Raw genomic sequence first — 72089 nt, 5'->3', positions numbered from 1 at the left:
TTTTTGCTTTTATTTCTGTTGCTTTGGGAGACTGACCGGACAAAACATTTCTAAGGTTGATGTCAGGGAAGTTTTTGCCTATGTTTTCTTTCAGGAGTTTGATGGTGTCTTGTCTAATATTTAAGGCTTTCAGCCATTTTGAGTTTATTTTTGTGCATGGTGTGAGGGTGTGTTCTAGTTTCATTGCTTTGCATGCAGCTGTCCAGGTTTCCCAGCAATACTTGCTGAAAAGACTTTCTTTTCCCCATTTTATGTTCTTGCCTCCTTTGTCAAAGATTAATTGACCATAGGTGTCAGGGTTTATTTCTGAGTTCTCTATTCTGTTCCATTGGTCTGTATGTCTGTTTTGGTACCAGTTCCACACTGTGAACTGGTGTGGATGACCGTGGCTTTGTAACATTGCCTGAAGTCTGGGAGAGTTATGCCTCCTTGCTTGGTTTTTGTTCCTCAGGATTGCTTTGGCAATTCTGAGTCTTTTGTGGTTCCATATAAATTTTTGGATTGTTTGTTCTGGTTCTGTGAAAAATGTCATAGGTAATTTGATCGGGATTGCATTGAATCTGTATATTGCTTTAGATATATGGCTGTTTTTACAATATTAATTATTCCAACCCAGGAGCATGGAATAGCTTTCCATTTCTTTACGTCTTCTTTAGTTTCCTTGATTAATGTTTTATAGTTCTCACCATATAAATCTTTTACCTCCTTGGTCAAGTGTGTTCCCATGTATTTGATTTTGGTGGGTGCAATTTTAAAAGGTATTGTATTTTTGTATTCCTTTTCTAAGATTTCATTGTTAGTATACAGAAATGAGACTGATTTCTGAGTGTCAATCTTTTATCCTGCTACTTTGCTGAATTTGTTGATCAGTTCAAGTAGTTTTTGGGCTGAGTCCTTAGGGTTTTCTATATGTAGTATCATGTCATCTGCATACAGTGACAGTTTTACCTCTTCTCTTCCTATTTGGATGCCTTTTATTTCTTTTGTTTGTCTGATTGCTGTGACTAGGACTTCCAGTACTATGTTGGATAACAATGGTGAGAGTGGGCATCCCTGTCTTGTTCCAGATTTTAGTGGGAAGGCTTTCAGCTTTTCTCCATTGAGTAATATATTTGCTGTGGGTTGTAAATGGCTGTTATTATTTTAAATTATGTCCCCTCTATACCCACTTTGGTAAGAGTTTTGATTGTGAAGGGATGTTGGACTTTGTCAAAAGCTTCTTCTGCATCTATTGAGATGATCATGTGCTTTTTGACTTTTCTTTTGTTAATGTGGTGTATGATGTTGATTGATTTGCATATGTTGAACCATCCTTATGAACCTGGTATGAATCCCACCTGGTCATGGTGTACGATCTTTTTGATATGTTGTTGGATTCAATTGGCTAAAATTTTGTTGAGAATTTTTGCGTCTCTATTCATCAAAGATATTGGCCAACAGTTTTCTTTTTTGGTGGTATCTTTGTCTGGTTTTGGAAATAGGGTGATGGTGGCGTCATAGAATGTCTTTGGGTGTGTTCCTTCTTCTTCAACCTTTTGAAAAAGTTTAAGGAGGATGGGTATAATTTCCTCTTTGTATGTTTGGTAGAATTCACCTGTGATGCCATTTGGTCCTGGACTTTTATTTGTAGGATGTGTTTTTATGACATATTCAATTTCATTTCTATTGGTTGGTCCGTTCAATTGATCTATTTCTTCTTGATTCAGTTTTGGCAGGCTGTAAGTCTAGAAAGTTATCCATTTCTTCTAGGTTGTCAAATTTGTTGTCATACAATTGTTGATAGTATTCTTTTGTGGATTTTGTATTTCTGTAGTATCAGTTGTGACTTCTCCTTTTTCATTTCTGATTTTATTTGGATTTTTTTCTCTCCTCTTCTTGGTGAGTCTTGCCAAAGGATGTCAAATTTGTTTACCTTTTCAAAGAACCAGCTCTTGGTTTGATTGATTTTGTCTATTGTTTTTTCTTAATCTCATTGTATTGATTTCCTCTTTGATCTTTATGGTTTCCTTCCTTCTCCTGACTTTAGTTTTTGTTTGTTCTTCTTTTTCTAATTCATTTAGTTGTTGGGTTAAGTTGTCGATTTGAGATTTTTCACTCAGACTTTTGAAGTGCCACCATGTGTCCAAATACATAGTAGGGGTGAGAAAAAGTTTGACTACCAACATAGTGTAAAATATGAATAAAATATAAAAATATTTCCCTTTGCATCCTAGAAATCCATATATGAAGCATATTTCTGCCTTTCTTCCAAAAGTGGAAATAACATTCATTGACAAACATTCACAAAGTTACAAGTAACACCACAACAGATAAGTAATCAAGATTCATTTGAGAAGGAAATTATATGAATAAATGCAAGAAGAATAGTCATTGTTCAAATGTAGTTAGTGCAACTGAGGAAATACATTTTAAATTTTATTTAAAGTAATGGAAACAAATTTAAATAACAGCATGTGGCTATTGCCTATCACATTGGACATGCATATCTAGGCTATGAGAACAATCTTTCTCTGTAAAGATAAGACAAAGGACAGTAATTCAGAGCTGATCCTATAACCACTTCAGCATATACTTCACAGGGAATGCTGACACCTAGAAAAAGCTGTGGATCTTGACTCCATTGTCTGTTATTTCAGGATGGGTGACAGATTGTCTTGGCAGACTCCCGAGAACCACTAGGTCATTCAGAAGTGATGATAGCCTAGATTAGGAGGATGTATTAGCTACCCAAATGAACAATAATCCTTATCTTTACTGAAAATCAAGTGTTTCACAGGAAAGATATGGTTAGAGAAAAGAAACTTACTATTAATGTTACAGATAGATATTACTTTAAAATGTTTCTAGGAGTTCCCGTTGTGGCTCATGCAAACAAACCCAAATAGTTTCCATGAGGATGCAGGTTCAATCCCTGGCCTTTCTCAGTGGGTTTTAAGTATCCAGTATTGCTGTGGCTGTGGAGCAGGCCAGTAGCTGCAGCTCCAGTTTGATGCCTAGCCTGGGAACTTCCATATGCCATGAGAGTGGTTTTAAAAAGAAAAAAAAAGTTTCCAAATGTTTATTTTTATACTTATAATTACAATTATTTATCTCACTGCACAGACACTAATATTTTGAGCCTACTGTATTTAAAATAAATTTAAAATATTTTATGATTAAAATAACCCTAAAGGGTACAATTGTATGGCAAATTATTTTTTGTTATCTTAATAGTTCTTCTTACTTCAAAATAACTTAAACAGAAATTACCTGTCTAAAATATATATGTTAAGAAAAGATAACACATCCAGAAACAGTAAAAACAAAAAAACTTTAGGAGAGATAAGATTCTCTTATAAATCATAATTGCTGAAAAGTACTTGAGATTTTTATCAAAAATAAAACTAACAAGATAAAAGTGAATATTGACTGGATTTTTCTATATGCCTGACACTGTAAGTGGTGGATATATGTGGATTATATACTTTAATAAATATACGAAATGGTGCTGTCATTATTTTCATTTTGCCTATGAGGATTCTAGGACCTAGAGATATGAAATAATGCTCCTAAATGCACACAGCAAATTATTGGGGTGACCAAAATGTGAATCTAGGTTTGCACAAATCCATTTCTAACCAATTAAATGAAAACTTCAGAAGATCTAAAATAATTTCATTTAGTACCATACGTTGTTGGAATGAAAATTTTCTATGGACAAAGAATGACTTTCCCAAGAAAACAAATTGACAACAGAAAACCAGAATTCAAATACATATATTTTTGCATTTGTCAAAGTTAAGATATGTGACACTATTTTTGTGTGTGTATAATTTGAACATAACATACCAAATCTGTGACAATGAAATCAATTCTCCTACTCAATTGTAGTACTAGGGAATCCAAAGGGTATAAGAAAGTGTTTGTGCTGCTGTTGTCATTTAAGTTTCTGATTTGCCTCAGAGAGCTGGAGGGCAGTGTGTGTCCACTGCCAAGTTGGCCAGGTGTATGACTACATCTCCGAAATCAATGTAGAACTACTTTCAGAGGAATTGAAAAAATGTTTCCCCTATTCCTTTTGACAAGAAGTCATTACCAATAGCCGTTGGGGGAGATTTGTGGAAGCTTCATGAAAAGTACAAGACCCTTATTTAGTTTTGATGCTCCAAGCCTAGGTCTGAAGGAATAGATAATAGTAAGACCTTTTGCTCGAGAAGAGTAAGTCTCATTGTGACTCTTAGCCATTTTAAACATACAGAACTGAGCTCAGAATGTGGGTTTCTCTATAAATTCTTATTTTTTAAACCTGTTTGGGATTTTTATTCTGTTGGTAACATTAGCCCTAGTATACCACCCTGTAATTTTCTCTTTTTTACTTTAATAGTATTCTAGTGAGGGTTCATTGCTGGTTATTTCATGATTAGGAAAAAATAACATTAAAATGAGTTTTAGCATTATATATCTGAAACAAAGTTAAGAAGAATGAGGAATTGCCTTTTTTGTCCTATCTGAAATTTACACATTATTTTACAACCTTTCTTTCTGAAAAATGGAGGCAAATGACACAGTGATTGGTATCTTGAAAATTGCTCTAGATTTTCATTCAGTTTATGTGGGTTCTGGTTTTAGTCTTAAGTTTAAGCCTGTTACCTGCCAGCTGAATCATTTTTGGTAAATTACTTAATTTTTATGATTGTCTATTTACTTCCCTGTAAATAGGGATACTAACTATCTTTGTGGTAAATATCAAATGAAATACTAAACTTGAAAGCAAACTTTAAAAACAGAAAAAATAAAACAGAAGTTTGAAAGAGTATTATGATTTATAGATATGAAATTTGTGTTTACATTTCATAAAGAAATGCTTACATTTAGCATTCTTTTTTAAAAAATTTTTTAGTGCTCACTATTGAGCATGTGAACATGCTGGTGTGTCTAACTTATTTAATTATGAAAACATTTACTGCAGATATATTTAGAGGGATAAGTTATTTAATCTCATGTTGATTTATTTCAACAGTTAAGGGACCTTAAAATTTAATTTATCAGGCATCCAACCTAAACTCTGTTTCACCTAGATTACTATTAAAAATATATAATTTTGGTGATATAAAATATCACTAGTGATTTTAAGCCATGACCATTATCTAAAGGATTAAAGAGAGCAGGTTACTAACATCTGTAGGTTTATATCAATATTTATTTCATTTATCTTTGTTGATTTAATGCACATTCAAAATACAGGGACTAATTAGATCAATGTCACATATGAAGATGTTTAAGGAATATTTTTAGCATTACAAGTGGAAATTTAGAGATTCTCACAAGGCTGTAAAGTATCTTGAAAACCTTCCATCTGTTTCTGGGTACTAATGCCTATCATAAATCTGAAAGAGGCTTGACTCAGGTGTATGGGACCTTATAGAAGATGTAGGTGGTTCAGGTATAATACCAAGTTCTCCTTCCACCCCTTTCTTTCAGGAACTTGGAATAGGGAAACTTGGGTTGGATAAGAGGCAGAGTGGTTTTCAAGTAGGAAATGGTCTTGACTGGATATATTAATCAAAGAGGGAAAAGTACCAAAATAAATTCTAGAGGGGGAGGAGCTCTAATTAGTTAGTGAGTCCTTCTGTCCATTTCGATATCCTTGTATTAGAGTTAGTAACACTACTAATAATCGATACAAAATAATGCAATTAACATTCTGAAGTATACAACCAACTCTCCTTATACTGATTCCCTTCTTTATTTTTTTAAATTTATTTTTTATTTTTTTGCTTTTTAGGACTGCACATGCAGCATATGGAACTTCCCAGGCTAGGGGTCAAATTGAAGTTGACACCATAGCTGCAGCAATGCCAATCAGAGCCATGCCTTCGATATCCACCACAGCTCATGGCAACACCAGATCCTTAACCCACTGATAGGGTCCAGGGATGGAACCTGTATCCTCATGGATACTATTTGGGTTCATTACCACTGAGCCACAATGGGAACTCCTGATTCCCTTCCTTATAAGATGCTGCCCCAGAAAAGATTCTGTCTAAGGATATATACAGTGGTCTACAAGTTGAGGTCAGCTGGTGTTCTAGCTTATACCTTCTATTGCTTTGTGAATACGTACCATTTTCAGCGGGCATCCTCAACTTTAGGGCATTGGAGAGATCTAGTTTCAGCAACTTAAGACAAACATCCGGACATAGTGAAATTACCAAATCAGTGTCATTATGCGTGGTCTCTTGATAGGAAGTCATTTGACCTTCCTCAGACAATCCTAACTTGTTCAGATGCTCTTGAAAAACATCCACATAAGTCATATATCATTTTCATACAAATCTAGTGTGTGTGTGTGTGTGTGTGTGTGTGTGTAAAGTGGCATCTTAGATTGCTAAATTTCTCTTCTCACTCCCATTTGTGCCACATTTTTTAAGGGCAACTTTCAACATTTATTTTTTCCCTCACTCTCAATTACCTAATTTTGGCTCTCTCCCTCTCCAGGATATGGATAAGTTCTTGTGATCTCTTCAATGCCTTCTATTTAACTAGAAAATTTGTACTGTATGAGCATTACTTCAATGCTATCCTATCAATTATGTACAAGGACTTTTGTATTGATGATCTGATTTAACCTGAATATGCATTACAACACAGGGTGAGGGATGGGGGGGATACAATAGGGGAAAACATTGCTAAAATATTCAAAAAGTGTGTGCATTTTTTTAGGAGGACAGAGCACACACTACAGACCATTACTTGAGTTTTAAAGTTGCTGAATTTTTTTTCTATGACTTTTAGTTAGTTTCTCAAGTCATATCTTCTTTAGTTATTCACATTTCAATCAGTTAGTCACTGAATTATGCGTTACTGATACTTAGGTGGCAGAATCTAAGAGAAGCTTGTGTTCTTGAAATTCCAATGGAAACCTGAAGGTTAGTTTGGCTGGTATATCCAAGTTGCAGATATGATCTGTTTCTATGTCATTAATTCAGCTATCACTTTTATATCTATGAATTTATATATATATATATTTAAAGTATTTGACAGATATAATTTTATATTATGCACATAACTTGATGTAGGACTTTTCAATTTTCAGATATAGCTGTCTTACAGATTTCATACTTCTTGAGGTCAGGAACCTCATTTTGTTCATCACTGTATCCTTCACACTCACCTTAGTGCCTAAAGGATTAATCAACACATAATTACTGAGCTGAACGGATGGTTATTTCTACTATAACTCCTTTTTTTGTTCTCAAAAATCAACTTGATTAATGTAGCTCCATTCTTTAATTTAAAATTTTATATTCTTCCCCAAATCTCCCTTATTCAATGAAGAATGGACATCTTTGCTATTAAATTTCCACTTGGCTGGCCAAGATGGACATGTAAACAAGTTCAGGATGGGGCATTAGTAAACACATCAGGATAGGAGTTGAATAGAGTACAGTAGGTAAACAAGAAAGGGGCTGCATACCTCTTTTGGTAGGGAGGAAAAGATCCAAACAGGAAGTGATACTGGAACTTGAGTTTGAAAGCTAATGCATTTGCTTGTTGAGCAAGGTGGAAGTCATTGTGAGAAGGGTTAGCGCAATGTTTATAGCATAGGTTGTCAATACTGATGTGGCAAATGATAAATAATGATCCTCTATGTACAGGGAATAGCATGAGGAAAAGCAGATTGGTGGTTCCAAGAGCTGTAATTACTGTGTTCTGACTGGAGCACAGGGCATGAGGTTAGTCTCACAACATGTCAGTCTCACAAGAGACTGAGTACTAAGGAGGAGGCAGAGACTAGACCATGAAAGACCTCTCCTTCCATGGAAAACAAAATTAATTTTGCTGTTTTGTCTGAAAATTCTCCATGTCATCTTTAACCTTTCCTTTTATGTCTGCTACCTTCTAGTGATTTAAATAAACCCTTTATTTCACAGGCTTTGTACTTTTTCCTTTTGACCTTATTTTTCTTGTCACTATTAATATATTCTGATTGTTCATTCATTCATTTATTCATTCTCTCATACAATGACTATTTTTTAGTGCCATTTATGTGCCAAACACTATCCTGGCTATAGGGAAATGGTAGTGAACAAGCCGGTCAAAACACCTCCAACAAGCTTGTAGATAATTCATGCACAATGTATCTATTAAATTTACCTTTAAATATCAAGAAGTGATAAGACCCATGAAAGTAAAATGTGGAAAGGAATATCAAGTTATGGAGTATACCTTGCTAGAGGGTTGGCCAGACAGTTGTGGCTGAGCAGATGACATTTTAATTGAGACTTGGATGAATTCATGAGCCAGTCATGAGAGGACTGAGAAAAAGAGGTTCAGGGAAGAGTGAATGACTAGAACAAAGGTGTGCTCGTGGGGATGAGTGTGACTGATTTAAGTATGAACCTAAGCATCGCCCCAAGGAGATGTATTTAAGGTCAAGCACATTCCTTATTTGGCAGTAATTATGGTGGCACTGCCTCCTTATTCAAATCCTGATAGATACAATGATAAGTGACTGGAGCATGGTGAGTGAAGAAAGCAGTGTGTGTTCTTGTTTGTCATCCTCACCCTGGGTTAAATTCCTGAACTTTTATTAGATATCCTTTTAATGCTTATTTAGAATATACACTGAGCACTTTAAGAAATGCGGGGTGAAAAGTTTGGATAAAATACAAATATATATTTAGCCCCACCATTAATATAATTCAATCAATAAATATATCTCATGGAATAATACTGTGATATTGTCCTAACTGAAAAGGCATTTCTTCAGCTTGAATGTATTTGAAATGCAGTTAACCATTGTTAGCAGTGTATAGGAGAGAGTGGATTACATTTCTTGAGGCATTTCTAGAGTGAAATATTTTTATCTACCTTGAAGTAAAGCCTCATTCATTACTAGGAGAAATAAACTTAACAGGAATAGCCTAGCCCTTAAAGGATATCTTTCCCTTATCTTTAGATCTGTTCTTTGATTAAGAAAGGCATAATATTTCACCCATGTATGGTTTTTCCACTTTGGAATGTAATCATATTTCTATGAGCACAGCCATATTTTTAAACTGGCAGCTATAAATATTTTCAAAATTCATTTTTGAGAATAACATTTGTCATGGTTAGGACTAGTTCCTTCTTAAGATTCAGCAACTGGTTTTGCAAATGATACAGTATTTCTTAAGAGCTTTACCCTATCAAACATTGTTAAAATGTAAATAAAATAAAAATAATGGAATTTGGATCCATGGGGTGCCTCTAATAGCTTTTCCTCCTTGACATGGAGCTAATATGAACTGCATCTAACCAGCTGATTTTTATAAGATTGCAGAAAGTAACAGTTATTTTCCAGTGCTGCTTGCCACTGTATTATCTCATTTTAATTCCAGAGTCAGTGGACAATACCAATACCTATGGATTACATATTAAAAAGGATTTATGAATTATGGATGAACTGAGACAGTTATTGGCATTTAGAGGAATCATATTTCATGTTATATATTAATAGGAATGAAAGACTAGAGGAATATAGTTACCAAAAAAAAAAAAAATTCGAAACAGACTTGCTTCCTTAAGCCATGGGATATAAGAATAAATGTCAAAAGAAATTACAGTTAATTCATTTAGTGACAATTTCCACAACAGTGACAATTAGAGAAGAGAACTTACCATCAAAAGCTTTTTATTGTTATTCAGTTAGAGCAAATCTAATGTGGACATTAAATAAAAAGTTAGTTTAAAAATAGTCCTATATTGTGATTGGGTCTTTTGTCTCATTGTGTGGTTTTCTGTGATTACTAAACGGAAACTACATGACCATATCACATTTAATAAAATAAAAATAAAAATTTTAATTTTGTGGGTTCAAGTCACTTTTAAGAAAATAGCAAAATATTTTTATTCAACACTTGTGAGATGACATCATTAATTATTACCTTTACTATGTATGTCTGTTTAGTAGGCACACAGTAAAGGTGGCTGGGCCTCTACCTTTTGGGATTAAAGTCTTATTTCCCAAATTCACATAATCCAAAAAAAGTGATTTATTCATTCTCTTAACTGTAAGGAATAGGATCAAGCTCACCAGCCCATAATAAACTAATAAAACTAAATTTTAATATCCAGTCATGGATTACTGTATAATGAGAAATAGAAGAGAAATATCAAGAAGGCTAGACTGTGTACAGACTGTAAAGTATGTTGCATTCCCAGTAGGAATGTCATTTATTATTTATTCATCAAATGTGTATTGATGTCTGATTTATACCAGACATTTTGCTAGACACTTGAATGAAAAGTCAAATAGGGTGTAGTCTCTACCATCAAGGAGTTTACTGACTAGTTAGAATGACTGCCAAGTAAAAACAGTAATTATAGCAGTGTGAAGAAAAGATTCAAAATCTAAATAGTGATCTGAAAGGGCTTCTCTGAGGGGGTGAAGTGAAAAGCAAGTAGAAGTTTGATAGAAGAAGAAAATAATTAGTTCATTTGCAACTCTCTGCTTTCTGGATCTGTGGATGACTGGTACTAAGTTAAGGTGGGAGTTTCAAGCACAAAGGCAGGGATGGCTGTGGAGTAGGGTGCTTCAGCTGCTCTCTGTAATCATAAATTGTCTCTCCGTTAGATCCTACTCATCATCATGCAGCTCAGTTTATACCACATATTTTTATTAACTCATCCTACAAATTATTTGAGCATCTACTGTGTGCCAGGTAGTATACTAATTACTGAGAATTAATTAGTGAACAAAACAAAATTGCTGGCCATAATAGAGTTTAGAATCGAATTTTTAAAAATACCCCCCTTGACTCAGGTACTATGTTCGATTATCTTCCATTTCTGTATCACCTTACTGATATTTATACAATCATTTCTTTTGCCTTGTCTCTCACTTTTATTCTCATCTACTATAAATCTTTCCACTCTGCTCCCAACACTGCTATTGATGTCATAGTAGTCTCCATGTGTCAAAGCCAGTGGCCACGTTTCAGTCTCTTGCTATACAAACATTCAGCAGAATTGACATTCTTGCCTGTTCCTTTCTCTTTAATACTCTTTTTTTCATTCCTTTTCTTTTTTCCAGCTTCAAAGACAGATTTGCATTCTTTCATCACTGGTTCCTCCTTTACCATCTCCTCTGCTTGTCTTGCCTTGACAGACCTCAAATGTTGTAGTACCTCGGGTTCAGTCCTGGATTTACTTTTATCTTTTCTCCCACTGATCCGCCTCTTTTTTTTGTTTGTTTGTTTGTTTTACTTCTTCTTCTTCTCTCTTCTGTCTCTGCGGAGCATGTGATCCTCACATTTTTAAAGTGATCGATTTAGGAATATAGAAAACAATTTATGAGGGAGAATGTCAGAATTAGATTTTCATTTAAAATTATTTAGCAATCTCCAAAATTGTTTTATTAGTGTATATTCATGATTATATGGAGTAAGGATAGTTGAATGGATCTTAATCATGAAAATAGGAGTAAAATGTTCAAGTGCTTGCAGATATTCTTTCCTGTAGCTCTGGGAACCCATTTCACTGGAACATGTGCAAAGTAAACTAACAACTTATTTTGCTTGGGTTCCATTCTTCTATACAGTGTATATCATACAGTCCTTTATGTTAAAAGAAGACTACAAGTGGTAACTTTATAGCTTATCTTGGTCTACCTATATTATATTCATGCTATCTCTGAGGCATCTTGGTCTCTGCAAGGTGGACATAGAAAAGTCATAGTCCCATTACAACTTTTCAAGCTTTTTTATTGAGTGATGACTTTTAATAATAATCTGATGTTAAAGTATTATTTTCTAGTCATGGTAATGGATCCTTGAAGAATGCTCATCATCCTACGCACAACTGATTATGTAAACTCAGTGTTCTTTTTTTTTTTTTTGAATTCTATAGATTTATTCCTGAGATTCCTCAAAAATTAAGCTAATTTTTTTAAATGTGGGGATTAAAATTTGTTTTTATTTTTTTTTATTTTCCCACTGTACAGCATGGGGGTTGGGTTATCCTTAGATGTATACATTGCAGTTACAGTTTTTTCCCCCACCCTTTCTTCTGTTGCAACATGAGTATCTAGACATAGTTCTCAATGCTATTCAGCAGGATCTCCTTGTAAATCTATTCTAGGTTGTGTCTGATAAGCCCAAGCTCCCGATCCCTCCCACTCCCTCCCCCTCCCATCAGGCTAAACTCAGTGTTCTTAGAGCATAATATTTATTTTATATCACCCATGCCGATGTCAATGTACCAATTCAGGGTATGTGGGAAATTTTCTGGAGATACAGACAGAAATGTCCTGTAAATAGTTATTTCATCCTATATTACAATAGTAGTAAATAATTTCTGAACATGAATTGCATTGTTCTAAGTGTTTTACTGTATGAATTTGCTTAACCCTCATAAGAACTCTATAGCAAAGTTAAGCAACTTGATTATGGCACAGAGCTAACAAGGCCCACAGTTCGTTTCCAGAGCCTGTGTTCTTAATTACCAGGCTACACTATAAAGGTAGGTTTCTCCATTAGAATAGTTCCAAGTCTGTGCCATCAGGGTTGGACATCATGCCTGATGAGGATAAATCTGTTTCTGAGGCTGGGAGGAAAACTTTCCATAGGGGTTCATCTTTACTCCTCCACCTGACCTGAAATCCTTCATAGCCCATCATAACCCACTCACTTCAGTGCTGGACCATTTCCAGCTGTTACGTTCTGGACATTCAAAATGGATGGTTTTGTTGTATTTAGCTATACCGTAGCAGGATATAAAATATAAGCATCTTTGGGTGAATCTGTTCAACATTTTATAGCTAAAATTGGACAGTTTATCTCCTCCTAAGTAAGTGACATCAAAGAAGATTTTACTCATGAAATTCTTGGATAATTGTGTACCTCTAGTATTTAAAATGTCTTTATGTAAAGGGACATAAAAAGAGACATTCAAAGTGGAAACAATTGAGTCAATTACTTGGCATTCTCCAATCAGGGCAGTATATTAGTAGAACAATAAATTAGCTAATTGCAGTTTTGTCTATAAGACATTACCATGTCTATGATCTAGGAGTTAAGTGTTTGGTTTTTTTTCCCCTTGTTTTTGAAAATGACAAATTTTCTTCTCAAATAAGACTCTAAAAGTGTCCTTCTCTCAGATCTCCCATCCTTTCTGCTTCTATTCCATCGTGCTTTGTTTCCTCTGTCTTATATTCTCCATTTGGGGTTTTTATTATAATTTCTACAAAGTATATGTTAGAATCTGTCCTTGATCTTATTTTTTCCTGAAGGACACAGGTTTGTTTATTTGTTTGTTTGTTTTTGTTTGTTTGTTTTGCTAGCCACCATGAAATGATAACATTAGTGTGGCAGGAAACAAAAATAAATAACTTTATATTATAGCCCAAATTTAAATTTTTGGAGCTGTAGTTCAAAACTGAGCAATAATATTTGCTGTTGCTGCTTGTTTGAGGGAGTTGTGAGGGAGCTAAGTGAAAGGATCAAATGTGGGTAAAGAAGTTTAAATAAGAGAAAGAGAAATGCTTTGATTTTCTATTTAAAGAGAGAACGTTTATAAGGTAGGAATTGAGGTAGGGTAACTGCGACAAAAACCTCAACTCAGTGAGAGAGGACTTTGGAGCTTAGGTTCATCTGAATCCTGTAAGGGGAGGTAAAAATTGAGCAAGGCAAGTATTTCCTACCAGAGAGAAGATAAAACTGAAGAATGAGCAAAAGTAAGGTCTGATATTGCAAATATTGTTTTCGGGTGGAATGGAATGCTAGCCTATGATGTAGGAAGGGATGGTGGGTGAGTGGAACAGGTCAAAGTTGGCAAAGAAATGGTGGTTAAGAGAAGAAACTTTTTTTCTACTTCATCCAGTATTAGTTGTTCTGAAATATTAAACTTTTTCTTTGTAGTGAAGTGATACATTGTTTATGAACAAAGAATGGATTATGCATAAAATAACTAAGAACATAAATCTACAGAATATGTGTATTTAGTAGTGAGAGAGAATAGGAAAAACAAGGCAAAAGTGCCATAAATATAGAAGAGCGCGCAAGTGGCCAAAGGCAACTGTCAAGGGAAACTAGGAGAGGGGAGAGAATACAGCTCTTGGTATTGATATACCACTGTACCACTTATGCACATTTAAGTTTGTACTAAGTGATTTCATTTTTATTTTTTATTTATTTATTTATTTTTTAGGGCCACACCCACGGCATGTGGAAGTTCCCAGGCTAGGGGTGGAATGGGAGCTGTAGCTACCAGGCTATACCACAGCCACAGCAATACCAGATCCGAGATGAGTCTGTGACCTACACCACAGCTCACAGCAATGCCAGATCCTTAACCCACTGTGGAGGCCAGGGATTGAACCCATGCCCTCATTGATACTAGTTGGTTTCATTACTGCTGAGCCACAACAGGAACTCCTGATTTCACTTATTTGGTTTAATTTTATCCCGACAATATCTCTGTGAAACCTGTTGTTTTATCCTGTTTTTATAGATATGTTAATAACTTATTTATGATCATTTTATTTTTAAAAACAATCAAACTGAATGCTTACTTTAGACTGGCTGATTTCAAAGCTCATATTCTTTCGATTCTGCTACTCCTTGTAGCATTTTTATTAAAATCAGAACACCATGCTGATTCTAAGAATAATTCTACTCTTTGAGGTTATTACTTGCCAAACTTTTTATATCACACAGCATCATAGGTTAAAGAGAATTGATCATTCACCTCCATTGTACTTATCTATTTTTTATAAAGAATGTGTGTGTGCAACTCTATAAAAATATAATGTCCCCTGTGAAACATACAAAAAACTTTAAAAGTATGAATTAAACTAAATGTAATTGAAAGTGCTTACATTTCAGCTAGCATCCCAAAGTAGTTCAGCCCCAGAGTAAACAGACCCCACTATGGAGGGTGCTATTCCATGTCACTATTACCACCTCCTGTAAAGCATGAATTGGGTCATATAAATATGGTGAAATCTCAGTATTTAAGCCTCTTCATCAAAATACGATAACGATGAATTCATTATGATGAGCAGCATATCTTCTGGTTTGATAGAAGTCACAATTAACTAAAGGATCTGGCTTCCTTACCTAATGCCTTATTAAGAGGAGATGCCACCTGCAGCATGTTATTTTCGAAAAAGTCCTAGAAGACCTGCATATATTGCTGAAGTGGGATTCAATGAAAGAAGCCATACAGAGGTTCCTTGTTATTCCTGAATCTCTGAAAATTTTAACTGCTCACCTTATGATAGCACTTTCCTCCTCTTTATCCCACAACGATTATTTGTTTCGGGTAATGTATTCCTACATATATTAGTTAATTGGCTTCTTCCCTTCTCTTGGCTTTTATTTAAGCATCAGGAGTGGAGGAAGGTGAAATCAAGTCCAAGAGGCCAGTGGACCAGAGACGTAATTACAGGTCACGGTGTTGAGCCTTATAAGAGGATGTCCTCTCTGTGAAGGCTTCTGTTTTGTCAATACTTTTACATCAATACTTGGCAGTCAGTTCTGCTGCTTTAGGGTTTCAGCATATAAAACAGACAAAGTCACTAATATCAAATTGGAGCTACTTTGCATTTGCAGTTGACAAATCCTATTTTAGAAATATGCATGAGCCTGAGGATTAGATCAAGCTTTTAACATTTACATTTTTTTCCAGCGGGGAAGTCTCTGATCCTCTCCTAATTTACCTGTTGTTGATTTCCTGAATCTTTTTAAATCCCTTGCAACTGAGGCTGGTCTCTCCATCAGAGAAGCAATTAACCAAATCCCTGACTAGAGTGTGTGCGGCATCTGTTATAAAAGTATAAAAGGTTAACTTAAATCCCAGCACACAAAGGAGATGTCAGACCAGAACAAATCAGCATGGAGAATTACCTGGAGGGGATACAAGGTTAAGGTGGAGCATATGTACAGTTAAGAGGATGTTTATGACTAGTGGAATTTGTTTTTCAGACTGCTTAGACTGGAAGGTTAGAAATGACATGTCTATTATGAATCAACATAATTCATATTCTGCAGCATTTTACCTGACAAAAGAAAATGTACCTTATTTTTCCCTATGCAACTCCAAATGCAAATAAAGAGTTGTAGAGGTGTCAACTTTCATCTCACATAAGTGCTTAGATATTTTATTTTTTTAAAGAGAAAGAGCAGTTTTTAAAAGATCATGCATTGCCTGAGTTAGGTAGATTGGTAAGCAGATAACAAAGAGCTAATTTGTTTTTACATGTAGATAAGCCTCCTTCAGTCAATTATTATAGGGTGAAATAATAAAATTTATTATAACATTTTGTATATAATTACAAAGCTATACTTGTTAATTAAATGAGCTGGAGTATTACAATTTTAGGTGGAATTATGCAGTGGGTTAAAGACGGCCATATAGTCATTGATACTTCTACCTTTCAGAGGAAGATTCTGAGTCTCCTCCACTTGAATCTTGGTGGGATCTTTGAGTCCCTTACCAGTAAAATATGGCAGGAGTGATGCTGTGCCAATTTCTGAACCAAAGCCTTAAGAGACTGGTAATTTCCATTTCCTATCTTTCAGAATTCTCACTGTATGATCCCTAAGTAATAGTGCAAGTCCAGCTATCTTGAACAAACTATGTTGTGAAGAGGCCTGAGACTACATAGAGAGAAAGGCTTAGTTTAATTCAGTCTTTCAGTCTTCATAATATTCCCAGAGATGTGAAGGAAGCTGTCTTGGACCCATCATACTACCCTAGCTGTCAACTGGACACTACAGGTGACCCTTGTTGGCATCACATAGAGCCAAATAATTGCCCAACCTGCATCATTGCTACCCCACAAAATTATAAAGTACATTAAAAGGTAGTTGTTCTTAAACCTAATCTTTGGGATAAATTTCAGTACAGTGGATAACTGAGTTAGTGGGTATGACTAATTTCATTACTTTTAGAAGTAATCTTTAAGAATTAGGATATTTTCAATTCAAAATTTGTGAATTTAAAAAGTAAATATGATACCTGAGGAAGTGGAAATTATAAAACTGTATATCCAAGTCATACTTTTCACTGAGGACATCCTTAACCTGATGTAATTACATAGATAAAGCCATGAGAGAAGTGCACCATAATATTTTTGTTTCTTCACCATCCTGATAGGTGAGACAGATGTGTTTTCTTTAATGTCCCATATTCTAAACCATTGCCCCAAATCTTTGGATTTGCAAAAATAATGATGTTATGTCAAATGTGAATTGACTCTGTTATAAACTTGTTATAGCTATCAACTGAGATTCTCTATACTTGCAGACTTAAAACCCATCACATAGGCACAGATACCTGAATCCCTGAAAGAGTGTGGTTTCTAAAGATAAAGAGTGGCAGCTTCTGCTTCACCTCCTCCGCTTCCTCCTCCATAACCTCCTTCTGTTTTCCCTTCTATACATCTTAATCTCTGACCTTCTAATTCCTCTGAATAAGTTTTATGAAGGGTCATTTTACCATCCTCCTGAAGAATATTTCACACAGATATGAGATAAATTCTTATTATTATTTAAAATTGAAATTAATCCTGAGAAGTATTTTATGGCTTTCAGACCCTAATGAAGATTTGATGTGGTAAAGATTTTGCAAGAGCTAGGCTGCCTTCCCAGTGCATTTCCATTCCTCTACGACTTCCATTCCAGAAACCCAGTTTTCACTTTGTTTTACCAATAAATTATTTTCTCTATCCTTTGATTTTTTTGTAAGTACACTCGTTTATATCTGAGGATTTATTAATGAATTTAGTTAATCCTGAAACAATATTCCTATGTTTATCCCCAGCAGGCACAGAGAAACTGACCAAGGTGAGCTTCCATTTTTATCATTGTCCTACCCTATATGTCTCTGTGAATAAAGGGAGAAAGGGGAAAAGGGAGAAAGACATTTTTCAGATAGTACTTAGCTCCAAGACTCGATGAAACAAATCAGACCCAGGTGAACCCAATATCTCTTCTAGTATCAAGCTTTAGTAATGATTTCAAGGATATGTCAATCAAGAGGCTCAGATAAAAAGGGCTCTGGGACATAAACGGTGTCTTCCAGGTCCTTTATTTTCATCAGACATGTATCTTTGTCCCAAATAATAGAGGAAATCTCAAGTGAAACTTCGTTATCGCCTCACATGGCAGGAAGATTATTTCAGTTATGAACGTTTTCATTTTATCCCTCAGAGAGTTGTGTAGCTTATGCATGTTCTCCAAGGGAGTTAAGCCTCATAGCTCTATAGATCTTGGGTCTATATACTAAAAATAACGCTTAAATTGCAACCTTCTACTAATGGCTTTCTACGTAAAAAAAAAAAAAAAAAACTATTCCTTCTAGGAAATATGATTTCCTATTTACATAGAGGTCCAGTTAACAAGAAGATAAAATGAAGTAACCCACCTTTCCTTTTCTGAGAAAAAGAAAATAACTCTGTAAAGTGTGTGACCTAAGAGACTAGATGCTTTAATGCTTCTCTGTCTCTTTATATGCACACACTCTCTCTCTCTCTCTCTCTCTCTCTCTCTCTCTCTCTCTCTCACATGCCCCTTCTCTGCTGTCATCCTCCTTATTTTCTCCCTCTTCTCTCTCTCTCCTCCCCACCTGCCCTCCTCTCACTTTAATGTACATGTGTACCTTACACTTTCTCCTGTGGCTCTTTAGTGTCTCCATTATCTCACTCTTTACTTAGAATAACTCTGTTAAATATATAAGGCAGATACAGTTGTTTATACTTTAAAAATAAAGATACATTTGTAGTTTGGTGGGTTTCGTTACATTTTTTTCCAAACTTACAGCAACTTAATAAGTAATCACTGAATACCTTCAATGTACCATGCATTACTCTGAATAATGAGGTCTTTAACAGGACTGACTTAAACAGTGTCACTACCCCTATATCAATTATTCAAATATTACAATGTTTATATATTGTTTTCTCTGTTTATATTTGGCTCAGGTGGCTCCCATGATCCGGCTTCAACTCTGAAAGTGGATTCTCTCCATTTAGAAACCAGTTAATACCTCTTTTGCAAATCATGCCTCCCAGCCACCTTTAATAGGGAATAATCCCAATTTATAGAGTTAATTGGTACCCTCATGATGGGCAGCATTGTGAACTTCCCTTCCAGGCTGCCACAACTCTTACACACACTCGGCTGGCCAAACCAAAACTCTGTTAGTAGTGCTGGCATCTAAGGGGACTATTGTTTCTTGATCATCTAGTTCCTGATTCTGTGACTGTCTCTCATGTGCGAAGGGCTTTCCATTTCCTTTTCCCAAACTTTTATGTAGCTGCTTAGGGGAACTATACCCTTTGCAAGTTTTAGATCCTGAATTGCAGAGAGAAACCTGGAAAGACAATAGACAGGCAACAGTGGAAATAGCTCAGGATCTAATTGAGTATTCTCGGTTGCACAAGCACGGCTAACACTTTTGGGAAGAATGGTGGGACTTTGATAAATGAGTAGGGATATGGCATCCTTAGGATGCAGGTTCCACTTTCCATCATTTGCTTGAAATATACCTTTATTTGGGGGGAGGAAGTTATTAAAATGTACCAAATGTCTACTGGTCATTTCATTAACTTTTTTTAATAAAGAGAGCTAATGCACATTAAAAAGTATTTAGTCTGAGATAGGGCTTGTTTAAAATATACTTTAACTAATCTCAGTGCTAGATTTATTATAATCATCTCTAATTTACAGATGAGGAAATAGGCATTGAGTTATTACCTCAAGTTTAAGTTGCAGAGCAAGGATTCGCCTGTGGGACATTGTGAAACAAAACCTACACTCTCAATGATAAAATTATGTCACCTCTCCACAGTATACCACTTCTCATCTAACCTAACAAAACTGGTTCATCTTAATTAAATTTGACATATCAGTGCACTAATGTTGAGACTTGTGTGACTTAGTATGCTGCATTATTTTCAGGTTTTCATTCCTCCCTATTATAGAATTAAACAACTTTGTTTTTTGATATGTGAGTTTTCAATAGTTCTAGTTGAGTGGAGCCTATTTCCCCACCCCATTAATGTTACTTGGCCACATGACTTGCTTTTGCCTAGGAAATGTGAATGTAAGTGACAGTGTTATGGTTCTGGTAGAGGCCTGAAAAGGCATGAGACATTTCTACTTGCTACTCTCCTGTGCTTCTGTCATTGAATTGAGAGTTCCTGGGTAATTGCTATATCTGGATTGATGGTGGCTACATGTAGCAGATCTGAACCCAACCTTCTCCTTGGAGCCCAGCCTCCATAATGTGTAACATTAAGGTGTAAGTAAAACAGAAAAACCCCAAAAAATCTACTCTGGAATAACCAGAACCATAGTGGACCTGCAAACCCAGAAGCAGAAAAGTAAATACTTATTTTTATAAGATATTGACATTTAGAGACCTTAGTTTTATAGTATTAGTGCAGTAATACCTGATAAATACTTTCAATAGAGTATATATAAAATATTTAAAATACAGGATATTACTCTAAGAGCTGTATTTATCCTTAATACTGTTGTTATTTATTACATACATATACACAACCAAAACAAAAGAGTTAGAATTATGAATAATATAATTGTCATAAAAAAGAAATTGAGTTCCTGTTGTGGTGCAGTGGTTAATGAATCTGACTAGGAATCATGAGGTTGAGGGTTTCATCCCTGCCCTTGCTCAGTGGGTTAACGATCCGGCGTTGCCGTGAGCTGTGATGTGGTTGCAGATGCGGCTCGGATCCCACGTTGCTGTGGCTCTGGTGTAGGCTGGCAGCTCAGCTCCGATTAGACCCCTAGCTGGGAACCCCATATGCCACGGGAGCGTCCCAAGAAATGGCAAAAAGACAAAAAAAAAAAAAAAGAAATTAAGAATATAAATCACCTATTATCTATCAATTTAATAAGGATGTGTTGGGGAATTTCATGTTTTCTCCTTATGTCAAATCATGTCTGACAGTCATTTCAAACAAATGTAGTGCTAACAATTTCTAAAAATAACATGTCTTTTTAAAATCATTAAAATAATTTAGTGAAAAGTCAGCAATATAATATATATCACTTTGATAGCATTTGGTAATATAATTTAGTTTTACTTAGGAAATGAAATAATAGTTTTAAAGTTTTGATTTATATAGAGAATTATCTTACCATACTAGTTGTTAAATACTTTAAATATTGCTCTTGAGTATAAACATAAATGGCAAATGGCCTTTTCCTTAGGAATTGTTCACCTGGTCATTAGAAAGATAGATATTTAAGATAAAATTAAACAAGCTAAGAATGAGTATAGCAAGCAAAGGTATTATATGAAACTAACTCATAACACATACTCAGGTTCTGAGCTGAATTCTTAGCCTACACAGTGAGTTTTATCTCAACAGGTTTGTCCTGTTGAAGTGAGGATGCCATTTTTTGTACTGAGGAGAAATTTGAGGACAGATGACTCTAACTTTCCTATTGGCTTACCTCAGTCCCATATTCATGTTTTCCTGTCTGATTGGCAGGAGTAGATGGAATTTTTGTGGGGTTAGAAGCTTATAAATTTGGGGGACTCTTCTTCAGAAAAGGGAAAATTTTTGAATGTGAAATTAGTATTGAAAATAAATATATATTTAAAACAAAATAAACTACAAAAATTAGTGCAGATTTTGAGCTTCTGATCCCTTTGGCAACTTACCATAATTCTCAGCTTGCCAATTGCACTTTGAAGTTCTTGCCCTCCTAGAAATACCTGACAGTGCCTGCAATTCTCCCCACTCTCAGGGACTGTGCTGCAAGGGAAGAGCACTAGTTTCATGGTAAATCTCCCTCTGTTGATTTTTGTTTTGTTTTGTTTTATTTTGTTTTGTTTTGTTTTGTCTTTTTAGGGCAACAGCATATGGAAGTTCCAGGCTAGGGGTCTAATTGGAGCTATAGTTGCAGGCCTATACCACACCCATAGCAACGTGGGATCCAAGCCAAGTCTGTGACCTACACCACAGCTCAGGGCAACACTCGATCCTTTCACGCCCTACAGCAACACTTGATCCTTTCACGTCCTGAGGAGGCCAGGGATCTAATCCTCCTCCTCATGGATGCTAGTCAGGTTCATTTACGCTGAGCCATGACAGGAACTTCCCCTCTTTGATTTTTGACACTCTTCCTTAATGTCCATCTAACCTCTGTATATTTTTTTCCTGTCAAAATTTGGCATCTGTCCTACCCTTGTTCTGCAAACTTCTGTTGAGCAACTGAATGTTTTCAGTACCATATTCAATGCTATATTCAAAGGTACTTCTGACATACCTCCTGCTCTCAAGAAGGTTATAGTATAAGGAAAACTGCCATGGGAGTTCTTGTGATGCAGCAGGTTAAGGGACTGGCATGTCTTTTCAGCATCCTGGGTCACTGCTGTAAACACTTTTGATCCTTGGCCTGGGAATGTCCACATGCAAAAGTGCAGCCAAAAAAAACTGCCATGGGAGTTAAAAAGTTATAATATAATTAGTGCTGCAGTAGAAATATGCTCTGGATATTAGACTAAGAACACAAAGGAAACAATGTATAATTACATCTAAGGAAATAGAAAACTGTGTGGAGGTGATTGAGCTTCTTCTGAATTGTGAAAGATGAGGAAGTATTGGTAGGTAGAGAAGAGTAGGATGGGTATTTGAGGCAGAGACATGGCTCAGATATAAAGGAATGACCACAGAAGCTCAACGCTGTAGTTAATAAAAATAGTTACCTAATATGACCATGATGAAGTATGTGAGAGGAGTCATATCTCCTAATGGTACCCTGGGATCTTAGATCTCATAATGGGAGGTGGGTTATTAGATCTCATAATGCAGGCTGGGATCTTAGACCTCATAATGGTACCACCCTAAGGTGCATTCACCTATTTCATAGGAAGAATGAAAATGCTAATGTATTCTAAACAGAAGTGTAGCATGATTGCGATTTTGGCAGCATTAGGGAGCAGTAGTCTGTGAGATCGATTTGAGAAAGGAAATGGAAAGCCCAATTAAAAGACTGCTTTGTAGTTGAAGTTTTAATTGCAGTCAGTTTTGATATTCCTACTTGACTTATGAGAAAAGAATCTTTAAAGGGAAGAAGAGTAATATGCTAGGAGATACGGCTCTTTGAATGCAATATCAAATGGTTTAAAAACTGTTTCTTGATTCTAAGTAAAAATCATCTTTATCTTTTTTTACAATCTGAAGCAAATAAATTTTATTTTTTAAATTTTTTATGATAGTTTATTTATAATGTTCTGTCAATTAATGCTACACAGTAAAGTGACCCAGTTATACATATATTTTTTTTCTTATATTATCTTCCATCATGTTCCATCACAAGTGATTAGATATAGTTTCATGTGCTATACAGCAGGATCTCATTGCTTATCCATTCCAAATTTCATCTAACTCCAAACTCCCAGTCCATCCCACTTTCTCCCCCCACCCCTTGGCAACCACAAGTCACTTCTCTGTGTTGTGAGTTTGTTCCTTTTCTGTAGATAGCTTCATTTTGTGCCCTATATTATATTCCAGATATAGGTGATATCATATGTTATTTGTCTTACTCTTCTGACTAACTTCACTTAGTATGAGAGCCTCTAGTTCCATCCATGTTGCTGCAATTGGCATTATTTTGTTCTTTTTTATGCCTGAGTAGTATTCCACTGTGTATATGTACCACATCTTCCTAATCCATTCATCTGTTGATGGACATTTGGTTGTTTCCATGTCTTGGCTATTGTGAATAGTGCTGCAATGAACATAAGGGTGCATGTTATCTTTTTCAATGAAATTTTTGTCCAGATCTTTTGATTCATGCTCAAAAGTAGTAAACTACTCACAAATAAAACCCAGACATGAAAAGTCATTCATTGTAATGCTTTTCCTGAAGGAAATTTTTTTTTTCTTTCTAGGACTGCACCTGCTGCAAAAGGAGGTTCCCAGGCTAGGGGTTGAATCGGAGCTACAAGTGCTGGTGCCACAGCCACAGTAATGCTAGATCCAAGCTTCATCTGTGACCTACACCACAGCTCATGGCAATGCTGGATCCTTAACCTACTGAAAGAGACCAGGGATCAAACCCACAACCTCGTGGTTCCTAGTTGGATTCGTTTCTGATGTGCCATGAAGGGAACTCCTGGAAGGAATTTTTTTTTTTTTAATAATGAAACTGATCATAAAGACATGGGTCTATGAGGTTTAAATGACTGTGAAAACATGGTAAAATTAAGATGCCCCATTGCTCTGCATGTACCCAATATACATTGGAGTTGATTTTCATTCTTTGCACCAAGGAACCAGGTAGGTAAAAAGATGGCATGTCAATAGGAGGGAGGAAGATGAGGAAAGAGCAAGGGGAGGAACGATCTTGGGTGGATGGAAGCTCAATAGGAGTATGTAGGACAATTATAAGATAGGGATTCAGTGTTAGAATGTTAGAATAATGCTGGAGAAGGAAAAATTTCCATCATTTAAAGAGTGGGAGAAGTTCAGTCATTTAAAAGGTGCAACAAATATCATAAGCCTTTTCATGTTCAATGATGAAATATGAAGGGCAGATCATGAATGGTTTCCCATCACATACTTTTTAAACATGTATTCAGTTTGTTATCTCTAAGCCCCTTTTAAATGATACCAGAAACCTTAGGAAACAAGTCTTAAGTAATGTTTAAATCCTCTGAGAGATCTTAGACTGATGTCTAAAACTGCTCAAGGTAACACCGCTCCCATCTTCTTTGATTTCTGGTTTATCACAAATCAAAGATTATATACTGGTAGAGTTCCCTGGTGGCTCAGCAGGTTAAAGATTCAGCATTGCCACTACTGTGGCTTGGGTTACTGCTATGCTGTGATCCCTGGCCTAGGAACCTCCATATGCCTTGGGTTCAGCCAAACAAATAAACAAACAAACAAAAAGATTACATACTGGCTCTGTACGACCCATTTCTGAGGTAGAATTTGGCACACATCCTTCTGCTTGAACTTAGTGCTTTCCTTTGGAAAGGCTTCTAACTTTTAATCTTTGATTCCAGCTATATTCTGCTCCAACTCTGCTGGACTTACAGTCTAGGCCTCCAGTTCAGATAAGGTCAACAAATATAAAGCCCAAATAGAAGGAAATTAAGGTGAGAAGGGAGGAGAAAAGCAGAGATATTTTCAGGAGGAAAGAATAAACAAGAAGTTTCTTACACTCAATATAACCTGCATTTGAATGGAGGATTTGTATAACTAATACTAGACAATGTAAAAATGGCAAAAAAGTAAAGATATTGAGTATTTTCTCAACTCTGACACAGTTTATTGATGTTTTGGTAAGAAGAGCCACCTTTGGATAACAGAAGCATAGAACAAACCTTCTCTAGTCTGAGAACAAGGGAGAGGATTGGATGGGGAGGGACATCTCTGAGTACTATGCTAGCTGTATGGTTGCAAGTACAACACACTCTAGTTTAAAGGAAGACACGAGCTCTGTGTCCATTGTTTATCATATAAGATAACAGAGCTTGCTGTGCTGTCATAAAAAAGCAAAAGTTGATTTCACGGTCTGCAGCTTGTTCTGTTACTTTGAGTAAACCAATTCTTCTTAAGCTCAGATTTTTTTTTTTAGCTGAAAAAAAGGAAAAATTAATAATTATTGGAATAAAATGTGATGAGATAATGTATGTTAGCATGTAGGAAGGTTGAATAAATGAACAATAGCCCTAACTTATCCTGAAAATAGTACATTTACAACTAACTGGTGTATTCATCCTTCACATCAGGATAAAGCTTTGTCAGCATTAAAAGAGATAAATTTCATGACATCAGTTTAGGCCATTAACTAAACTTGTATTATACCTGATCGGACTCTTTAGGCATGGGAATAACACTAAGATGTATAACTGACTCTCTAGGGTTTGTGCATAGGGAAGCTGCATTTGAAATGTCATATATATTGTGTTGATTATTCTGTCCTACTTTACATCAACTAAAGTGATTGATACCTATATTTTTGCATGATGTTTTAGATGTCATTTTAAAAAATTTTTCTACTTGTGGTAGACAGTACTTAATATTTACCTTCTTTTTGCCAATTTTTTTTTTTTTTTGTCTTTGTTGTTGTTGTTGCTATTTCTTGGGCCGCTCCCGCGGCATATGGAGGTTCCCAGGCTAGGGGTGGAATCGGAGCTGTAGCCACCGGCCTACACCAGAGCCACAGCAATGCGGGATCCGAGCCGCGTCTGCAACCTACACCACAGCTCACGGCAACGCCGGATCGTTAACCCACTGAGCAAGGGCAGGGACCGAACCCGCAACCTCATGGTTCCTAGTCAGATTCGTTAACCACTGCACCACAACAGGAACTCCTGCCAAAATATTTTTAATTAAATTTTGGAAATTTCTTTAATTTACTTACACAATTAAGTGTGTAGCCATAATAAGGCTGTATTTCCTAGATAAAGCATTTGGATAATTAGTTGCCTTGAAAAATGTCAACATAGAACATGTTAACAATATTTGTGTAAGACAGAATCGTGGACAATATTTTCACTTTGTGTGTGTGTGTGTGTGGATTATATTTACCTAAACACTTTTTCAAAGAAAATAATATATTAAATATACAAAATAGATTTTGGTCAATGAAATATAAATAAATATGTTGTTATTGTTTGACAGTCTTGTGTATGGAGAAGGAAAGAGGTAGAGATTGAAATATTATTTTCTGGTATGCCTGATATTTGCCTATAAAATGTTTACTAAGTTTGATTCAGCTCTATAATTAGAAGGAAAAGAATTTGAAATATTTATCCGAAAGGATGAAATGGTAAATGTATGTGGTTTACTATGCATAACATTAGCTAACACTAGCTAAACATCGATCATATTAGGTATTTTACATTAATTATTTTATTTTCATAGAGTGTCATAGGACAGGTATTCTTCAGCATTCCATTACACAACTGAAGCCCAGAGAGCTTGAACTGGGTAGAGTCTCTAGTCATGTGTATCCAGGACCTAGAGAGGTCAAGACAGAGGAGAAGTCTACTGATTTGACTTCACATATACATAAATTAAATCTAATTTCACTTGTCAATTTTTACTACACCTGACTCTCAAATCTGTTTCTGAATTATTTCACAACATAAGCCATTTTATCTTTAAAAATATAGTTTAAATTACATCAACCTCCTGCTTAAAAGCCTTCAACAATATTCCATTGAAATTAGAATAAAACTCAAGCTGCTTAACATGGCCAACAAGACTGTGCAACATCTGTCTCCTTACTACCCTCTAACCTTGATATGTACCATTCTCTTCTTGCCATTACAGTCTTATTTTAAATATGCACAGCTCATTCCTATTTCAGTACCTTTACAATTGATATTGCCTCTCAGTGTTCTTACCGTACACTTTTACAGCTGCTCACTGTTTTTGCCATTCAGTTCTTTGCTGAAATACCATCTCCACAAAGAACCAAAATAACATTTTTTCCTTCTACCTTAATGCTCTCTATCCTCCATATTGTTAAATTTTTCTTTATAGTACATGTTTATTGTTTGCTTTTTCCAGCTTTACAAGACCAGGGATTTTTATCTATTTTATTATTAACTCATCAGTAGTAAAATTACTGCCACCTACCAAAACCAAACAAAAACAGAACAACCCCTCCACATATAATATATTAAATGAATGAATGGGTACAATTTAATGACATTAAATAAATATATCTAGAAACATCTTAATTCTCAGACTCACATGGCCTTCATATTTCAAAAGACCTAAAAAGACTCACCTAGTTTAAAAAACTTTCTGAGGTTAGAAGTTTCATATCAGATGTTCATTAAGTTCATGTCTGAGTGCTTCCAGGAGTGGGAAAGTTGTTAACTCTCAATGCAAACCATGCAGTATAAATCATCATCTTGGAATGGTTCTGGCTGCTAGAAATTGTTTTCTATGATTGAGCTGAAAATTGTGTGCCTTTTAGTCTACCCACTGGGACCCTGGAAGTCTTAAAACCTCAATTATTTGATAATCACTATAATGTACATTATGAATCTTATCTTCGGCAGAATAAGACATCATATGTACATTTTACTTATTTTTTAAATAAGATATTCTTTCAATATTTTTTATATTTCTTTCCAAACATCTCCCACCTTAACTGTGTCATCTATATTATGGATCATGGAATCTGTGGTAAACAGAATTAATTGTCCTATAGCTTGCTAGTAAATGTTTAACTGACTCTCCAAGTATAGTTCTGACTTGAATGTTGGTTTATGTGCCGGTTTACTTTAACGAGTAAGATGAAAGTAAAACAACAAAGACCTAGGCCTTTGTTCTTTCATCAAAAACACGAGGGATTTCTTTGCTGAATTGGATAATGGTTTTCAAACATTGTAAGTATAGTTCTCAAATTTTTGAGTTATTCAGAATGTAATAGCTACAGACACAGACACACTTTTAAGTTTAATCATAATGCAACAACTAGTGACAGGGGCAAAATTTAATATTCTTTATGAACATGTTCTCCACATTATTATTATTTTTTTTGTCTTTTTGCCTTTTCTAGGGCTGCACCCGTGGCATATGGAGGTTCCTGGGCTAGGGGTCTAATTGGAGCTGTAGCCACCAGCCTACACCAGAGCTGCCTCAATGCAAGATCCGAGCTGAGTCTGCAACCTACACCACAGCTCACAGCAACGTCAGACCCTTAACCCACTGAGCAAGGCCAGGGATTGAACCTGCAATCTCATGGCTCCTAGTTGGATTCGTTTCCGCTGTGTCATGATGGGAACTCCTCTACTTTCTTAACTTTAGACAATGCACAAAACGCACACACACAAATATTCAGTCTATATGTGGCATTTTCTGATTACTATGGTATAAATACTTACACCATGGTCGATATCAAGCTACCAAAGTGGCATCATTGAATGCAAAGTTGGGAAGAAATACCCAGAAGCACACCATCTATATACTATTTCAGTAAAAAGATGTGATTTAAATAGATAACCTCAAGAATATATATATAATAGAAAAATATAAAATAATTAAAGATGAGTATCATTTCCTTCAATGTTTATTACTTCTGTTTTAATATAATGTAATAAGTTTATATAATTTAACTTTTAATAATGGTTCTGTTTAAACACCAGTTCACAAAATTCCTGAAAGTCTACCAGTCAAATTTTGTGAACTCTTAGGAGCTGGCTCTGGCTCACCATTGCTGGCTGACCCAATCCACCATTCCAAAGCTCTTGTTTCCTAGCTACTTTTTACTCAGGGGTGGCATGTCATATCATTCTCGTCCATGAGACATAAATGGAAGTCAACTGTGATGTTCCTAAAAGAGATTTTGCTTTCTGTTAATGATGTCTGCTTTTTCTTTCTTTTCCCATCTTGCCAGAAAATCAATAAATTGCCATACTGCAACAGCCTTTTGAGGGAAACACAAGTATTTTGCAAATACAGTGACCAGGCCATGTTGTACTGATGAACTAGCACCAGTAATATGGAGATTTTATAATGAGAAAAAAAAAATGTTCAGTTACCATGATCAGCTCTCTGTCACTTGAAAGAAAAAGCATTCCTAACATTCCTAAATGATACAGAACTGAATCCAGTACTCTAGGTGTTTTGGCCAATCTTGACTTCTTGTTCATCTTCAGTGTAGATACTGCATAATAATTTAGAGAGATAAAGACTGTTTTCTTTCTTTTTTTTTTTTTTTTTGATAGCCTAATCCAAATTTTGAATAACTGGACTGACCAGGGTTTGTTTTGCTCTATTTGAGCACTTATTCTGGATATGAATTGTCTTCTGGAACATATTGAGGTTGTACTCAAAGTACAACCTCTTCCCCTCTCCCTCTCAGTGCCTTTGTGGGATACAGGAACTAAAGACTAAGCTAAGAAATAGAGAACAGATTAGTGCTTGCCAGGGCTTGGAGATGAAGTGTGGCAAAATGGATGAAGGTGGTCAAAACGTACCACATTCCAGTTATACGTGATTTATGGGGAGATAATCTACAGCAAGGTGACTGTAATTAACAATACTGTACTGTATATTTGAAAGTTGCTAAGAAAATGGATTTTAAAAGTTATCACCACACACACACACAAATTTGTAACTATGTGAGATAATAGATGTTTCAACTAATCTTATTGTCGTTGACTTTATACATATATAAAATCACTATATTTCATACCTTAAATCTCCACAATGTTCTATATGAATTATAGCTCAAAAAGCTGTGAAAAATAATTGAAATATGCTCAGGTAAACATTTGTATAATTTCTGTGGTTAAAATATAACACGGAGTTGGGATTTAACCCTGGGGAAGAATTAAATTACTGGATAGTTTTGAGTAGAGCGTGATCTTTCTGGCAGTGGCAAGGGGTGGAAATTCTAGTTTAGTCATCAGGAAAGTGGGCATGGAGGCAAGCTGGGTGATAATTATGAGAGTATGGGACATGAGGGTGGTGGGACTTAGCTTTAGGCTCTTCCTTTAAGGCATACCCTATCAGTTGTAGAGGAAAAAGAAGAACCAAGAATGGTTCCTCATTATTTTTTGCTTGTTTTTTATATTTTCCTGAGAATTTATATGACTTTTATACATTAATAATGAATTCTAGTATTTATAAAGCATTGCAGATAGATAGATGAATAGGTAGATAGATATGTATAGGTGATAGATTAACCCATTTCTTTCACATTAACCCTAGAAGTTTGGCTTTTTATTATTCCCATTTCCCAGAAAGAAAATTTAGAAACAGAGAGGTTAATAGCTAGCCACAAAATCACACAACCAGTAGAAAGGAACACATCCAGAATTTGAACGTTTGTAATCTTGTAAACACCATACTTTTAAACAGAACTGTATGGAAGGGAAAACTGGAAATAAAAGTTCAGATCATATGGTAATGCTGATACGGCTGTTAAACATGGGAGATCATGAAGCAATCAATTAGCAAATATTTAGGTATTCCTATTTGACATAAGCTCTTTGTAGCATATGGTATTATTTGTAACTTCTTTGGCCTCCCCCTGTCTTCCATTTTGAAGCTTTCGAGTGCCTCTAACACTAGGCAATCAAAATGTGTTTTCTTTACCCTAGTGGAGAAACTGTGAGTAAAGAGTGCATTATGTCAATGATTGTTTCAAGAAAAAAGTGAGATTCCTTCAGGTTTTGGATCATTGCATCACAATTGGTTTGCAATTCATATCTTTACATAGCACTTAGCTTTACAAGCACATTCTTTGACTTCATATCATTTTGATATTAATTCTCTCATTACCTCTGCAATGTATATAACACAGGTTATTATTATTCTCAGTTCAGAAGTGAATCTTCTTGTCCTTAAATAGATTAAGGTCTATCAACCTAAAAATCACTTGCAAAGGTGAGATAGTAATTCGAGTTTCTTTAGTTCTTACTGTTGTCTTTTCCAAGAGCTTTGACACAGCATTAGAATCAGAATTAGAATTCGGTTTAAATCTTATATGTTGAAGTGACAGCACCATGACTTACTGTAATTTAAATATGTAGTAGAGTATGTTGAATCCCTAATTCCAGATAGTTTAAGGAGGCACTTGACAATACTGGTTGTTGGTCTTCCATGCATCTGGAAGAGACAGGTCTATCCAAACTTGATCCTCAATCAATATTCTACCACACACAGGATTCTCAGTAAGAAGAAATGCCTAAGTTTTGGAGAGTCTTGGCGTGTGTGACTTGTTTGATTCCAAACCCTATGACACTCTTAGCCTTAGTGAAGTGGCCTGGCCTATGGACAAGCATTGAACTTATTTTTCCTATTTTTAAACTTAAGCCAATGGTTCACACAATATCTTCCCAGCAATGTATCACATCCTTACTCATGGCATTTCCGTGGTCATGAGTAGTTTAGATTTTAAATATTCAAATTTTAAAACTCACTTACTGTTGTCTAAAACAGTGTTCAAAATTTTGCTATTTCCTCTTTGAGGAACACTCAGGCCTTCCTAAGCAACAGTGTTCCTCACCCTCTGACCCTGGAGAGTTTGAAAAAGAGCCATCACTAACCCTCCCACTGAAAATTACTGACCTGCACAATTTGCAAGCTTCCTGGACTCACAACATATTCCTCTCTCTGATATCTTGTTAGGCAATGGTAGGAAGCAGCAGGGAGGACAACCTAAGGGATAAAAGAGTCAAAGGAAGTAATCTTTTTTCCCCAAGGCCTGAAGAAGGCATGACCAGATTATTGATCCCACCTAGAAATGTCCCTCCCGTGCAGCTTCTCCCACGTGGCAGGCAGCTCTGCCCTCCCTGCACAGTTGTCACATGCAAAGAAGTGATTCAAAAGATAACATAACACTTTAGAAGCAGAATCCAAAACTAAAATATGTAAAGAGAAAACAGGCTATACAGGGAAAAAGTACCTTTAATGCTGAGAGTTAACATGCAAAAACAGCACACCTTGCTTCCTTGGCATCAAGTAATGTCCTTAACCCAGATGATAACTTATTTTTCTTGGATTGGAAGAAGATTGGAGCAAGAAAGCTCTGAGATTAACAGTGGGAAGAATAAAGACACTACAAGACAATGCTCTCTTTGCTTTTTTAATTTCAAAAAGCTAAGCTTTTAAATGGTTAAAGAAAACTAGTTATAAACATGTATTGCTTTACTGCTTATATCTTTCCTTGGGGTACATTCTGTTCTTCATTTCCCTTTCTTGTTCTCTGGTCTGCAGTTTTGAACAGCAATTCACTGCAGAGATCCCTGGGTTAAGTAGTGAGGGGAATCATTTCAGCTTAAGCATGTTAAGTTTGGAAGAGGGCACAGAATTCTAGAAGAAATTGAAACTTACAATTGTGCTTAATTGGCTTTAACCCTTCAACATATTGTGTGGAAGTACATTGGGTAATAATATATACTGTTGCACTGTGCAGATGTTAAAATGTAAAATCTTTAAATGCAAACAGCACTTGTCACTCCATCAACTATTCAAATTGTCAGAGATGTATCAGCCAACCCTAACTACCCTCTGTAGGCAATATGGAGCCAGCCTGCTGTTTAATAACCAGCATTTAACAAGAAATAACATGTAGATGTGGTGTGTGGTTTAAAACATTGTGTTAAGCATCATTAAAACTCAGTCTCCTAAGAGCCTTATTAAAAGAGCCCTTTCCTCACCATAATAAAACATTTCTCTGTGACTGTTTCGATCTAGATGCTAACAATACAAACAAAATGCCTCTTAATTTAGCATCCCACTAGAGGGCCATTGTGATTGTAAAACTGTAAAAGCAGGGAGAAGAAAAAAAAAAAAAACCTAAACTACTCTTCCCAAATCCCACTTAATCAGTGAAACTAAAACACTAGGAGACTTTGATTTTAGGATTTTAGTTTTACAGGTTTTTTTTCCTTCCCTTATTTTCTATGTGTCTTTATTATTGGGAGCTGTGCCTTTGTTCAAGACTGGGAGGAGATGTTGCCATTGACTTAGAAATAGGCCCTGTATCATGGGGTCAGCAATCTGCAGCCCTTGGATGGGCTGGAACAGTTCTCAAGACAATGCATACACAAAACCTGTAAGAATTTATGCGCTCTTGATGGTACTATTTATTTGAAAAGAAAATGAAATTTGAGTACCCTACAATTATTCTGAAGCCCTCCCATTCTATTATTACAAAAAATACATGCATAATTGTGTCAATTAACAGAGATATTAATTCACATCTTCTCTGACAAAACACAGCAAAATCCAATTCTATCTCCAGTCTTACTTTTTTGAAAATATGTATGCCAAGTTCTTCTGTACAACTTTCCCCAGGCTTCCTAGACAGTTTACAGAGCTAACAGGTGAGAAATCACAACGGTATTTTGATAGAGAATGCTAACAAATTAGATTTAGGAGGACTTTATTCTATTATTTGGTCTATTGAATAACTTTTCTAATCCGCAATATTTAAAATGACTCAGGTAGAAGCATATAGGAATATACGTGGCCCCTTGATTAAAACTGACCTTTGCTCTCTTTTGAAATGGCTACCAATGAAGGAGGAATAGTTTTATCTCATTTTCAGTTAATCTTACCCACAAGACTGAGACAAGATGTCAGGAACACTGCTTTTATTTTCACTTACACTGTTTATCCAAATGCTGGAGGAAATATTTAGATAAATATTTGTACCCCAGATTCTCTAAATTTTCTTGAAACATAGAATAGTTTTCCAAGGTTTGAAAACTTATACACTGCTATATATCAGTTATATCTCAGTAAACTGGAAGAAGTAAAAAAATGAAATTTTTGAATAAGTAAAGTGAATTGCAAATCATTTTAATAGCAGTTTCTCTGAATATAAAGATCAAGTTTCAGTCTTTCCTCATGAAATGATGACATCAACACACATGCAATGCTGTAATACATTCTTCCTAAAAAGTCAGAGGAGAGGACCCTTAAAATCTTTATTGGTGAGCCAAGTATTTCTTTAAAGCAGTTCAGTTTGAAAGTACATGCTGATGGTGAAAAAGGAGAGAGATGGGAGACTGATTTTTTTTTCTTTTTAGGGCTGCACCTGTAGCATATGGAAGTTTCCAGGTGGGGGGAAGGGGAGAATGGGGGGGGGGGGCTCGAATCTGAGCTGCAGCTCCAGGCCTACACCATAGCCACAGCAACACTAGATCCGAGCTGCATCTTTGACCTTATTCCACAGCTTGCACAATACTGGATCTTTAACCCAATGAGTGAGGCCAGGGATCAAACCTGCATCCTCATGGATACTAGTCTGGTTCTTAACCCATGAACCACAATGAGAACGCCAGGAGACTGAATTATTTATTTATAAGAGTGACATGTCAAGAGTGTGCCCAAGGTCCACTAAAGGAGAAGGTTGTATTTTCACTCTATCTTATCTCTAAATAAGTAGTACTGTGAATTCACTACCATTTCACCACATTAAAATTCGCTCAGGGCCCAATAAAATCTGCCAGGTAATTCCCAGGAGGCCCTCTGGAGATACTAGTAAAGTGCACAACATAATTAGAGTGTAGACTGTGAAATCCATTCACACCAGTATGATATGAGATATTACCTCCACCCAGCTGTGGGTTTCTTTGAAATCTTGCCATGTGTTCCTCTGTGGCATTTTCCTTGTATACCACATCCTTTTCAGTTACTAAATTGTTTTAACAATTTAGAGAAATTATACAATATTCTATCTCAATAGAAAGTATGCCAACTAAAATTAGCCCATAAGAAAAGTCTTAGGATAGTCACAGATTTAATATAAATTAGATCATTATGTTTTAACACTGATAAATAAAATTTCACATAGAGATTATGATTCTTTCCAAGAAATGGAGAAGTTCACAATATGACTTGCCATGCTAGCAGGTATTGGTGTGCAATAAAAAAAGACATCCACACTAAAATGTAAATTTCTATTCATTCAAAACCCAGTCTTTTGAATGCCCACTCACAGGGTATACCAGGCACTGTGGCTCCAAAAATGCAAAGATGCAAATTTTGCCCTCACATTATTTATGGCAGAGTGGGTGGACCGAACAAAAGCACCAATGAGGAGAAGGGCAAAGGGCAGTGGGATCACAAGACAAGCCCTTTGTTTAACCAGAAAATGCTTTTTATTTGGAGAGACTCAAAGACTAGGAAGACATATTCCAGGCAGAAGAGGTAACATGAATAACAAACACGCAATTACAGAACTTTGAAGGAGCTTGGAATGTTTAGGTAATTAATGAGGTCTAGATCATATAGGGCAGTACATGCTATGCAAAATTTCACTTTCTTGGGAATGGGAAGCAATTCAATTTTGAACCAATTTTGAGGAATATGGTAAATTTAATCATGTGATTCATCTCTATGATGCAGTATAAATAGGTATATTGAATCTCAGAGGTGAGTTGAGGGGTGATATGGGACTCTGGTAACCCAGTAGAGGTTGACAAACTGGTGTGGAATGCCAGATTCCACACCAGTGCACCTAAAGTCTAATGAAGAGGATGGATAAGAGAGATATTTAGGGAATTAAGTTGATTGAACTTAGTAACTAATTGAATATCAAATGGAGGAGATAGGAAAAAAGATTTCAGATGATGTCTGACTTGAGCTTCATATTTGTTTCAATTATCATCTGTATCCTGAAGACTGTCTAATATATTTTCCCAGCCCATTCTTCTAAGTTCTCCTTTTTAGTTTCTATTTATTATAAACTCAATGTAACTAATTGCTCTCTGGCTCCCAGTGATGCTCCCTCTTTTCCTACTTTAACCCTAGCACATGGCACCGTCATTTATTTACCTAAAAGCTCAAGCCATAAAACTTGCTTGTGAAGTTCACATTTCATTTTCCTTCATTCCAATACATACCTAGTCCCATTGACTTTCCTTATAAATATTTTCTCTCCACTACTCTTCATTTCCACTGGCACAAATTCTCACCTCAACTTTCCGCTACAAGCCTAAGCTACAAAATATATTCTCTATTTACTGAAATAGCTTTTTGGTTGTTTTCCCAACCTCAACTTCTTTTCTCTTGACCTGTAATTCACACTTCACTGAATTCATTCTGAAGCCAAATAATCTCTAACTAGACATTTTTTAAATCTTTAACATTGCCTATTCAGCTTTGATCTCTGCCAACATCTCAAGCCAAATCTCATACCATTTACTATCTCCTCCATGCATACAGTATCTGTGACTCAGCTCATCTGGCCTCTCTTTCTTGCTTCAGCCAATTGTTATATAGTGTTCTTTTTTTCTGAAATGCTCCTTTTATCCTTCCACCTCTTAATATGAATGATTCTTACTCATGTTTCTCAAGTATCTGCTTAGGTATTACTTCCTCCAGACTAAAGTAAGACCCTAGTCATGAGTTTACATAATGCTCTAAATCATTTTGTAGTCTCACTGAATAAATACTATTAATAAAGAATAATGTACAAGTACAAAATTGAAGTGTAATATTTCAGAGTTGGGATGGTGGTAGATGAAGTGATAAAGCTAAATGGATGGAATGAAAATTAACATTTAAGTGGTAAAGAATCTGTGGTTTAGTTTGTTGGGTGTGTTAGATACAAGGAAATTAAAGACCTCAAGATAATAGCAAGCATTGCAGTGGTGAACAATATAGTGAGGTCAGTAGTGACTGAGGAAGAGGTCAATAGCATGGCATTGACTGAATATAAGGACATTAAAGATGGCATAAGTTTTAAGAAACAGTGGGCTAATACTAGAATAAAGATGGCATAAGTTTTAAGAAACAGTGGGCTAATACTAGAATAAAGGTATGTCATTGATTTCGCATAATTTAATATGGGAAAGAGAGTACATCTTAAGATGGAAAAATAAGGGTGCTGGATGTATGCACTAATGTTTGGTTGAAAGTGATGGAGAGGGAAGATGTGAAAGATGCTTATATTTGGCAAATGGCAATGGATGATAGAAGAAACAGAATTTTTCACTTCAAAGTTCCTGAGCAGAATTTAGATTAAAATTATTCTGATTAAAATACTGACACAGCCTGTCTATGGTTGGGGAAGTAATATTTATGTGCTGCTGTTGACTCTCAATTGCACTGGAAGGATGAGAGTTAAATAAGTCTCTATATCTAAAAGTAAGGAGAAAGTCAGATGGTATTAGATATCATTTGTAGTAGTCTGAAAGCTGTAGCCTGTGGGCTGAATCTGATCCTATGATTGTTTTTGAATGGGATCTGAGCTAAGAATGACTTTACAGTATTATATGGTCAAAAAATATCAGAAGAATACATTTATATTGACTGCTTTGTATTATGTCATGCAGTGTTCTAAATATTTGCATGTGTGAACTTAATCTTTACAGCAACTCTGTGAAGTAGGAACTATAACTTATTCTTAGATGAGGAAATTGAAACTCTGAGAGGTTAAATATGTAGTCAGATATAATACAGCCAAGGAGTAGTTTGGTTGTGGTGACTCCAAGGATCATAAAACAACCTGTGTTTTAACCCGCTTTCCCATGTGAAAGGTTACTCAGCATTATGAGCTCAATCTGAAAGTGCAAACAAGAGAAAAATAGGAAACGCATTCTGGTGTAGTCCCAAGATGAAGTTTCAGAGAAGTAAGGGAGGCTTTGTAGAAGAATAAGACCATGTTTCTACCATGATGACAGAGAATTAACTTTGAATCCTAATTAATCAAAATGTTTCCTCTACCCAGGAAAGAGTTCCATTCTTCTCATTAGTAGAGTTTTAATTATAAAAGTTTTACTAATTAATAACAGTTAGTTATTATTAGTTATTAATATTAGTTATTGTTATTTATTTGTTTTTAATTATTTTAGATATTAATATATGTTATTATTAGTTATTAATAAATAAAATTAGTATGAGTAATAATAATATATTATTAGTATTATATTTTTAATTATATCAATTGAAGACTTGCAGAAGTTTGTTTTTCCCTTTTTTTTTAAGTACCTTGATAATGTCCTAGATTTTGTCTACTGACTCACAAGGTCTTACATATTTACTAGCTGGCCCTTTACAGAAAAAGTTTAACAACTTTTCTCTTTAGAGTAATAATCAACAGGTTATTCAACCCCAACTGAAAACAGGATAAACTTGGAGTAAATAAGACCATGTCCACTATCAATATCTATACTAAGATCAATTGAATGTTTTTGCATCATATCATGCTTAGACTTTTCTAACCAGTCTGTGTTCCATTTTTCTATCACTCCTAGTTTTTCACTAACTAGAAGAACCAAACTAGAATGTAGGTGGTTTGTTCTCTCCACAGGGGATTTTGCCAATGGGAAGTACATCTGTTCTTACTGTTCAAGGTTTCTTTGTTCCTCTCCACAGCCAATATCAATTGTCCCCTATGCATACACTTACCTTATTTCTGCCAAATTTTACCAGATGTTAGTTGTGTTACTGAGAAAAGAACATGGACAAAATCCAAAGTCCCAGATCAGCTACCTGCTGCCAACACTCACCTTAATTCCTAGGGGATGCATATATACAGAGAATTCCCTGTATAAAGCATCTCACATTGACAATTTCAGCATCAATCAAATTGTTTCCCAGTGTGTACATGCTGTTTGCATATAACAAGGAGTCCTAACATAATATCCATATTGTTTCCCAAGCCAGAGTTTTATTATTCTTAGTTCAATTTTTATTTTTTACATATATACACATATATATGTATATGTATACATATGAAACTAAACTTAATATTACTAGTGGAAACAGCAAACACCATCAAGCCTAGACCATTGATTCCTAGTCCAAAAAGCCTGAATGTCAAAGAAAAAAATTTATATAGAGCCCATAGCCTTCAGAAGACCAGTCAAGAGACACAGCCAGCCAGAGACTGTTTCCCAGGAGAGAACAAGAAGAATAAATTTCCTTAAATAGCTCTTCTTTCTTTCCAAAATCACTCTCCAGAGATCTTCATTGACTGCCCTATAGTCAGAGGACACCAGGTGAAAAACAGGAGTAAATGTAGGAAGAAGGTATTCCTCATTGTTTCCTTTTCCTTATGCTGTCAGTAAATACCCACCCATAATAGGAGCCTGTCATTGCACTATATCTGGATAACTACAGGAAATGAAGTGTGTTCATGGTCTAGTCCAGGGGTCATTTTGGTGGGTAGTGTAGTGTTATGGAATGAAAGAGATCAAGGAGTTCTAGTTACAAATGGTACAATACATATGCAGACTAACTAATCAGTTAAGAATCACAAATGAAGCATTGTTCTCCTTTGTTTTTGTTTTCACAACAGATGGTTGAATGAAAAACTTCAATAAACTTAGGATACTGATTTAATAATGGAATATTATCAGTAAAGCTCATTTAAAATATGTAATTAGATTTCATCCTTGATTATATGTGCAAATACCTTCTAAGAAAATAGCAGCTTAATTTTTGTTCATAGCCATTTTAAGACTTTGAACCTTATGATTTCTAAATTTTTGTGTATATGATAGTCTAGGAAAGTAATATACATTTATGAGTTGAAAATTATCCACTTTTAAGTTGGTTCTAGGAAAATAAATAATACTGTCATTGGAGAGGAGAAAACTCCTATAGAAAACCTATTACAACATAGTAGAACTCAAGAGAAACCAATAATCATTGATTTTGGATGTGTATTAAAGTTGAGGTGATAAAGTTGATACCCTAAATATTACCACTAAAATTGCTACATTAATAACAATAACAATACCCTATAAATATAAAGAGCTTGCTCAGAGAAAAAAAATATTTTGTTGCTATTAGAGTAGGTCACAGATTCTTAAGAAATTTAAGTTGACACTCACTTCAATTTTACATTTGTCTCAAAGATGATTCTGTATACTTGAGGCCAGTGATGAATATGACAGACATTTATTTTCTCGTTTAAAGGCTTTGTCATCTCGCTAGCATTATGCAGTCTCTCTGTAATGAGATCAAGCAAGATACTCATCCTATTTGTGGTCAACAAAATATTCCCATATATATTCCATTAATTTATTTGAAGCTAAATAAATGTATTTTTTTTAAATCCTCAAATGCAGGTACATTATATATTAGTGTTACCATGTTATATTGATTTGTTTTTGTTTTGTTTTGACTCAGTTTTTCTAGTTTATACCACTTTACTCACATTAATTCCACCATCTGGCATATTAATCATTCTTCCTCATTGTGTTTGGATCACAATTTTGATGACGATAGACTCAGTACAGAAATCTGTAATGTATCAGTAGAGACATCCTACAGGCTGACAGAGATTAATTAAGCAGCATCAGCTCCAAATTTATCTAACTGCATGGTTTTAAACCTTCCTATTTTTAAAAAATGTTCATCAGTGCATATCCTTATATACTTATTCAGCTATGACTTTGTGAAAGAAACTAGACTAAGAGATAGAAATACAAAACAAAAGGCCATGATTTTTACCTCACAGGCTAGCTGGCAATACTGTTGCGTTTGCAACTTACTATAGTTAATGTGGTAAGATATATAGAAAGTCTCAGAGAAATGATGGTGCTTAGAAAATTCAATAGGAAGAGTACATGGATGATTTAGGGGCCCAAGGGATAATTTCTCTTGTTGATTACAGCTAACTACCTTGTTGATTACGCCATGTCAGGAATTGTTCTAAATGCTTTATATGTTAGCTCATTTAATCCTCACAACATTATAAGACCCTTTGGGATGGGTCTTAAGGGCACATATTTAGCACTTTGTGAAGTCTGGATTTGAACACTGTAATCTCTCACTAGATCTTGTATTCATTGGGACCAAATTTGAATACCAATAAATACCAAATTAGGAGTAGTTAAATTTTTCTTGCTAGCAATAGGCAAGTATTAAAAGGTGATTTAAGAAGTGAAGTAACTAAAGTAGTTACATATTTTAAAAAGATAATTCTTTTAAAAACTCACGTGTGAAAAGTGGAATGAATAAAGATGTTGAGGAGAATGGAAAAACAGAGTTTTTGACTTCCTTATTGAGGGAAGGAGGGCCTGAACATGGGCAAATTTTTGCTTACTTTGATCAGTTCCACCTCCATATGCATGACCCTGCTTATCAACTGTGTCACAGGAATTCCTAAAGAAATTCTCTCCCTTTACCTCTGCCCTTGGGGAATCTTTTGGTTAACCCCAGTTAACCAAAGCCACTTCCTTTGCACTGTTTTTGCAGAAGTGCTGCTTTTGATTCCATGCTTGCACATGACAACTTGCCCAGTTTCTTGATGCCTGGGAGTTTACTCTTTTATAATAGAGATTTGATTTCCTAAAGTCATAGTTTGTCTTTCCCACTTTTACATCAACTTAATGTCCTGGAAACCTTAATCTGAATCTCAGCTTTGTCAAGACCCTTGACGTGGAGCAGAAGGGGTGATCCTTTCACTCAAAGATCTTACTGAGCCTCAGGGCAGGCTTCAGTCTGACTCCTGCCCTCTTTCTCTGCCCCTTTCTTATGAGTCTCAAAGGGTTTTACATCTACAGTACATGTTGCAGGACCTGGGTCAATATTAACCTGGGCTCGACTAGGAATAGGATAAACCTCTGTTATGCCTATGGTAAAGTTCTCCAATAAATGTTCTATGAGGTTTGCCTCTGTGGAAAATTTGAGGTCTCTCATGGAATGGGGGCAGTTAATACACTGACCGTTCTATTTATATGGATTTATACATATGACACTTGCATGTCGATGTATATGTTGTGACTAAAGACCTCATCCTGGCTAGCAGCCATCACACAGAGAACACAACAGATTAATTCATTGTGATTTATAAAAATTACATGTATTCTTAATATGAATTATTTGTTTAATTAACACCTTCTGCCTTAACAAGGGGTGTTAGCATATGGAAGCATCTGTTGGGCCTGGCCTCCTGATGTGAAATGCAAGATTTCTGAAATTTGAACATTTGTACAAATGTATGAACACACATTGAATGGCTATAATCTGTGTAGCTCTCATTTAACCAAATGGTTCTATGGATTGAAGTGTAAAAGGAATCAGTTCATAATGAGAAAAGTTCTCCTTCTGCCTAAGTGCTGTTTAGTTCCAGTTTATAGCAACTAATTTTCTGGTAACAAACAAATGGAGTTTGTTAGATAGTTGGGTCAACTAGAGGAATTACCAGTAATTTAAGGAAGCTTTATGAAAGATGAGACTTAGTAAAAATGGGTAAGAAAATTTAGTGGAGACGGGCTGTATGTAAGTAGAGAGTTAGAATTTGATTTGTCTCAGGATTTGTGATGCCTCTACTAAGGTACATATATGAAAAAAATCAATTATAACATAGAAAATATGTAAATGCAAAGGTATAGTAGAGGGAGATTTAAGTCAACTTAGTGTCTATGATTAGGAATTTCAGTTTAGTTTGCAAGGCAAGTAGGAATCAGATTGAATGAACTGATTGCATTATAAAAGTCAAAAGTGGAAGAAATTGCCTGTAGTCCAACAAGTTTAGCTAAGTAGTTCCATAGACATGTTTAAAGTGAAATCAAATATATGAGGCAAGAATCAAAAAGAAATGCACATAGAGTTCCCATTGTGTCTCAGTGGTTAACGAATCCAACTAGTATCAGTGAGGATGTGGGTTCAATCCCTGACCTTGCTCAATGGGCTCAGGATCCAGCGTTGCTGTGGCTGTGGCATAGGCTGGCAGCTTCAGCTCCAATTGGACCCCTAGCCTGGGAACCTCCATATGCCAATGTGGCCCTAAAAAGACAAAAAAGAAAAGAAAAAGGAAATGCAAAGATGCAAGAAATATCTGAAGGAGGAAAGATTAAATGAGTCACTGTTTTAATCCATAGAACTGTGAGCACTTTAACAGTATTAATAACAGAAGAGATTTTGGGCAAGGAAAATGGTTTTGCAATTGGGAGAAAGAAATAATTCCTGTATAGAAATGTTGGGTTTTAGATATTATGTGCAAGTTAGAACTATTTTTAAAGGGCCAAAGTAAAAAAAAAGAATAAGGTCAAGTCTCCATCAGTAGAAATATTCAGAAAATGTGAATATTATTGGCTGCCCAGCAGATGGACCAGATGCTGCAAATTTAGTTTTCCATCTGTGTGACTTTTTCAGTATTATTGTTAACATTGCCTCCTTTCAAGAGTTCCTGGTGTGCGTGTGTATGTGTGTGTGCGCATGTGTGCATGCACACATATGCTATCCCATCGTCTTGCTGTTCTTTGTCTGTTTCGTGGTGCTGAGCATCAGCATTGGAAAACAGGCACCAGCAGGTTGAGTGCTAAATGAAAAGTGTAAAAATAGAAGTAGCAGACTCAATGATGTGGTGAGATCCATAAGACTAGGGGATTAAGGGAAAAGAGCAACTGCTCTTTGCCAATATTTGCTTTAAAGATGTCATAGAGTAAGATGTAACCATTTGCCATACAATTAAGATTAAAAAATAACCACCAGTCTTAGAAAACTTGTTAGGACCTGGTAACCATGCCATGACACCCTGTCCACTCAAAAGTCCTCATGGGATAATGAGAGCTCAGCCTAAAAGAGAAGCACTCTCAGACATTGGGAATGGAAACACGCTCAGAAGAATTACAACAATCTCAATGAGCACATATAAGCAGAGGCATAAAAATGAAAAAATGACCTAATGATTTCAGATGCTTACAGAAATACATATCTGAAACGTCTGTAGGTTAAAATATTATTAAATGCCAATTCTTGATACTCAAGTTTTAGCATAAATGTAATTCATTTTATATGTCAGACTTAAGAAACACATAAAAGGAAGCAGAATTTTTAGAAGTCAAAGGAATAAGGAGAAGCTTAGGACCTGAAAATCTTGAGATTCAATAGTCTGTAGAAATACATTATGTATTCAGGAGAACCATTTTAAGCCTGACTAGAACAGGATAGAAACATTAACTCAAGAAAAAAGAGTTGTGCCCCTTGACTGAAAGCCTCAAATAAAAGGTAATTATCCAAGTTCATTATTTTTATTTGTTTTAGTGCTGTTATATTTATTCTAATGCCATATCAAAGTTACTCATGTCAGTTTAAAAAATTGTTTTCCATTATGGACATTTTGTGATAATTATTTCTCTTTTAGAAAATCCTCTGTTCTCTTATTCAGAGCCTCTTTTCAGCTGGTTTGATTTTGGTTTTGACTTGTCTTTCCTTTAACATGTTTTTATTTTCACTTTGATTTTTTATCTAATTAATAATAATCTTGTGAAATGATTTTCTAAGTGAAAGCTGGACAGTCTCTGAGTTGAGTCAGCTTCCAGGTGACTATGGGGTTGAGACATTTAAAAAAATATATATCTATCCATTATTTCCTAGGCATAAGCCCTTTCTCTTTCTTGGAAATGTCCCAGATATCAGTTTCAAGGTCTCAGCCAGAACCCAACTCCCCTGCTCGCTTTTACTTTTAGAGAAACCCTTCTTCCTCCTTTCTAGTTTCCTTCAGAGGAACTCTCACTTTCATTTCTTCTCAAACTCAATTGTTGTCTAGTTCTTTCATGATAGTTTTGAAGGCTCATCAAACCCAGATCTGAATCACTAGCAATTGAAAAGGACTTTGACTTGCTTTGAGAGTTTCAAAATCAAACTTCAGGGTGAGAAGAAATCATTCTCATTTCACCTTCCCATTGTGACAAATAAAAAAAATAAAATAGCAAACTTTCAATATATGAACCATCCATACATTCTAATCCTGCCACATAGTCAAAACAAAATGTTGATTAAATGATTAAGTGGTGTATCTGAGGCTTGTCCCTTGTCACTTTCTATCACAGCAGGTGAAAAACCTTCCTTGCAGCTTGACATGGGTCTGTGACACCATTCTGTTCCCAGAGGGAAGAAAGTCATCAGGTGATGATGGTGGTGGGTAGGGGCTTTAGAAATGCCTTTTTTCTTTCTTTCTTTCTTTCTTTTTTTTTTTTTTTGTAAAATAATCAAATGAGGGTGAACATGGGTGTTATACCTGGGGGTGCAACTTTTTTTCTCTGCGACCCTGAGGCAACAGGCTGTACACTGAGGATGGTCCTGGGTCATGGATGGCATCTTGGAGCAGTTGAACTGCTCCACCAGCAACTGCCTACACTCTAACATTTCTTATTGTGTAGAGATATTTCTTTATTTTTTTCTCCACCCCACCTAAATGAAACCATGTTTGGCCTATGGCTAAAAACAATTATGGAAATTGGCTTTTGTCTCAATGACCAGTTTAAGACAAATGTTTATATACATCTGAATCCCTACTTTATACAAGTTAGATGTCCAGTATTTTTTATATTGGTAGAGCTTACTGAGTTACATGTACCTGGAGTGGCCCTATGTTATTTAACAAGTTAGCAATGTAGACAAGTCTACCTCTTTTATTAGCAGAGATGTAACTAGTTACAGAGCTCTGTCTACATTTTGAATAAATTAGTTTCTTTCTTAGGAACCGTTTTTGCCTCTAGATGCCAATTTTAGATCTTTAATTTACCATAATAGGACTTGTGAATTCTTTTCCTTCCACCATTAATTATTTTGCAATCTTATGTTCAGACTATTGGCGGAAACTTTTCTTTCAGGTCATCATAGTTCTTTGTTTTAATTTATTTCCTTTTCCATTTTGATCCATTTTGTATGATCTCCCCAATATTTTCTTCTCATTCAAAGCTTGTTGACAACTTTGAAATTATCTTCATCTTGAAACTATTTCTTCTTGGGAGTTCCTGCCGTGGCACAGTGGAAACGAATCCGACTGGGAACCATGAGGTTGGGGGTTTGATCCCTGGCCTCGCTCAGTGGGTTAATGATCCAGCATTGCCGTGAGTTGTGGTGTAGGTCGCAGACATGGCTTGGATCTGTTGTTGCTGAGGCTCTGGTGTAGGCCAGCAGCTACAGCTCCCTTTAGACCCCTAGCCTGGGAACCTCCATATGCCATGGGTGCGGCCCTAAAAGGACAAAAGACAAAAAAAAATTAAAATTAAATTAAAAAAAATAAACTCAAAATGGCTTCAAGACTTAAGCATAAGACATGATGCCATTAAAAAAAAAGAGAAAATATTTCTTTCTAATATTGTAAGGCCACTTAAGTAAAATATGCTAGACTTAATATATTATAAATATTATAATTTTGGTTTAAGTTATTTATTTTAGGTATTACATGGTTGAAAATATTAACAATATACAAGGTTTCATATGTTTTTAGAATATTTAAGCATCCAGTTTATACAGATGTGGATTTTGTGTCTTTAAAACTGTATTTCATTTTGGTTTCAATGAGAAAATTTTGTGTACCACTAGGGCATAATTAAAACCCTGCCTTTATAGTTATTATATCAAAGATGAAAACTTTGAGATACATGTATACAACGTTTAAATTATTCACTAATTTCAAAACAATCAAACTCTTTTAATCTACTGGGCAAAGAAAGAAAACTGGGTCCAGGAAAATGATGCAGCAGCAGTTCTGGGGCCTGTCTCATGGTCCCTTGCTCAGCTCTGATTTTAAGTATAGCTGTGGAAGGTAGTTTTCTGTAAGCTCAGATTTACCTGGCAGTGACCCATCGAAAGCTGACCATGTGCCTCTCCATTCTCTGATTAGGTGAATTCTCTGGCAATGCAAGAATCTACTTAGTCTACTTTGCCATATTTTAAGTGAATTATTCTGGATGACATTATTTTTAATACTTCTCCGAAGGTTTTCAGAAGGTCAAGCAGAACTGTCTAATAATAGTAACCTCAAATTACATCCTTATCTAAGTTTTCTTTCTTCCCTTTCCAGTCTACCTCCTCCTTTTCTCCTGCTCATGAAATCATCTATCAAATAAACTGTACTCAAGCCTTTATCTCTGACTCTGCTTCCAGGGAAATAGAATAGGTATATTCTGTGAAAGTTCACCCCTTATTCAAATGGTCCCATGGGCATTGCACAAAAGGCACAACAAACACAGGCGGTGCAATGTGAGTGTAAGAAGGGCATCGAATTTTGTAGTAAGTGTTAGGTAGGAAGAAAATAGGACGTCACCAATTTTGTTCTGGGTAGTCAGCCCACCCAGGGTGCAATTACAGATGACAACTAACAAAACAAGAACAAGGTGTGGTATAGCTAGATAGGCTGGTGCCAGCACAAGGCTTCTGGCCCACCCCATCAGAGGACTGAATTTGATGGATAGAGGGCCTAACTCAGAAACCCTCATGCAACACTGGTTCAACATGTCAAGGTCAACAACTGTGCAATGCTAAAATTTGGAAGCTACCTGGAAGTCCCAAACTCATTCATAGAACATGAAATACTAGGTCTATGCAAGAAGTTGATTCCACACATTTTAAGCTAGTTGCCCATATTGCCTTTTGTTTCAGTTTTCCAAATGAAAGACATTTGTCACTTCATCTTCCTGTTTGAGGAAAGTAGGAGCTAAGAAAAATAGGTCAGCACTTTTCTGCTTTTTTTATTCTAATATAGTGGAGGCAGTTGGAGGTTAGGGAGATGAAAGAAGGAGGTAGGATCACTCCCCATCTCCCTCTGTCCTTGGAACCTGTGAGTCATTTCCGTGGAGCCTCTTGTGTTCCATGAAATACAGTAAGTTTCTATAGAGACAAGACCCTTGTCTTATTTGGCTTTATATTCACCATAGTGTCTGCTTGGTAGAAAGTTTTGAAACTTAATTAATTTTCACAGTTAACAGCTAAATGGATAATTCATAGAGGTAAAATGGATAATTCATAAAGGGTGCTTATATTTCCCAGATTTCTGAAGCAGCCAGAGCAGAGTAAATAGAGAACAGGTGGTACATGTAAAGTCTAGATTCGACATTCAACTAGTAACTAGATAAGCAATTACCATGGAGATGGCTTAATTTTTTGCTGTTCTTCTGGAAAGTTTTCATGTGGCATAGCTTAGGTTAGGATCCATGTGAAAATGTCACCATAGTTGCTGACTGGGGTCTTGTAAGTCATAGGATATGTATTCAAATCTCAGCTCTATTACATGGTGGCCATGTAACTTTGAACAAGTCATCTCACCTTACTGTTTTCCTTTCTGCTAAATGAGTGGTTAGCTTGAAATAATCTCAAGACCCCTTCAAGTTCCAAAAATTTTATTCTAGTTCACAAACAGCCCAAATGTTCATAAAATATTCTGGAATTGACAATACATGAGTAATCAGATCTTCACTGAACAAAATGAGTCATTTTTGGATATTTACACTAAACATTTTTATTCCTCTCAAAATGCATATTTATTTTTGGTTTAGGCATTGAGGTGTAGATTTAAGTGTTGTCAGTAGGAACACTCTGGCCATTTTTATAAAAGAAGATTCTCTTGAGAGATTAAAAATTCTAAATGCAAAAAAGCTTGGGAAATATAAACTACATTTTTGTGAACCATCTGATTTTGCAATTGTCAAATGTGTTTATATTCACATTCACAATAGATTTCATTAGAGATTCTTAGCATATTTTTACTACATGATTAAAACCTTTATAATGTTTGAAGACAGCTCTCCTAAAGGAACAAATGCAATAGAAACAGATGTAGAAATCAAACAATATAATGTATGTGAAAAAATTTTAAATTATAAAGTGTTATATACAGATAGAGGATTATTACAATGAGGTATAATATTGTTACTGAAATTGCATACATTGTTTCTAGATCATTTAAAAAACTCCAAATGATCAATTTGATGTCATACTTTTCTTTTTTATTCTTGTTATGTATTTTGGATGTCTCAAGTTAGCATTTCATACTTCACAGCAGCTGATTGAAGCTAAGGAATAGCAAAACTGACCAATTTTTGTGGTGTAAGATTCTGTGGGCTTTCTCGGCCAGTTCGTGGAGAGATGTTAGCCCACCATGCAGGATAATGAAATCCCTGTGCTATCAAGAGTATAATAGATGAAAGTGGAGATTGAACTTGCACTTTAAGAATAATGGAATGGGAACTTGGAAGCATTACACTAGGGAAAAAAGGGGATAGCACTGTCAAATTGTAGTCATTTAGTTGGATCAGACTTACCAATGGCAATGACTGAGTCCTCTGAAGAAAAGGCCCTCACAGAAATATCAGGACAGGGGTAGGGAGGCTGAACCAGATGGCAACTGCTATCCATATATTTACTAGCTTGCCCATGAAGTCGGTAGACTGCCTGTAGCAATGTTCTGTTCTCTGCAGGGAAATGTGTAAAGGAGTTCTTTGTAACCCCTAGGGACCTCTTTTGCAAAGACACAGTCCTGAGAGTGCCAAGAAGAAAAGTCAGCAACCTAGTATTGAGTAGATTTAGACCCTTCTTTTGTCATGCACAAAATCGTAATTAAGAGTACAGCTAATTGTTCCTCAATGCGTGTATATGAGTTCAGTTCAGTGCTCAGTGAATCAATGAGTCTACCAGTCTAATGTATGTTGAGTGCTAAAAAAATGTGTAAATTTAGAGTAAAAGTAAAATAAGTATAAAATGAAATTAGAATAAAGACTGTGTTTTATAGATGAACTATTTTACTCCAAATGTTAATTTTGGATTCCTCTTCTAGTTACTTGTATAGAAAAATATTTTATTTTTCAAAGAATCACATTACTCACTCTCATGCTTTCTGACCTATAATTCCAGGCTTGGTTGAAACTTTTTGGAGATGTGAGGGACAACAGCCTTTATAATACCTGCATGGCTGAGGAGCTAGGGGATGAGGAAACGTAAGGTGTACTTGGCAAGTTGCATCATCTTTTCTGCAATTCTCATGGTATACTTATGTGCCCTGGGTCAACCTGCTCCCTATGCAAAGAGGGTGGAATTAGATTCTTTTTGGCACTAAGAAAAATCAGCACTAGAAAACAGATTCCCCAGAGTCACACTCAATTGCTTGGCTCACTGAGCTGTGTTGCTTCTGAGGTGGTTCTGAATCTGTCCTAGTGTCTTGTGGGTATTCCAGACATCTGCCAACCAAGCCTATAAAGGTGGTTTATGTAGACATAACCTGATACTCCCTGAATTTTCATTTTTTAATAAACAGAAGATCTTTAAATAATATAGTAAACATCTGCTAAATATAAACTTAACAATCCCCTATAAAACAAATCTCATGATAAGGAAGAAAAATGGGTGGGTAAGATGTGCCTTGTACATGACTTGAAGGTTTATAGTCTGATTTTCATTGAGACCATTGTCTGATTCCTTTGTCCAATGCAGATATTTTTTGTATCTGTTTTGGGAGTCAGGGGTCATCTTTATGTTGAGGTTAGAGGCTTTTATTAGAGAACTTATTAATAGAAAGCTTACCCTAAGTTTGAGCTTGATATTCCAGATCCTTTCCAAATAACAACATTTCGAAATGGAAATGATTGCTGCCTCTGTTCTGAGTAACAATCAACCTTGACAGTTTTAGAGGACTAAATGCTGCCTAGAGACACTCTGTTTCCTGTTGGTCAATGCCATTGACTTTAGAAAATATCTGAAAACAGAGATCTCAGTTCATTGCAGCTTTTTTCCAATTTTCCCACAAAGTTCTCCTTCTTTATTTCATTAAGGCCAATTAGGCATATTGCACTGGCAGAGATTAATACTGTTAAATGTCAATGATGTGTCTGCCTTGAAAAAACTATTGAGCTGAAGAGTAAATAGCAATACAATAAAAATGCCCTGACATCTTCCTTGCAAGAAAGCAGAGAGCTATAAGATGGCAGGAAGAGTAAAGAAGAGGATAATAATGGTTGATCACTAAATTGATTTCAGTAGTTTACATTCCCAGAAAACCAGCTGAATATACACACAGAAAGCAAAGCAAACCAAAAGGAAATGATGGAAGGTCATAGCTGGGTACAATCTTTGACATAAGTGATGCTGTTGGCAATGCTCTCAAAAATGTGTTAAAAATGTGGCCTTTCCTCTTCTGTGTGACTCAAAATGTCATTAATTAGCAGCATTCTTATAAAGTCCTACTGTCCTCTAGACATGTGGTCTGTATCATTCAATATCTAAAATCTACTTTCTGTAAGAAATCTCTCACCATGCCCCAAACATCACATATAACAGAAGTACTTTTCTTTGTTGAAACCAAGGTGACTGGTTAGGTCAGGAACCAGCCAGTTATGACTGGGCACCAAGTCTGGCCTGCCAGTTGCTTTTTTTTTTCTTTTTTTTTTTAAGGGAACACACCTACAGCATAAGGAAGGTCCCAGGCTAGGGGTCAAATCAGAGCTGCAGCTGCTGGACTATGCCATAGCCACACAGGATCCAATCCACCTCTGCGACCTACACCACAGCTCATGGCAAGGCCAGATCCTTAACCCCACTGAGTGAAGCCAGAGATTGAACCCACATCCTCATGGATACTGGTTGGGATCCTTACCACTGAGCCACAACAGGAACTCCCACCACCTGCTTTTATAAGGCCCTAGGGCTAAGAATATTTTTTTTTTTACATTTTTAATGGATGGAAAAAAATCAAAAGCAGAATAATATTCTTGATGTGTGACAATTATATGAAACTCAAATTTCATTGTCCATAAAGAAAGTCTTATTGGAATATAACCACACCCATCCTTTCGGTTTCTGTACCATCCCCAGCTGCTTTCACAATGTAACAACAGTGGCAGAGTTGAGCCATTGCCACAGGCTCCATGTGGACAGCAAAGTTTAAAATATTCACTATCTGGCCCTCTACAGTTTGTGGGCACTTGGGATAAACAGTCATTTAAGAATATGGCTGAAGTTTGAAGTTTAGTGTTGAAATTTTTTTTTTTTTCTTTCTGTACTCATCAATTTTCAAACGTAAGAAGAAGATGTAAAGTTTGTGGGAGGATAAGAGGAAAGAAAGTTTCAACAAGTTGTTTTTTTTTTAAGAACTGGAAATTACTCTGTGTACTAAGATTAGTAAGTATTTTCCAGAGAAAGAGAACCAATGTGAGATTGATCTGTTATCTATCTATCCATCTATCTATCTAAATTGAGAAAAGAGATTTATTTTAAGAAACTGGCTCATATAATTGTGAGACCTAGCATGTTGGAAATTGCAGGCTAGGCTAGCAAACTTGAAATTCCATCAAGTGTTGATGTTGCAGTTTTGAGAATAAGGACATTTTGAAGGCAGAAGGCCTTTATTTGCCTTTTGGGAGGACCTCAGTCTTTTAAGACCTTCAGGACTTGGTGAATAGTTTCTGTTTAAGCAGAGGAAAACTGAATTGCTGTGTCTCTTTTTCAAGTTGGAAAAACAGAAACAATAAATTGTTTAAGGAAGGAGGAAAAATTGGGGAATTAATTTTAATTTATAATTTACACCAAAATTAATCCACAGTTTAATAGGCATAAGAGCACAAATGAGAGCTTGGAAAGCAGTATCCTTCATTTTTCAGGACTATTTATACATTTTTCAGGACTATATTCCTATATGACCTTTGTTATCTTACACATATGCAATGACAATAGATATAAAAGTTGTCCTAGAGTATTGGTTAACTAGGGCTGCCAAGACAAAGTGGCTTAAACAATAGAAATTTATTTTATCAGAGTTCCAGAGTCTAGAAGTCAAAGATTAAGGTGTCCACAGGGTTGATTTCCTCTGAGATCTCTCTTCTTGGCTTGCAATTTTACTGTGTTCTCACATGGTGGTACCTGGTTGTATGTTGTCTGTGTCCTAATCTATGTCTCAACATGTCATTAATTAGCAACATTCTCAAAAAGTCTTTTTGTCCTCGAGGCATTTGGAATGTATCATTAAGGACATCATTCATATTGGACTAGGGCAGACTTATATGAACTCATTTTACCTTATTTGTGTTTTTAAAGACCCTATTTCCAAATACAGTCAAAGGCTGAGGTACTTAGAGGTAAAACTTCACATATGAATTGGGATAAAGAAGGCACAACTCAGACCCTATCATCTAGCAAATATTCAGTGACAGTATTTTCTATCTGCAAATGAAAATTCATAGATTTGATCTGGTTTAAAATAAACCCCTCTCGGTCCCCTCCCAATTACTGTGCTTACCTCTTCCCAAAGTTAACCCTTGTCCTATCTTGTTGTTGTTGTTGTTGTTGCTATTCCTTGGCCCTCCTGCGGCAGTATGGAGGTTTTCCAGCTAGGGGTTGAATTGAGCTGTAGCCACCGGCCTACGCCAGAGCCACAGCATGCGGGATCCGAGCCGCGTCTTGCAACCTACACCACAGCTTACGGCAACGCCGGATTCGTTAACCCCACTGAGCCAAGTGCAGGGACCGAACCCGCAACCTCATGGTTCCTAGTCGGATTTGTTAACCACTGCGCCACAACGGGAACTCTTGTTTTTGAATTTTATGTAAATATGATGTATTCTTTTCTGTCTGACTTCATTCACTCAACATTATAAGATTTATCCTTGTGTGTGTGACAGTTCAATTTATTACTGTAGAATATTTCTTATATGAATATACCACAATTTATTCATCCTATTTTTAGCTATCAGCTATTATGAATCACACTGCTATGAATATTTGTGTAAATCTCTTTAGAACACTTTTAAATTTTAAGTATGTCAAAATTTCTTTTTGTTAAAGAAAATAATAAAGAGAAACACTTCTATCATATGGTTTATCTTTGAAAATACAATTTTTAATCTATTCATCATGTTTACAGTTTTTCTGTTTGTTTTAGTTTGGTTTTGACACATTATGTTCCAAGAATTGTGCTAAGGCCAATTGTAGATACAGTGAGGAGCACTTCACACACTTCTTTGAAGGATTTTGAAGTAATATGGATTTGAGGTAGTGATTTTCAAATTCTGGCTCCAAGTCCAGCAGCCCTCCTCTGAGCATCAACTGGGAACTTACTAGGAATGCAAATTCTCAGATTATTCAATCATGACTCCATGGGTAGGACACAGAAATCGTCATTTAGAAACCCTGCAGGTGACTCTGATACTTTGCTGAAGTTTGAGAACCACTCTGGTGGAAGGTGAGAAGACAGAAAATGAACACATAATGCATAGATTTCTTTTCTAGAAGCCAAGGGAGTCTGTGGTAGCAACGCTTAAATCACTGAGTAAACAGAGCCTTCCCAGAGAAAACCATTTTTTATCAGCTTTTTTAATAAAGACAGAAGCCTTCTTCCAAGTGACCTTAGCCTTTTTATCATAAGTAGTAACAACTTTTTCCTGCTGGCTTTTAATTTCTTTCATTCATTGTCTCTAAACCTATCACCACCTGTTAGGAAAAGGTCACCTGTATCATGGAATATATTATACAACTAGGCAGTAGGGGAGCAGCCTCAGATTCAATGCTTTTATGGTAATATTCTTGCTGACACTGTGACTTCTCCAATTCCAAACTCTCTTTTCTGGATCTATGTGATATATGCTCATATTGCCTTTTTGCCTATCTAGAAATGGGACATGGTCAAATTCCTCCCTAGTAAGAATTTATAATATGATGGATAATAGGATAGGCTCTGAAGAAAAGATGCCTGGATTCACATCCTAGTTTTTTACTTCTTAACTGTGTGGCTGTGGTCAGATTGCTTACTCCACTATGTGTCAGTTTTCTCCTTAATAAAATGGGATGCTAATAATACCTAATTTGTAGTGTTAGAATAAGGTTCAAAGAAATTAATACATAAAAATTACTTAGACACAAGTTTTGCACATAAGGAAGTTTCAGTAATTGCTAGATTTTAGATGTTTCTTGGTGAAATTCACAGTCCTATTTCTTTTTAATCGGTATTTTTACAACCAACAACATTCCTGTATGACAATGATCCATTTAAAATAAATAAGGGAGGAGTTCCCGTCGTGGCGCAGTGGTTAACAAATCCGACTAGGAACCATGAGGTTCCGGGTTCGGTCCCTGCCCTTGCTCAGTGGTTAACGATCCGGCGTTGCCTGAGCTGTGGTGTAGGTTGCAGACGCGGCTCGGATCCCGCGTGCTGTGGCTCTGGCGTAGGCCGGTGGCTACAGCTCTGATTCAACCCTAGCCTGGAACTCATATGCCGGGAGCGGCCTAAGAAATAGAACAACAAAAAAAAGACAAAAGAAAAATAAATAAATAAAAAAAATAAAATAAATAAGGGGTTGCTTTTTTGGTGACCACTGACCTGAAGAGATGAACTGTTACAAATAATCAACTTATGATTCAGTAATCCTTTGGTATCCCCAGGTGATGTGTTCTAGGACCCCTAGGGATACCACATTCCAAGGAGGCTCAGGTCCCTGATAGTGTGGCATAATAGCATTTGCCTATAACCTATACACAACCTCTTGTACACTTTAAATTATCTCTAGATTACTCATAATATCTAATACAATGTAAAGGCTATGTAGATAGTTGCCAGAGTGCCAAATCCAAGTTTTGCTTTTAGGAACCTTCTGGAATATATTTTTTCTAGTATTTTCAGTCCAAGGTTAGTTGATTCCATGCATGCAGAATCCATGGATATGGAGGACCAACTGTATACATTATTCTACATTATGAAGTACACTGCAATCATATGAACTGTCATATGAAATATATATACACATATATAATGCTTGGTTCCAGACTCAAATAGATATTCCCATTATTAAGTACTATAAACTCAGGATCTTTGGTAATGCATATCTCCCTACAACATGTTGTTGGTTCTATTGAAATATGTGTAACATTGATACATATACACATGTAAATCAATACATTTAAAGATTTCTAGATTTTGTAGACTAAGAGTCTAGCAAAAACTAAAAGGGAATGGAGATAATTTCTTTCTGGATTGCCTGGGATTTAGGATTCATGATTTTTTTCTCATACTTCTAAGTTCCTAGAGCATTTTTCAGACCTACATCAGCTCCAAGACCTTTATCTCCCTCCTATCACCTGGATTTAATTTTTCTAACTTCTTTATATCCATTCAAAATTTCTACCATCTACTCTATTTTGGGGGCTCTCTTCCATTGATAATTGACTATGGAGTGCAGCACAAATTTCCCAAAAGCAAAAACTCTTTACTATCTTATAAAAGAACTGCATAAACACTTTTCATTTGAATAATTTTTCCTTTTTTTAAACTATGAGAGTCATCAACCAAAAACATAAACATAAGGGTACAAAAAAGAAACTTCACAATTACTTGAAAAAAATTACGAAAAAGAAACGTCACAATTACTGACCTCAGGTATATACTCACTACTTTCTTAGTGAGATAAAGAACATTATTCTTGGATTTAGTATATGAGGCTTCAAGAATTTAGGAATAAAAAATTTATGACATATAATAATGTTTACTTTTTGATACATATATTTTTACTGGAAGTTTGCAAGACTTAAAAACAGAAGATGCAACTAATACAAACTGTGACTTCTCAAATTCCAAACCTTCTTTGCTAGATCTGTGATCTATTCCAAGTTTGTCTTCTTGCTGATCTAAACATAAGAAACAGAAGCAAACTCTTTTAAAAAGCATTATTGCATTGTTCATCATACCACAGGCTCTGAAGACATACCTGGGCTCTCATATCAGTGTTTCATTTTCTTTTTAATAAAAGGTGTTTATTGGTTCATTAAATTGTTTCAGCTATTTCTCTCGTTAGTTTCCTCTAGATGGCTCCCATCTCAGGTTCTATTGGGCAGATGTAGTCATTCCTATGTGGTTATAGCAGTTCTAAACTTCACGTACTCATAAAAAATTCCATCAGAGAGTCTTAACATTCCTAACTAAACCTAAGAGTTAGACAGTTAACGTCATTCTCTCTAAGCCCTGAAATATAAGTGCTTGAAAGCTATAAGCTGGCTGACCTACCTGACTCATAGCTTTCTCCTGGGAATTAGAGTTGAAGCGAACCATCCACACACCCTGAAGAGATGAACACCGTAAGGAAAATTTAAGGTCCTGTTATGAGGAAGAAATAAAATAGCTTCAGGGTAGCAAATAGAGGTTCACATCAGGATCAGAGAGCCTGTTAGACTGTGAATATACCCACTGGTGGGCAGCCTGCATCCTCATCTCAGCCCAGCTCTTGGTCCCACCCATTTCCAAGCATGCAGTGTTTCTTGATAAAGATGGAAATTCTTTCCTGGTGGAATATGACCCTAAAAGAAAGTCTTCTGAACTAAGCACAATAAAAAACAAAACAACAACAACAACGACAAAACAAAAAGCAGAAGGGTCAGGAAAGTAAAGGAGAGCACACATTTGGAAATAACAGATCTTATAATTCTCTGTTGTGACTGAAGAGTCAATTTTAAAGGGGTAAGGAGGGAGGGATAAATCAGGAATTTGGGATTACATATACAAACTACTATGTATAAAATAAATAATCAGCAAGGACCTACCTTATTAGCACAGGGACCTTGATTCAGTATTCTATAATAACCTATATGGGTAAAGAATCTGAAAAAGAATGGATACATGTATAGGTATAACTGCAACATTTTGCTGTACACCTGAAACTCACACAACATCATAAATCAACTATTCATAAAAAATATAGACAAAAAATAAAAATTAAAAGAGTCAACTTTACTCTCATCTTTTGTTCCTTTAGTTGGAAGCATCTTCTCTCATGAACCTCCCTTATAAAATCAAAGGATATATAGATGATTTTCTAGAAAAAGCAGTTAGGACAACTAACTCAAGCCCACTTTTCTCTAGAGAGCATCTGCCTTTCCAAAAATATTTGAACAGGGTTAAAGCCCCAGTGGAACTGTGTCCAAATGAAATGTTTATACTAACTCATTGATTTTGTGCTTGCCGATGAGATTAGATATGTTATTTTATTTTTAGGTATTGTAACAAAATGTCTGTCAAATCTGTTTTACTCTATCTAACCCTTAGGTCAGGTACTACCCAAGCTTTATACAGCAGTTTCCCAACTTACTATCTGAGAATCCATCTCCCCAACCCACTCCAGAATGCTGCCAAACCTATGTTTACGAACACTGTAAATGTGTGTCCAATTATAAAATATAAAATCCTGAGTTTAGTTGCCAATTTTACTTCACTGTGTTCTTCCTATTTTTTTTTTTTGTAATGTATGGTGCATGCTAAATTTTACCATCACTCAGTCACTATTCCCTTAACCTGTCTTGCACTTTTATGTCTCTACCAATCTCATCATACCTTTGCCTTAGTTTGAGATGCTCCTTTCCTTCCTCTACTTCCATCCGTCCTTTTTGATGTGTTAAGTAGTGATCTCTTACTTGAGGTAATTTTTTTTTTTTAATCTAGTAAGAAGTCATTTCCTCCTGGGAGTTACATCATACTTCTATACTAGAAGGTATGTGTTACACGTGGCATTGGACTGGTGTCAAAAGTGGCCTCCCCATCAGACTGCAAGCTAGAAAACTGGAGGGCAGAGTGATTGGAACATGGACTTGGGACTTATGAGAGTTATAACTTTGCCACGTTCTAACTTTGTCACTAAGGAGTGTGAGCCAAGGTAGGTTAACCTAAATGTTTGGTTTTCCCATTGGTAGAAGGTCATAGCACAAATAGCTTCTGGGATGAATTATATAATTTGCATTGCGTTTTTTCAGATCTCCCTGAACAAGTCCACAGAACATGAATTTAGCACTATCATGCCGAACACTTTAGAATACTATAGGCCAGTTTATTTTGGGGGTAGGGCATGGGAAAACAGTGATCAAAAAGAGGAGAAAGAGTTAATCTTCTAAATGAATGCGATTAGCAATGGATATGATGATGTTGAAGACCCCCTCAGGAATGGTGGTGATAGACACCATTTTGCCTGGCTTGGCTTGTTTGTTCTTAAGTTGGGAAGTTGGGAGTTTTTTTGGTTTTTGTTTTACTGCCACACCTGCAGTATATGGAAATTCCCAGGCTAGGGGCTGAATCAGAACTGCAGCTGCCTGCCTACACCACAGCTATAGTAACATGGGATCCAAGTCACATCTGCAAGCTACACCATAGCTTATAGCAACACCAGATCCTTAAGCCACTGAGTGAGACCAGGGATCAAACCCACATCCTCATGGGTACCAGTTGAGTTGTTAACCCGCTGAACCACAATGGGAAGTTGTCAGGTAACATTTATTTATCATCAAACCCAGACACATCTGAGAGTGAAAGGGATTTTGTTACTCGTTACAGAGGTACAATAAGCTTAAACAAGATTGGCCCAGACAGACCTTCCCTGTACATGCTAGAAGATTAAAGTTGTATTTCTCAGCATCTGAAAAAATAATGATGTATTCTGCTGCAGAAGGAGAAGATGGAAATTATAAATTTCAATACAGATGTGCTATTAAAGATTAGGACATGTAATGTGCAATTGATTTCTGATTTATATCTTTCAGCAAAGATATTGCTAATAACTCATAGTACATGTAGTAAGAGAAGGTCTAAATGCTGAAAATCTGCAAGTATTATTCCTAGGCACTCTTTTACTCCAAATAAATCCTCTCCTTCAGTAATGTCTTCCAGTTCTATGATTTTAAACACCATGTATAAACCAAAATTTCCAAATGTTCATTTCTAGACCCTACCTCAAATAACTAAATATTTTCTTGCCATCTCCACATGAATATGGCCTCTATGGTCCTATCCCTACCTTTTGACACTATCTTGGGCCCTTAGTCAATATAGTCAAGATACCGTGCCTCTTGGAGTTCCCATTGTGGCTCAGTGATTAAGGACCCAACAAGTATCCATGAGGATGCGGATTTGATCGCTGAACTCACTCAGTGGGTTAAGGATCTGGCTTGCCTTGAGCTGTACTATAGATCAAAATGCAGTTCAGATCCTGCATTGTTGTGGCTGTGGTGTAGGCTGGCAGCTGCAACTCCAATTTGACCCCTGGCCTGAGAACTTCCATACGCCATAGGTGTGGCCCTAAAAATAAATAAATAAATACTCTGTTTCCATCTTTCCTTGAATATGATGAACTCTTCCGTTCTCTTGACTTTGCTTCTTCTATTGCTATTGCCCAGAACATTTCTTCTTTGAGCCTTTTCAGGGCTTACTGATCCTCGACCTTTACATCTGGGCTCACCTCCTCAGGAAAGTCTTTGACGACCATTTCATCTTTCCCCAGTTGTTCCATCTGGTACTTATCTCTTACCTATCAGTGAAATGAACAATATTAAAATTCAAGCCAGTAAGTGTTGGTACCAACTTTAAAAACTGATGTAATTTGAATAAATATATCACTAGATCAGCAGATAGATAGCAAAGCAATATTTCCTGAACAATTAAATAAAAGGATTCAGGTTAAGACTTACTTGCCTAAGCAGGTTTTTAATGCATACAAATTAGTCCTTTCTGAGAGAAGATACTTTCTGAAGATTTATTTATTATAATTCAAAATGTGTATTTAATTATTTTTTATCAATTTTTCCACAGCCACCTAGTTTTACAAATGACAATCCTGTTTATCATCTTACTTTTTCTAAGTTACATAAATCTCATAGTTGGGAGAAATTGTGTATGTATCTATATGTCTATGCAACCAGAAGTGTTCTGCTTAATTATTTAGAATATGCATGGTTAGCCCTGATCAGTTCCTCAAATGAAATTATCAAAGTGTTCATGCATAGGTGAAAGTAGATTTAATCTCAGAATCTATCTTGTCCCTCACATTGGGTCTTACCTCTTCTCACTGAAAAATGTTAAGGATCTCCTGACTTAAATAGACACATCTTAATCTCAAAGCATGTAGTTTTGCTTGGCTCATTTCTGTTTATTGTCTAAAGCATTGTCAGCCTGCTTGCTGGTCCAAACTGAGCACAGCATATATGAAGCATACAGGCTGCAGTGCATTTTTGTCCAAGTTAGCAGCCCCAGGTGCTGTTGGGACAGTATATTACTCCAGTGGTAGAAGGCCTTAGGTGGTAAGCAGACTCTCTCTATGTATTAGGTTCAATAAAGAGGACTTCAGCCATTTTGGCCAAAGCTTATTTACGTTAATTTCGATTTTCTTAGTCATCTCTACAAGGTGTTAAATCCAAGATAGCCGACAAAGGATGTGTCTGGAGTCAATGCAAGGTGGTAGAGATACAGATTTCAGGATAACTCTGTCGTCAGCAACCTGCTGCTTATATGGTGGGGTGGATCAGGATCTTGATAATAGATGAGTCTCTGCAGTTGAATGTAGATGGATTAATTTTGATTCAAGAGGTGATTCATGTCTAATTGGATTTGTGTATTAAGACATAAAACCCTTTAATGGAGTATACTACAGAAATTTGAGTACATCCTCTGCCTATTTGGACCTAAAATGACCAAGGTCGATAGGCCTTAGACCTAAAAGTCACAATCCTTAGTGATTGGTTCTTTTAGTTTATAACTTTGGTCATTTTCAGTGTACAGGTGAATCCCCAGCAGGATGAATCATATGAGCACATATTTCCCTTTCTGTTGACTGAGGTCTGGAGAAGGCCAAGTAGCTCTCTTCACTTCTCTTCTTTTTCATTTTCTCTGATCTGTGCTTTATGGATGACAGTCTTTTCCATGGTAGGTAATCCCATCATTGCTTCATTCTGGGAAGAAAGACTGGACACATTATGATTTTTTTTTTCAAGAGAATTAATTAATGTAAGTCAGCCCACATTCCCTGCTACCACTAGCTCTATATACCAAGAGGTGCAATAACTTTGGAAAAACATTATATGCTAACAGGAAAGTAAACAAAATAAAGATTTACTACATCCTTATTCCAGGAAAATAGAACCTGCCCACTTCAGTTTGACAGACTAGCAGGGTTTCTAAAAAAAAGTTTTTTTTTTAGAGAACAAAGATATGTTTCTGCTAATTAAAATCCAATACCATGCATGATAAAATGTAACAACTACAAATGTTTATGGGCCCAATAAAAGATCCTCAAAATACATGAATTAGAATAAAATATTGATAGTTTCACAAAAGTAGTAAAAAAAATTAACAACGTTTTTCAATACTCAGAGAACAACTCAAGACAGCATGTTAAATGACATGTTAGAAAGACAAATAGATCAATGGAGCAGGACAGAGACCTTAAAAGAAACCCACATATAAATGGTAAATTGATGTTTGACAAAAGTGTCAAGGCAATTCAATGGGTAAATTTAAAAGTCTTTCCAACTGGACATACTTCTGGGGGAGTAGGGAAGGAAATGTTAACATATCTTACATACACAAAAAAATTAACTTGAAAGGAATATAGACCTAAAGATAAAAGCTAACCAATAAAACTTTCAAAATAAAACACAGAAGAAAATCTTTGCCTTGAAATAGGAAATGACTTCAGATAGGACACAAAAACAGCATGAGCATGGAGTTCCTTGGTGGTCTAGTGGTTGGGGCTCAGTACTTTTACGGCTGCAGTGCGGGTTCAGATCCTCACTGGGGACCTAAAATCCCAGGTCATGCCTCTACATGCTGTAGCCAAAAATAAATAAATATATATTTTTTTAAATGAGCAAATAAAAGAAACAAATTCATTGGACCTAATCAAAATTTAATTCTTTCCCCCCTTGTCAACATTAGGAAAAGTAAAAAGACAGGTCTGCATAATTGAAACTGTTCTCCAAACATATTATTCCCCAAATAAATTCCCCAGACATTTACCTGACAAAGGATTTGTTTCTAGAATACAGTAAGAACACTTAACTTCACAATAGAAAGACAAAATGCCTATTCGGTGACCCAAAGATTTGCATAGACACTTCAGAAAAGAAGATATGCAAATAGCCAACAACCCTGTGAAAAACATTAACATCATTAGTCATTAGGAAAATGCAAATTAAAATATCAAGGAGATACAACTCATACACATCGGAATGGTTAAATTTAAAAAGACTGAAAAACAGAAACAAAACAAAACTAGTACTGGTTAAGATTTACAGCAACCAGAACACTCAAACACTACTGGAGAAATTGTTTGGCATTTCCTTAAAATGTAAAACATACCCCTACCAGACAAAACAGCCATCCAATTCCTAGGCATTTACCCTAGAAAAATGGATACATATGACCACATAAAGCCTCATATTCAGGTGGTACCAGCAGTTTTACTAGTAATAGCCAAATACTGTAAATAACTCAAATGTACATCAACAGGTAAAACACATGTGGTGTATCCAAACACTGGAATACCATTCAGCAATCAAAAGGATCAAAATACTGATAATTGCAGCAAAAGTGACAGATCTAAATCCACAATCTGAGTGACAGAAGCCAGACAAAAAACCACATACTATATGATTCCATATGTATACAATTCTAGAAAATGCAAACATATTTCAAATGACTAAAGCTGATCATGTCTTTGGACATGAAAAAGGAGAGGGAATGATGAACTGCAAAAGGCATGATCTATTTTTGGAAATTTTGACACCGTTTTGTATTTTGATTATCCAGATGTGTATCCACCAAAATTCATCCAATTGTATATATTAACCCTAACCCTATATTGTATATATTAAATCACAGATTATTGTGTGTAAGTTATGCCTCAAAAAAGCCAATTTAAAGGTAGCAGTGTTGGGATTGAAATTAATAATTTTCTGGAGCCAAAGAAACCTTTTAAGCAGTATTTATTCTTTTCTTTTAATATGCTTATACAGCTTCATGATTCAAGCTCAGAATTTTGCTAATGGAGCAAAACCAGGCTGGATGCACTTATTCCCAACTGTCGCCAGGAAAGAGTTACCTCTGTAGTCTCCAGCTAATCATCAGTGTGCTATGAAATGCTAGTTGTTACTTTATGAGAATATGCGAGATTGGCATTATCCCAGGATGCTTAATCTGTTTTCGTTTTCATCATTGTGTACCTACCCATAAGCCATTAAAGATTCCATGATGAAATGTGAAAGGAAATAAACTAATTTCAGTGGATATTGCCATTTCCCCTTCTACTATATTCCTCTCATCCCAAGGCAGGTACATCTTATGCTAATAGGGCCTCCCTGTGTCCTTTTTCCTTATTTTTTAAAGCATCCTTTTACACAGTATAGTTCTGTTTTATAGTCTGGTTAAATATAATTACTTTATATCTCACTAGAGATAATAGATCCTTGAACTTGTAAGAAGTCACTTATGTGGTTGTAGTTGTATATTTATTTTTAGACATGTGCTTTGAAGTATAATGTTTTAGTTGGTTTTCTTTCAAGCTACCATTTGTTTTATGATTTAAAAATGCCAACGGTAATAATTTGATTTTAGTCATTGGAACTAGGATTTAGTTATACAGCAATTCTTTCCCTTTCACAGAAAAATGAAGCAACAGAATTTTCATGTGGCTAAAGACAGAGAGCCACATAACTACTACTACCCTGGCAACACAACACTTGTTTGTGTTCATGTATTAAATGTTCCACCAGATATTTTCAATACATATTATTTTAAAAGTTTGTTTTTCTTATTTTTATTTATATCACATTTATATATGTTTAAATTTAACTCTGTAGTTTTCCACAGAGGACTGAATTGCTCTTTTTGTTGATTATTAATAGTTCTTTTAAGGGTTTCCAACATGCTTGTTTTAAAATTATAGTTGATTTACAGTGTTGTATCAATTTCTGCCGTACAGCATAGTGACCCAATGCACTCTTTTTCTCATAACACACACTTTTGTTGTTATCCTTGCAACCTTTTATAATAGGACATCTGAGAAGGGGTATTTTTTTTTTTATATTTTTCTGATTACCTGATTTGGTAAGGGCATATAAATAGGATTCTGGTGGAGGGGGGAACCAAATCTTGTGTGTTTCTTAATTCTTCTTTCTCATTGCTTGCTTTTAATATTTAAAATCATTTACACAGTTTCAGTTGTGATTTTGACTTTATTTTTACTAGATTGTTTGAATTCTCCTTGACCAAGCTTATCCAGCCTAGTTTCTAGCTCTGGGCTGGGAGGCACTCTAATGGAGGGAAAAGAACAAGGATTTTAGACTCACAAAGAAGTGAATGTGTTAACTGGTTGCACTACTGCCTAATTGTGACCATAGGTGAGTGACTCAGTTATGCTGAGGCTTGTGCATCACATGGACTTAGGAGAGCTATATTACTATGCGGTTTTGTGAATAGAATAAGGCTTTGCAAGTAAAGTGCCTGGAGAGTAAGTATACTTTTCCTGTGCTTGACGCGGTCTTCTTCCCAGCTACCCTGACCTTCACCTCCAAGCCTAGTCTCTTCATTCATACATTATTAGTGATTCCAAAGGGCACCCTTCTTGATTTTTGACTGATTTTTAGATATTAAAATGCTCTCAGTTCTTATATTGCAATTAACTTGCTCTTTTGCATTTACCTGCACTAATTATTCTATTATTCACAATGTGAAGTTGACCTTGGCTGAGGGTCACTGTTCTAATCTTATCCTTTTGTTATGTTCTTTTATTCAGATATAGTAATTAAATATCCCGTACTGAACTTCCAACATTTAATTGATGTACTAGAGTCATTATTCACTTTCTATTACATTTGTTCAAATGATAGAAAATGGAGTTAGAAATTGAGAGACTAATATTGATGATATTGATTGAGCTATTCTCAAAGAACATCATGTATATTGTACATACTATATTAATTCCTAAATTATTAATATTTTAAGTTTAGTAATGATCTTTGGTATGCTATAAAGAATAGTATTGGGGAAGAGATGTAATGAAAGAGCCTGAAAATTAACATTTAGTTCAGCTTTATAGGATAGTATTCTCTAAGAGTTATCATAATTATTTGATTTAATATCATGTTTATTATTGTTCAGTATATTCAGTAATTTAAATTTGCTTTCAAGTTCCTAGTTTTATTATAAATGTTTTAATAGGCAAATAAGACTTTAGACACAAATTCAAACAAAAAATTCTGAAGCATTTATTTGAACATACATCCCCACCCATGATATGGATTCCTTAGTTAATTATTGCTGGATTCAATACATTAAAAAAAACTTGCAGTTTAATTTAGGGGCCATATGAATTGCATAATTTATGAAACTCAGTCATGAAAACACCTACGATAATTCAAAGTAATATGTGTTTTTTTTTTTTTATAATGATAACAAGAAAGCATGGGAAATTTTACCAATCCCAGGACACCTCTTAGAGGTAGACTTAATTGCCTGGCTTTTTTGATAGAAAAGAAAACATAATAAGGAAAGGAGTCCAGAGGAATACTTTTGTTGCAATTAGTGGTGGTGCATGTAGTGAACTGCTAAGTATCCATGACTAATCGAGATGGACAGGGCTGTCCCTTGCTAATCACAGAAGATATTGGCCTGTCCATAGGAGAAAGGAGTGATTATATCAAAAAGAACAGTCAGCTATTACCAGGGCAAACTCTGTCAGGACTGTCTGTGACTGATAAGAGTAAAGGACAGAGATGAAATTAAAAGCAGTATTAACTACCCTTAAATAAGAAGGCATTTTTATGTGCTTATGTATTGCACTGAAAAATACTTTTTTTGAGCAAGGTGTATTTTTATTTATTTATTTATTTTTGTCTTTTTAGGGCGGCACCCATGGTGTATGGAGCTTCCTAGGCTAGCGATCAAATCAGAGCTGTAGCCACTGGCCTATGCCACAGCCACAGCAACACTAGATCCAAGCTGCATCAGTGACCTACACCACAGCTCATGGCAACGCCAGATCCTTAACCCACTGAGCGAGGCCAGGGATCAAACCTGCGTTTTTATGGATGCTAGTCAGATTCGTTTCTCTGAGCCATGATAGGAACTCTAAGAGGTATTTTTAAAGGAGCACACTATTTTATTAGGTCTTGAAATTATTCGCCATAAAAAATTAATCATAGTCATTGTTTTTTAGAGTAATGTAAAATTTAAAATTTATAATTATTTTATATTTTATAATTAATCTATATGTGCTAATACAGCTCAATATTGAATCAAATACAGAATAAAGGATAAAGCCAAGAGAAGCAGGTGGGTTGGCTTTTTTGAGGTATGGTAATTCTGTTTGTTTCCGTCTGCAGTTATTTATGTAAACAGGCAATTAAGTCTGAGTTTATAATTTGTAAATGATTCTCTTCTGCCAAGCACAGGTTTAACTTTTAAATTGTTTTGTTGTCACTGAGGCTTCTGTTTAGATGCCATCTCTGAATTTATCAAATACTTTTGTTTTGGGAATCAGTAGTTGGAAACTTAACTTCTTTATGGGTTGTCACTGAATCATTTCTATTCTCTCTTATGGGAGTCTTTGGAAAATTCCTCTTTTCCAGCTCCTTGCTTAAATCTAACTAATCTAAGAATAATATAAAAGTTCAGTTGTTTCTACAGAAATATTATTTTCAAATTTAGAGCTCTAATAAATGAATATGATTAGCAAAAGAATTATGTTGCAGTGAGTAAAAAACTCAACAGAATTTGGAGAAATGTTTTTATTCCTTTGTATAGTATGCACACACAATAAAATCAGTGGAACAGCAGATACAGAATCAATGTAATATTAATGATCAAAATATATATGTATCAGATATTGTGTGTATGTGGGTGTGGGTGTGTATATATATGTATATATATACCCTCATGTCAACTCTATAGTAGTTTCTATTTTTATCCTTTGTTTACACATATGAGAACTGAGACACAGAGAGTATAATTACTTTAATATCATACGGCTAATATGATAAAACAAGAATTTAAATCTATACAGTCTGACTCCACAGTCCATAAGTTTCATTAATGTAATATTTTTCCTCTAAGAGAAGAGCAGTTTCAGAGTACTGTGACCAGAATTTTAACTTGGTAGGGTAAGATAAGCTTGATTTAGATTGCTATGGAATAAATAGAAGGAATAGTTATAGTCTTAGATTTTTTTCTTCCAATGATTGTTGTAACTCAGCCCCAAAGGGAGAACTCTAGAGACCAGGCATAGATTTTTGGTTGCCTAATACAACTTTAAGTGTTATTAAGCCATTAATATAAATTGAGATCCTCCAGTAGCTCCCACCAAAATTCCTTTGAGGGTTTACTTAACCAGCTTACTGCACTTATTCATCTAAGGCACCATCGATTTAGAACAATTTTCTAGGTATAGAGTGTGCTTAACGGAAATACTAGGAACTCATGGAATCTAAGACACCAGCAAATTTTGGAAAGGAGAAAACACAATAGCAGTAATGCCGATCAATCAATGACACACAGCATTATAGTTTGTCAGTGAGCTGCTGACTCTCAGGGGTTTGTCCATGGCAGTGGCCAAAACTATTTTGGAAAAGGTGGGGCAAAGATGAGTTATGTAAACTTTCCTGACACTGGCCACTGAAAACTTGAGCTTATAAAAGTTTATTTTTCCATTTTCTTCCATTCCCAAAGCATATATTTTTTTTTCCTTAGCCTGAAGAAACCCCACCCTATCCTCTTAACTGCCCAGAACACAGGCTTGCTGGTACAGGTGTGGAGCCCTTGCTCTGTAGGTGACCAGTGTTTTCTGGCAGTGTCTTCACCTTGCCTTTCATAAGACCTGAGCCACTGACCACAATCTTCCTCAAAATGTTCTTCTATGGGCATTACATTGACGTCTGACAGTCCCAAATGACCACATTCAAGTGAGATCCTGTTAATCCTGATGTTTGCTCAGTGGGCTACAGATATAAAAAGACAATCCAAGGAATATATCTGTTCCTCCTCCCATAGAATGAATTGGGCAGGACAGCACTGAAAGATACCTCTGACTGAGCTCTAGGCTCTGGGCTCCTGCAATTGCTGCATGTAGTTCTTTTCATCCCTAAGTAAATAGGGTATGTATTTTAACCTCTCTGAACAAAACCTGTGATATTTTATCACCTAAACATTTTTTAATGCTGCTGTTGTTCCAAAAATTGAATCCTTCCCCCTCTCTCAATTGGAGCTGTAGGTGAGCCTGGTGCCCATTGAGACCCTCTGATTGTTCTTGGAAGCCACTTTCATGCTTAAGTAGTCTGCTGTAGTCTTCACCATGCTTTGCTCTCTTAAGTACACGTACTCACAAGGTTTCCTAGACTGTAGGTTACGTGTAGTTTGAATTTCAAATGGTTTTCCTTCTTACTGACCTATCACTACAAGCTAGATTGTCTCATCTTCTTGAGACATATTTCTAAGAACTTTTTTATGTATTAACCTAGTATTTTTAAGATCCATAAAAGTAATTATTATAAATATCAACATTTTATAGATAAGAAAACTGAAATATATAAGGGGTAAATAACTTACTTAGTCACCCACTTGGCTATATGGTCAGGTTTTGAATTCAGGGAGTTTGAGTTTATCTGCACACACAACTACCATGCTATGCCATTGTGAAAAGAGAAGGTAGGCTTATAGTTGGGAGTCAGGAAATTGAGTTAGTTCCCTTCTAATGGTCTCAATAAACTCTATGATTCCAGTGTAGCAGAAGGTTCAGTAGGATTGAAAATTGGGAAAGAGATGAGAAGGGAGTCACAAAGGTTTGCTCAGAGACTCACCATTGGTGTGATGTTTTTCTGTCAGCACTCAGGAAACCACAAACTGTATTACTGAATGACAGGGGAGGAAAGGAGTTGAGGATATCAATGGAGGATGGTTCAGGTGAGCAGACATCCAGGATGAGTAAAAAAGAAAAGCTTTGAGATGACTATTGGAATGAAATATTACACAGTGAAATTTTTTTCTGTATGTGAAAGATGACATATTGTTCAGGTTTAGTTAAAGTTAGATATGTAAATTCTGCAGAATTCAAAGCTATAAAGAGTAGAGTCTGAATTTTCTGATCCAGGATGTCTGTGGATAAAGGAAAAATAACCTGATTTTATACCTGGTTTGAACCTCAAAGGACGATGTGTCTACGAAAAGATGAGTAGTTTATGGTATTGGCATCATATCTGGGAAGCTACCACTATAATGTGCTCTTCTTCCAGAAAGATGTTTCAGACCTTGCAGTTGAAGTGACTTATCATTTAAATTTTCTCTGGATTTGGTTATATGCTGTTATGCTTATCTGATATAACCATGGTTGTTTATAACTTGAAATAGATGAGAAAATTGTTCAGTGATTCCTATGACAAGATTTTAAACACAGGGAACATTATCAAGATCAATCTAATAGAAGGCTTCTCTTTTTATTGCTTATAAATGCTCCTGCCAAAATCAAGGACTGAAAGAGTTTTGTTCTTTTTACATTGTATACCCACACTTTTATTACTTCAGCAACATTCTCCCTAACTATTTGTATAGCTTAAAACTTCTCTCAATATACTTTAAGGAGTCACTGGGCACAAGCCATATAAAATAGTTATGCAAAATAATTACAAAGTCCAGGATGTTCGCAGATTCAATTCATTCACTTTGCTCATGTTTTGATACCAAGGAGAGTTTTGGTTTCCTATTCCTGTCTCTGAAATATATCTCAATAGCTATTTCTTTCCATCTCCATTTTTACCCCCTTTGCTCAGGCCACTACCATCCCTTGTCTGAAATGCTGCCATAGATTCCTAACTGATCTCCCTACATTTTTTCTTATCTACCTTCCTTATCTTTCTCCTTACTGCACATAATATCATCTTTCTAATACAGAAGTGCCATATCTCTATTTCTATTATTTCATTTCTTACCTATTGTGCTCAGTGAAAATGTTCAGGGCCTTTTTTATATCTCTAGTCTTCTATCTCATCACTAGTGTCCTTGTTTCTAGGATTTTGATTAGAAAACTCTTCTGCTCCTCATCTCGAGCCTGTTTCCTGTTACCTGGCTGATTTCCAATTCCTTATTCAAATTCAGTTTCAATGTCTCTTCCTATAAGATTAGTTCCCTTTTGATTAATGTAAGTATTTCTTCTTTGTGCTCCCAAAAACCCTGTACTTATTTTTTTCTTATATAAAATGTTCAAAAGATTATGAAATCACTTGCTTCTTTCAGTAGAATATAAACTCCTTGAGCTCAGTGTCTCCTGTTAAGCCAAGGACTGGTAATATTAGGTGATTATGTGTATTTGGTAAATTGAAAGTGATTTGACATTATGCCACAGAAATCTTTCTCAGTTCTCTTGGATAAAGAAGACACACAACATCAACTTTAGATGGTTTTCTAGACGTAAAGGTTGGGTTTATCCTGAAATAACCCAGAAAGTGTCTGATATATTAAACTGATTACTGTGTCTCCCTTAATCAGAAATTTTCCTGATCCAGCTCTTCAGAGACATTCTGCCTATCTTATATGTCTACAGTGTGTTTCTCACGCACTTAGAAAGCTTCCTGAACCAGCTCTCCAGAGATATTCAATCTATCTCTAAACCATCTTTCTCTTTTGTTTAGCTCATCTTATCCTTGGGGTTCACCTTCTGACTCATCTTGTTTCCTCTTGCACACATACTCCCAGTCGTATGGACTGAAACTTTTCTCTAAATAATGCTGTTTTGGTCAAAATATGGGTCATCAAAAATTCCATATATAAATCCCCTTAGGTAACAAATACAAATGTATATATAGGAAAAGAGCTTATGCAATGTTCAGGGAAGACATGCAATCTCAGGATTGGCAATTATAGTGAAACTCTTGTGTGATTAGGCAGTACAGATTGCAGGCAGAGAGTAGAAAGTAAGACTACCTTCAAATTTAACAGGTCTACCAAACATCAGTGCATTTTTTTTTTTTTTGGCTTTTTAAAAATCCAAGTATAGTTGATTGACAATGTTGTGTTAGTTGCTGTGCACAGCAAAGTGATTCACTTATGTATGAGTATATGTTATTTTTTATGTTCTTTTCCATTATGATTTATAACAGGATATTTACTATAGTTCCCTGTGCTGTATTGTATGATTTT

Source organism: Sus scrofa, chromosome 8 (genome assembly GCF_000003025.6).
Source record: "Sus scrofa isolate TJ Tabasco breed Duroc chromosome 8, Sscrofa11.1, whole genome shotgun sequence".
NCBI classification, from domain to species: Eukaryota; Metazoa; Chordata; class Mammalia; order Artiodactyla; family Suidae; genus Sus; species Sus scrofa.
Note: the sequence above shows the minus strand (reverse complement) of the source record.